This window comes from Miscanthus floridulus, chromosome 9 (genome assembly GCF_019320115.1).
Source record: "Miscanthus floridulus cultivar M001 chromosome 9, ASM1932011v1, whole genome shotgun sequence".
In the NCBI taxonomy this organism is placed as follows: Eukaryota; Viridiplantae; Streptophyta; class Magnoliopsida; order Poales; family Poaceae; genus Miscanthus; species Miscanthus floridulus.
In genome coordinates, this window is record NC_089588.1 from 57,459,328 (window position 1) to 57,531,416 (window position 72,089).

Consider the following 72,089-nt stretch of genomic DNA (forward strand, 5'->3'; position numbering starts at 1 on the left):
TGATCCGGTGAAAGCTATATGTTTAATTAATAAAGATGATGCGATTTAGGGGACTTACTTTCAAAAGGATTATATTCAGTGGCGCTTTGCATTTTCCCATGTGTTGTTTTTCAATAAAGGTTTTCCAAACACTGCCCAATAAAAAATTTGCCACGTCATCAGATATAGTTAATCATCATGTTTGTGTGTATATATAGTTGCTAGAGATACCGAAATTACCTCTGGATAATATCTATCATATCTTGGTAGTCTTGTTGTGGTTTTCTCATCGAGTCATAGATTATCAAGTGACTTTTCACCAGATCGATGTCCATCAATATCCAGTGATTGCTGCATGTGTTTATAGGATATAACGCATAACACTCATTAATTAACTAGAATCAACATATGAGCCATTAAAGATGATCGACATTATTAACACTCACTTGAAGTTGTAGGGAAAGAGTATATCCTTCTTGTGGCGTTGGTTCACTAAGAAGTTCATGAGGTTACTCTCTGACTCAGACTTCCAATTAGGCTTTGGAGTAACTGGGTCTTTGAATACTATATGGGGATCAACAAAACCAATTTCATTGCAGCCTTTCTTTCTGCGCTCTGTCATTGTAAATCTGCATATATATAGTACTTGTTAGGATAATTTATATGCATATACACACACATATGATGAGTTTAATAATAGATCGAAAGAATTATTACTTACAGGCAATAGCAGCTAATGATAACTTTGTCCAGAGAGGTCAGGTGGCATAGTTGATGAAATTCTGCAAAGTCAACATACATAACATCATCGCCACGGAACCAATGTTCGTCTCTAATTCTGACACCAACGCGGAAGTATCCACCGGTAGACGCCTGCATGTACCAGTTGTTTAGCAGGTACATTTGCGTCCCCAGATCACCTAAGGCTTGAGGGTTGTATAGACTTTGGCCTAGTACAAATTTTTTCTTCCAAGTATCAACCTCCGCCGCACTCTCAATGTTTCTATCACCAAACATCTAGTAAAGGTCGAGACCCGTCTCTTCAATAAATTCACCAAGGTGATCCAAATCAACATCCGGAGGTATGTTTGTCTGATGCATTAATCCTAAATTCAAACCATATTCATTACCAACAACTAGCGGGGGGACTGATTGGTGCGATTGTTGTTCGAGTTGTGCAACTCCTTTCCCTGCCTGCTTCTTTTTCTGTGCCGCCTCAATTGACTTGGTGAGAGTGCGGTCATAGTCCGTTAACGTTGATTTGGACGGCTTACGAGATTCCGGCTGTTGTTGCTGGTAAGAAGCCACCTTTTTTCTTAGAATATCTAGAGCTACGAAGAAGTACGGTTTCTCCGGGTTTCTCCTTACTTCTTGATCCTTTTTAAGTTTGTCATAGAATCTGGACATATCTTTTTTATATGCATCAGTTACTTCTTTCTTCTCTTTAGATATTATTTTGGGAATAGCCCTTGGTTTCACGGTGGCTTTATTTGCCGGCGGGGGCTGGTTCTTCGTTTGCGGGGCTGGCCTCTTGCTAGTACTTGGCTTCTTGGTAGGCGGGGGCGGGGGAGGCGTTGGAGACCTCCTTGGAGGTGGTGGCAAGCGGCGTTGGAGACCTCCTTGGAGGTGGCGGCTACGGCATTGGAGACCTCCTTGGAGATGGTGTGGATGCAGCCTCACCTTCCAACACATTGTCATCGTATAGAGCACTATGATGATCTGGCGATTGAACAATTGGACTTAGGTTAGGGGAGGATCTGCTACAAAAAAAGAAATGACATATTATTATGAGCAGATTGTTAATTATTTAAGCCAATATAAATTAATGATGTAGTGTTTTCATCCGCACCTATGGTGAGGTAGTTCAGGAGGAGGTGGAGGCGGCATCCCAGAAATGATGATGTAGCGCTTGCGCCATAGAATGAATGTCTTCTCTGCTTCTCCTAGAGTCTTCTCGCCATCACCTCCGGGAATGTCAAGAGGCAAATCACTAAAACCTTTTTCAGCTTTATCTACCGAGATGGTAGCATATCCTTCTTGGATTATATTCCCATGAATCCTTGGTGTCTTGGTTCGGTCGATAGGATTAACAAGACCGATAGCCACCTTGATTGTGGAATTCCCCTTCGGAATGTGTAGCTCACACGATGTACAAGGTTCAGTGATGTCATCCATAGGGAAGCGCAGTCTTGTGTCCCCTTGATTTGGTATCTCCGTGGAAGCGCAACTGCTTTTCAACTGAACAGATTGGCTAATGTTGATTCCTGGCTCTGATGCCTGCTTGCTTGCACTCACTGCTATTTGCACTTGCCTTCTAATTTCCTCCTGCATTCTCGCTTCAAGGTTTTTTTCCCGCTCCAGTGCTTCACGCACCGCTTCCTCCAACCTCTAGAGCCGCTGTGCCTCTTCTTTCTTCTTTCTCTGGCGGCTTCTGTAGGAAGGTCTGTCCTGAGGGAATCCATGCTCCCACAAGACACTTCCTTTGCCTCTAGTTCGGCCACCATGTTCAATAGTCCTGATGGCGTATGTCAGTTCATCCTTCTCTCTATTGGGCCTGAGCGCACCACTAGTAGTAGCTCTCTGAGCATAAAACAATCTTTCTGCTGCTTCTTGCAGTCTTGCGCCATAAATGCACTTCCCTGTCTCCTGGTCCAGTGTTCCCCCATGAGCGAAAAACCAATTCTTTGCACGCTCTCCCCACTCGAGTGATTCTGGTGTGATACCCTTGGCAAGAAGGTCTGCTTCCATTTTGTTCCACTTCTTAATGGCAATCGGGTAGCCACCTGATCCCAAGTTATGGTGGTATGTCTTCTGTTGGGCATTACGTTGGTTCTTTATCACTCGACTCACACCCTCTTCCGACGTCTTGTACTGTACAAACTCATCCCAATAGGGCCTCTGCTTTGAGATCGGGCCTGGGACAGTGAAATCTGGTGCTATGTTCTTCTTGACATACGTCGTGTATAGGTGTTTCTTCCAAGTCTGAAACTGGGTGGCCATCTTCTTCATTGCCCAATCCCTAACTCGCTCCTTCAATTCATCACCATCTATTATATCATCATAACCATCTGTTTGGGGCGTGAAATGTTCCAAGACATCATTCCAAATTAATGTCTTGTCACGATCGGAGACAAAACTGATATGAGGAGCATTGGTCTTCTTCTTCCATTCGCTGGTACTGATCGGGAGCCGGTCTCGTACAAGGTAACCACAGTGGTGCACGAATTTAGTTTTATTTGCCCCCTCCTGGTTCGCCTGTATCCACATTGAACTCCGAGATGATGAAGCGGCCCTCCAATGGCTTTTTGGGACCTCGAACATTTTTACTCTTTGTTGTAGTTGTTGATGTCAATCCAGAGGGCTACAAAACATAAACATTATTTTTAATGTCATGACACACATAAGACATATGATAATATATATAGCTAATAATAAAAAATATATACTTGGCCAATATGTTGTTGCTCATTTTTTTCAAGAGCTAAGTACTGACTCCCATCATCTGCATCCTCTTGCACATTATTTTTAGCACCATCATCGCCGGCAACTTGAGTGCCAGTGTTGATCAAATTCATCATCAACTCCTCCTCATCCATGTTTCTCGGGTCGGCCATCTAGCTTCAAAAAACAAAACCAATATATAGTACATCAAATCTTTGCTTACATGCGTAAAATCTACGAACAATATGCATTATTAAATCTTGCCCCTCGGTCACGGACGCAATTCGCCACACTAGGGCGAACTGCATCGGTACTAGGGCGAATTAGGGCTATACATAAACGGCCGAGGGCGAATTGCGTCGGTGACTAGGGCGAACCACGTTGGTGACATCAACAACGCGGTTCGCCCTAGTCACCGACGCAATTCGCCCTAGTGTGATTGTTTAGCGTTAACGATAACGAAAATACGAATGTTGATCGACTAGGCCACGAGAGAGGGCGGTGTGACGAGAGTGGCAGTGCTCCGCTCCGCCGTATATATGTTTGTACACATGGGTGAACGAGGGCGGTGGTGCTCCGCCGTATAAACCCTAAACCCTAGGGCAAACGAGGGTGGCAGTGCTCCGCCGTATAAGCCCTAAACCCTAGGGCGAACGAGGGCGGCGGTGCTCTGCTGTATAAACCCTAAACCCTAGGGCGAACGAGGGCAGCGGTGCTCCGCCGTATACATAGAAACGCATGGGCGAACGAGGGCGGCGATGCTCCGTGACGTATATATACATGCATATGAATACAAATGATGAAAACATATGGATCACGATCGAGGACAAGGACGTACGGCAAGACGAGCGGCGTGGTCTCGACATCGGCGCAGAGTGGGCCGGGGCGGTGGTCGGCGCAGCAAAGCGGGTCGGGCCATGTCGGCGCGGTGGCCGGCGTGCTGACGACGACGACGTGAGGCAGGCCGGGCTGCGGCGGTGTCGGTGTTAGTGCGGTGGAGGGCCACAGGTGTGGGCATGTGGCTCCGTTGGTTTTGTTGCTATTGCTACGTGGGGAATCACCAACACCAACCCGGCAACCCCAGCGCCAGCGAGCTGGAAGGCCACGCGGCACCGACCAACTGCGAATTGGTCAGCCTCTGCCTGACTCGGTGACGTGCCACCGCAGAATTCTCACCTCTCCTCGCGGCTCCCCCCAGGAAGCTCTGTCCTCGAGATCCTTAAACGCAAAGAAACCGAGCACCATTTATGCTCGCGCGGTCGCGCCCCACAAAGATGCCGCCACAGCCGCGCTCGCCTCAAGAGCACCGCCCAAGTCCTCCCCCTCCCACCGGCGGCATGTACTACTCCGACGACATGGAGGCGTTCTACGATGCCTGGGTGGGCCGGGAGGAGCAGATCGTGGCCGACCTCACGGCGGGGCTCGCGCTCCCGCCCCGGCGCCGGAGCGACGCGCTGGCGCCGCTCGTGGACGCCGCCGTCGCGCACGTCGCCGCCTACTACGAGCACAAGTCCTGGCTGGCTGACCACGACATTGTGGCCGCGCTGGACCAGCACTGGCTCAACCTGCTCGAGCGCACCTTCCTGTGGGCCTGGGGATGGAAGCCCACGCTCATGTTCCGCTTCGTGGAGACCGGCGGTGTCGACGCGGGGATCGGCGTGGGACCCGAGCAGCGGCACGCGCTGGAGGAGAGAGAAAGCCGAGAGAACTCACCTCACGAATGCAGAGGCAGATCGACGGGGTCGCGTGGGCATGCGCGGTGGAGGGCCGCACGAGGTCATCGGCGCAAGGTCGTCGGTGGCCGCACGAGGCGAGGCGCGGGCTCCGGTGTCACGGCGGCGGGCTGATGCGCGGGGGCCGGGCGACCGTCGCCGGGTGGGGTGGCGATCGGTGTGCGGCAGCATCGATGTTCGAGGTGGGGTGGCGACCGGCGGCGGCGCGAGGAAGAAGAGAGAAAGTGCGGCTGTTCGACGAGGAAGAAGAGGAGGGGATCGATCTGCGTCAGGCACTGGCGCTTATATACCAGGGAGATTTACTCCCGGTGCCAGCCACCAGCCGGGAGTAAAGGTCCTTTACTCCCGGTGTGTGTTACCAACCAGGAGTAAAGGTATACCTTTACTCTCGGTTGGTAACACGCACCGGGAGCAAAGGTTTTTTTTGGCGGGCCACGAAACTGCAGCCCACCTTTACTCCCGGGTGGGCGTCCCACCCGGGAGTAAAGGTGGGCTGCAGTTTCATTTCCCGCATGTTTTGAGCAAATTTTTTTAATAGAAATGCAATAGTCTTGTTAAATACATAGTAAATTAAATAAAAGGCATAAAATTATTTTGTTAAAAATATGGATTTTCTTTTTCTTTATTGCACATAGGAAAAATCTATAACCTAACTTTTTTTTATTTTTTGTTATAATTATAAAACATAATGTAACTAATATTTATTATTACGTTAATGCAAAAATGTAGTGTTTAATTAAAATTATTAAAACTATTGGTTTTGGACAGGAAATTTGTTTTCACATCATTTTAACGTTAATATTTTAATTTTTCATCACTCAATATCCTAATTTAACTTTTTGAGAGAGAAATCCCACCAAATCAAACATTGATTTAATTTGAAACACGACATAATAAACATCTGAATTCACAATTATTATATAATATCTCAAACACACACTACATTAAATCACTATATCATCAAGTGGGCACAACAGTGAACTTCTTCTTTACGTATGTCCCTTGGTTATGATCGCGTTGTAACCATGGAGTGTCCTCATCATTTACCAATATGCTAGGGTCTTTGTTCACTTTGAAGGGCGGAATTCGGTCATCCTTTTCATAATCTTCTGACATGTCCGACTTGTCCTCAATTCCCACGATGAATCTTTTCCCTGAAAGAACTATGTGGCGCTTTGGCTCTTTGGTTGAGTCATTATCGTTTTTTCCTCTTTTTGGTTTGGTAGACATATCATTGACATAGAACACATGATTCACATCCTTGGCAAGGACGAATGGTTCGTCTTTGTACCCAATATTACTAAGGTCTACTATTGTCATTCCATACTCGTTGTCTACTGTTACCCCGCCTCCGGTCACCTTGACCCATTGGCACTTGAACAATGGGATCTTCAAAGTAGGTGCATATTCTAGTTCCCATATTTCATCTATGTGGCCATAATATGTCTGCTTATTCCCATTCGGGTCTGTGGCATCTATGCGGACACCACTGTTTTGGTTGGTACTCCTTTTATCTTGGGCTACTGTGTAGAATATGTTCCCATTTATCTAGTACCCTTTGTATGTGACGATATGCCATGATGGTTGCATAGCCAATAAATACAGTTGCTCATGGATGCTCTCATCACCTTGACATTTTTTTTGCAACCAACCGCCGAAAGTTTCCATGTGCTTACGCGTAATCTAAGCTTCAGTCTTCCCTGGAAACTCGGATCGTAAGAGATCCTTGTGTGTGTCAATATACGGATCTACCAAAGAGGAGTTCTGTAGAACTGTGTAGTGCGCTTTATTGAAATAATCATCCTTCGTACCAATATATGTTTTCCTCCCTAGTGTCCCCTTTCCGCTTAGTCTCCCCTCATGTCTCGATTTAGGAACACCAATCGAGTCAAGGTTGGGAATAAAGTCAACACAGAACTCAATGAACTCTTCTGTTCCATAGCCCTTGGCGATGCTTCCTTCTAGGCGAGCACAGTTGTGAACATATTTCTTTAGGACTCCCATAAATCTCTCTAAGGGGAACATGTTGTGTAGGAACACAGGACCGAGAATGAAAATCTCCTTGACTAGGTGAACTAGGAGGTGTGTCATGATATCAAAGAAGGAAGGAGGGAACACCAACTCAAAGCTGACGAGACATTGAACCACATCATTCTGTAGTTTAGCTAGATCAGTTGGATCAATTGCCTTCTGAGAAATTGCATTGAGGAATGCACATAGCTTCACGGTGGCTAGACGTATATTTAGAGGTAGAATTCATCTTAATGCAACAGGAAGGAATTGCGTCATGAGAACGTGACAGTCATGGGACTTTAAGTTACAGTATTTCTTCTCTGGCATATTTATAATACCCTTTATATTCGAGGAGAATCCAGATGGTACCTTGATGTTGTTTAAGCATTCAAACATGATTTCCTTCTCCTCTTTGCTTAGAGTGTAGCTGGCAGGACGTAAGTAATGGCATCCATCATCTGTCTTCTCTGGATGCAGGTTGTCTCTTTCTCTCAAACAACGCAGGTCCTATCGTGCTTCAAATGTGTCCTTAGGCTTTCCATACACACCCATGAAGCCTAGCAGGTTCACACAAAGATTCTTCATCAGGTGCATCACGTCGATCGAGCTGCGGACCTCTAGGACTTACCAATAGGGTAGCTCCCAAAATATGGACTTCTTCCACATGGGTGCGTGACCGTTAGCGTCGTTCGGAACAGGTTGGCTGCCATGTCCTTTTCTAAAGACGACTTTCACATCATTAACCATATCGAGTACATCCTCACCGGTTCGGTTGCGAGGCTTGGTCAGGTGGTCTGTCTTCCCTTTAAAATGCCTGCCTTTCTTTCTTACGGGGTGATTTGCAGGAAGAAATCGACGATGGCCAAGGTACACGACCTTTCGACATTTTTTCAAGAATACACCTCTAATATCACCGAAGAAGTGTGTGCATGCATTATATCCCTTGTTTGACTGTCCTGAAAGATTACTTAGAGCAGGCCAATCATTGATTGTTATGAACAACAATGCTCGCAGATCAAAGTGTTCCTGTTTGTACTCATCCCACACACGTACACCTTCTTTATTCCACAAAATGAGAAGTTCGTCAATAAATGGTCTCAGGTACACATCGATGTCATTGCCAGGTTGCTTCGGGCCTTGGATGAGCACATGCATCATAATGAACTTCCGCTTCATGCATAACCAAGGAGGAAGGTTGTAGATACTTAGAGTAATAGGCCAAGTGCTATGACTACTGTTCTGCTCTCCAAAGGATTGATACCATCTGTACTTAAAGCAAACCTTAAGTTTCTTGCGTCATTTGCAAACTCCAGGAATTCTCTGTCGATTGCTCTCCACTGGGACCCATCAGCAGGGTGTCTCAACATATTGTCTACCTTACGGTCTTCTTTGTGCCATCGCAACAATTTTGCATGTTCTTTGTTTCTGAACAGACGTTTCAAGCGTGGTATTATAGGAGCATACCACATAACCTTGGTAGGGATTTTCTTCCGCGAACGTTCGCCCTCAACATCACCAGGGTCATCTCGCCTGATCTTATACCGCGATGCATGGCATACCGGGCATGCATCCAATTTCTCGTACTCTTTGCCATGGTAGAGGATGCAGTCATTAGGACATGCATGTATCTTCTCGATTTCTAGCCCCATAGGACAGACAACTTATTTTGCTTCATAGGTAGTGGCGGGCAATTCATTGTCCTTCGGAAGCATCTTCTTTTGGATTTTTAGTAACTCTCCAAATCCCTTGTCAGATACACCATTCTTTGCCTTCCATTGCAGCAATTCTAGTGTGGTTCCCAACTTTTTCTGCCCTGCATCACAAGTTGGGTACAGCAATTTCTTGTGATCTTCTAGCATCCGCTCGAACTTGATCTTCTCCTTTTCACTTTCACATTCTCTTTATGCATCACGAATGACCTGACAAAGATCATCAGCAGACTCATCTTCTGCGGCTACCTCTTCTTCAGCTTCTCCCATTGCAGTATCATTGAAGCACGCACCATCGGGAATAATATCATTGTCGTCCCATTGTTCTTCACCTTCTTCCATTACAACGCCGATTTCTTCGTGCTTCGTCCAACAAATATAGTTTGGCATGAAACCCGATTTGAACAAGTGTGAATGAAGAGTCCTTGAGCAAGGATATTCCACCGTATTCTTACATATGGCACATGGGCAGCACATGAAACCGTCGTGTTTGTTTACCTCGGCCGCACGTAACAAAGAATGCACGCCGTCAATGAACTCTTGGGAGCGGCGATCAGCATTGTACATCCAATGCCGGCTCATCTGCATTACATGACATAAATACCATATTAAAACCTAGATCATAATTAATTATTTATACAACATGCGTGCCACCACAAAAGGTACAAATTTATGAAAGCATCGCTACAATGCAGACAATCCCAACTACCACTAAAAGAACTAAAGCTAAAATACATTTCAGGAGCACAAGAATTTCACGACCAATCTCAACTAAAACAGACAGATCCCCCGATTGTGCAACATCTTTGGGCTTCTTCAGCTGGATCACTGCCTCATTAGCCGCCGTATCTACCTGTCGTGAATGATATTTTTGCACGAGTTCAACATACTCTTCCTCCCAGTAGAAGCCTGAACATCGTCCACTGCCATCCCACTGAAATTAAAACAAAAAATTAGAACTTTAATCACAACCATCATGAAAATAGGTATAAACTAACCATAATCATAAAATACGATAAAATAACTCACATTGCGATCCGGACACTTGCAGAAGATACGATCATTGTTGGGACCATCCTTCTTCACTCGGTACTCCATCACAATCTTCGTCTCATCACGACACTTGCCGCATGGAATGAGAGGGAGGCCCGGCCTAAGTCGCTTTGGAAACCCATGAGAGGCCGAGGACCCGGAAGCAGTTGCCATCTACTCTCTATACTCATTTTTTAATACACTATAAATTTCTTATTTTATAAACAAATAAAATTAAGAAACTATAAAATTATCTATATCTCTAAACAATGAAGTGTGCTATGCATGCTAGAAATAAAAAGTGAATACTAATTTTAAATACCTACTTTAAGCTTTCTTCATCCAAATATGCAAACTATAAGTTATTTTGAGCTCAAATTGTTTACAAATAAAAAAACACCATAAAAACAATATATATATATAGTGAACAATATGAGATAAGCCAATGATGAAAAATGAGAGTATGAGATTGGTAACCTTTACAACTGAAGAATCGACGGAGGAATCGAAGAAATCGACGGAGGAATCGAAGAATGGATGGAGGAACAATGGAGGGAAGAAGCAAGAACACTAGTGCAGTGAGCTTCAAAATGTGCTGAGCTCGGGCCTCCTCGGGCTCGGGGAGGAAGAAAGAGACGGTCGGGATATAAAGGGGGACCTTTAGTCCCGGTTGATGGTTCCAACCGAGACTAAAGGTAACTTTCCAACCCCCGGCGCAGCCACGGCCCGGGAGTAGACCTTTACTCCCGGTTGGAGCCACCAACCGGGAGTAAAAGTCTACCTTTAGTCCCGGTTGGTGGCTCCAACCAGGACTAAAGGTCACTGCCACCTCTGTCTAGCGCAGTAGCCGTTGGGCAGGGACCTTTAGTCCCGGTTGGATCCACCAACCGAGACTAAAGGTCTCTCTAGTCTCGGGCGCAAAAAATACCGGGACTAGAGCCCATTTTAACCGAGGATCAAAGGTCTGTTCTCTACTAGTGATTGAGTCTATAGTTCACAATGCCATAGCAGTGTACGTGCTTCATCATATCGTGCACAGGATGTTTGCCTCTAACACGTAGTCATGTGCTAGAAACGGCAAACTCATAAACCTCTAACATGAAGTCGTGTGCTTCTACATAAGGTTGCGGGCTACACCATAGTGTCTTTCCTCTTCCTATTCCTATAAGAACTATGGACACATAAATTGTAAACTCTAGTGGCAGGTTCGCATTGAAACCAACTATCACTTGCGCGAACTAGAACCTCCGCCTTGGCCGGTTCAGAGAAAGAAGAAAAGTCCGGCCCATGTCAAACAAATATGGCCGGACTGTCCTTCTGCTCTTGGTTTTTTCATGCCACAGGTAAAGAGGTGGTCGGACATAACATGAATGGTCCGTCCTAGTCAATTATCATGTGGCTGGACTGTCCTTTGACGGCATAAAAAATTAGGCACCTATTCCTCCGTCGTGGTTGGTTTATGGTTAAACTTGTTACTTTGTACTACTAGCCACAAAACCTATACCTACACACGTCTTCCACGAATGTTTAGTCCCCAAACACGTGAAACACAAGACTCTCGCATTTGTTGTGGGCGGACTGTCCCTTGGTCCTTGTTTTTGCATTTACAGCGACGAGCTGTCCGGACTTCTCAGGAATGGTCTCTTGATGGAAAAAAAGATAGACACCTATTCCTCGGCCGTGGTTGGTTGCTTTGTCCAGATGTGATCCGTTACTCGGAACAAGCACAACTAGCAAGAACTAAAGATGACAGTCAATCCATAAATAGTCATACATAATGGTTCTCATAAGTAGAAGCCAAATAACAAGTCTCATATGCAAAAGCGAAATAACAAGTCTTCCACATCAAAAGTGATCATAACATCCATACTTCCATCTCACCCCCTAACTCTCGCGTCATCTATGGTGACTACGCATCTAAGGGACCATCCGAAGCACCTGTTGCCGATGAAGGGATAGGTGGGTCGTTGATGTTCTCTACGACATTGGCGTCATCGGCATCAGTGGCGGAGCGTGTCCCAATATCAAGGGGGGTTTAATTCAATGCTAAACACTACAGTATTGCCTACTCCTACGTCTCTTGCTCTCTGCTGCCCCTTCCTAGATACTACTAGTCTTTACCTACTTTAGTCTTCATCAGCATGCTACTACTAGTCCTTCATGATTTTGCGAAGGCAAGCGGGGGCCGGAGCCCAGTTTCGCCTCTACTGAGCTCCGTCCCTGATCGGCATCGTGAACCTCATGGGTCGTCTCCCCTGTAGGATAGCAACAATAGTTTAACATTTATGATACAAAATAGTTACCATTAAATTAGTCAGATAATATATTTGCATAATAAATTTATTTGGAAACATAAATGGTAACATTATGAACTATAAATTTGATCAATCCGTAGAAATTTTCACTAGCATTAATCCCATAGTTGCACCCTTTTTGGGAGGGATGGAGTAGACCTTTGATACAAAATAGTCTCACCTGTAGTAGCACCTGCTACCGATGAAGGCATAGAAGGGTCGGTGATGTTCTCTACAGCATTGGCGTCTTTGGCATCGTGAACCTCGTGGGTCGTCTCCCCTGTAGGATAGCAACAATATTTTAACATTTAAGATAAAAAAAATAGTTACCATTAAATTAATCAGATAATATATTTGCATAATAAATTTATTTGGAAACATAAATGGTAACACTATGAACTATAAATTTGATCAATCTGTAGCAATTTTCACTAGCACGAATCCAATAGTTGCACCCTTTTTGGGAGGGATGGAGTAGACCTTTGATACAAAATAGTCTCACCTATAGGCATAAGAGGGATGACGATGTTGTCCAGTACATTGGGGTTGTCGGTGTAACAAACTGGGTTTTTGGAGAAGCCAAAAATACGAACTTTTTAAAATTTTTGAGCCAATGTGTGAAGCATGTAGTTGCTAGGTCAAACTAAGGACAATTTATAAATAAATTGTTGCACTCATATAGAATTGCTTGTAGGTGTTTGCTAGAGTTCTTTAGTTGGTTTAGTGTTTTGTTCAGAGTGCACAAATATGTAGCATTCCCCTCCAAGCCTTCTTGAATTACTCCCATCTCTTTTGCATCTCTCCCAAAATTCATTTGTGTTAAATAAGGAAAACCTTTTGCTTTTATTTCCCTTTTCAATTCTCCGTGGATATTCCTCTCAAACCCTTTTAAATTCATTTCAAATTCCTTGAATCAATAAAAGGAAAAATCCTTTTCCTTTTATTCCTCCAAGCCCACCGTCTCCTTCCCTTTGGCCCAGCCCACCACCTTCTCATCCAGTCGGCCCAGTTCCCTTCTTCTTCTCCGGCCCCAACCACGCGCACAGGCCCGCAAGCCACGAGGCCCAGCCTGGCCTCCTGCCTTCGGCCCACGCGGGAAGCAGCAGCAGCCCAACAACCTCGGCCCGTCTCGCACCCCATAGGCCCACGAGCTCGAGCCTGCTGGCCCAGCCGCAAGCTGCCCCAACCCTAAGCCCTAGCGAGCAGATGCTCCCAGGCGCCGCCGCCGCTCGAGTGGCAAGGCACGCGCCCCTGCACCCGCGTCCCGACCGCGCCCCTTGGCTCAGGTGCCCGTGATTCGCGCCGCGTGTCCCTCTCCCTAGCACGGACGTCGAGGATGGACGGCACCTCAGGAACCCTAGCCGTCCACGCCCTTAAATAGCGCCACAACCGCCTCCCTCACCCACTCTCTTTAGCCGCCACCGCTGCTCCTCGCCTACCTCTGCCCACACTGCCCGATGAGCTGGAGTCCGCAGCGCCTCGCCACGCTGGCCACCTCGCCCCGAGCCCGCAGAACTGCCGGTGCCATGCCAAGCCGCTCCATCGTCCTCTGCTCCAGGCCGATCTGCGCTCGCGAGCCCCTACACGTCGTGCTGCTCACGACACCAGAGACCGTGCCCTTGCCATGACGTCCTGCCATGCCTCGTCGTGCTCTGCCCCTCCTCTGCGTCAAGCAGCAACCCCGCGAACGCGTCTCGATGTCCTAGGCCACGACGTCGCCCACCGCGCTGCCGGAATGACTGCCCGGAGCCACCTTCGCCACGCTGCTCCGAATCACGCCACGCCGGAGCCGCACAGACGTCGTCGAGCACGCCGCCACCGCGAGCACCTCCCACCCTTTGGCGACTACCAGCAAGGCCGGAGCCCACCGTCGCAGCCCACCGGAGCCGGAGCTTGTGCCGTCGCCCTTACGACTACGTCGACGTAGCGGCTCGGCACAGCACGACCTCGAATCGCCACTGCGGCACCTCGCCACTGCACCGCCATCCCTTCGCCTTCGACACCGACGGTGAGCCCACGCACCGCCCCCTGCTCACCGTCACCGTGTGCACCATGGCTGCGACGCCGATGCCATCCGCGATGTCATGCTCTGCTCTGAGCTGCACCGGCGCTGGCAGCCCACCTCTACGACCGCGAGCCCCCTAGACACCCGCACGCACGCACCTACGTACACGGCCAAGGCCCTGCCTTACCGGGCCGATGGCGCCCGGGGACACAGCCGCCACCTTCCTGCCCTCGGTCGCACATGCCGGGATGCTGTCGAGCCTCCCCGTAGCCTCTCTGGAGCCCGCAACTGCCCTGCCGCCGCAGCTGTATCGCCCGTCACCACCGTCCCGCGCCACTGCTTCGCACGCACTGGCCACCGAAACCCTTGGCCTCGTCCTTAGTCCACCAACGCCCTCGCTGCGATCCCGCGAACCCGTAGAACCCATCTTTAGCCTTGCGGTGCCGCCGCCTTGCGCTGGCGTACGAGCTCGCCGCCGGCGAGAGCCCTGCCATGAGAGAACAGAGAAGGGGAAAGGAGGAACCTGTCATGGCATTGCGAACCCATTCTACCATGAGCCGGGAAAGAGAAACGAAGAAGTGGACTTGGTCCACCATGGACCCTGCCTTAGGTCCATGGACCAGCGCATCTTGGTCTACCGTGAGCCACGCTCACGCCCATAGCCTAGAACCGAGCCCGTATGGAGCCCAGATGAGCCACGTGGATGGCCTCCCCGCGCGACACATGTCCGGGCCGGCCCGGCCCAAATCCAGCCCTGTCCAGACCCACCAAGGCCCAGTCGGGACCCAAACCGGATGACCATTGACTGGTCAGTGTTGACCGTTGACCGGACCCACATGACAGTGACCCAAGAGCCCTGGTTCCACCTGTCAGTAGCTGATGACGTAGATGACGTCCTGCTGACGTCATGCCAAAAATGAGACCACGCCAGCGTCGGGGACCTCGGCGACCACTCCAACCACCTCCGCGATCTCTCCGACCACCGCGGCGACCTCTCCGACCACTTCACCAGCTAGTACACCACTCCAAGTCCCTTCATGCCACGTGAACCAGTCACAGTGTGACACGTGTCAGCCCTGAAATAATCAGCCTTTATTTTTTTTCAGAAATGGATTTAATCTTCGGAAAGTCATAACAAATTCATACGACCTCAGAAAAATGTGAAACCAGTTCCCACATTTTTCTAAAATCAAGCTCTACGCCATGGACATGTTCTCGCCTGCCCGATTTACGCCGCACAATACGAGACCGAGACCTACCTCTCCTTTAGACCTGCAGGAAGGCCCCACCGTCTTGCCGGACGCTTTCTTCACTAACCCTTGCTGTGTTTGACAGCAGTAGGCACATCTTAGCCAGTCGCTGCCATGCCCGGCTAGCCATAGCCAGCCTTTGGCCAACCATAGCCACTTGTAGCCAGCCGCAGCTAGCCACAACAGGCCGTAGCTAGCCTCAGCTGGCCAGAAGAAGCCACAACCCTCCGGGACAAGTCGTAACCGCCTCTGGCCATCTTCACCTTTGCCGCAAGGACGAATCCTAGTTGGACGCCATTCCCGATGCCGATGAAAGCCCTCCCTTCGCTCTTTCATACACTTGATCTTACACCTGTCATTCACGATCTATGCCTATCTAAATCCACATATGCCATGCCCTTATGCAGGTTCCCTCGTTGCTACGGAGATGTGCTACTCCATTCGTGTGGTCGTGTCTTGGCTCTTATGTTGGGTTGTCGGGATTCTTGTTCTTATGTTGTGCTTAAGGACAGTGCCTTCAAGCCGGTCGAGGGATAGTACCTCGTTCGACCATTTCAGTCGTGGGTTCTCCCCACCGTGGCTGTAATGGCGAGCATAACTCGCTCCCTCGCTTTTAGTTGTCTCCGACGTACTACAATTATTAGTAATCTGATTCGGCCCTAGGACCTGACCATTGTGGACTGAACATTGGTGCGGATATCACCCGCACGCAATGAGCCCTTTGTGGCCTAACTTAGTGGACGAGTCGGGATATGATGATTGTAGAAGACGGATGCCAACTCGTGTAGGATAAGCTCATGGTCGCGAGTCCCCTCGCCATGACCATCGGGCTCTACCTCTTTTTGCCTATGTTTATCCTAGCCACCTTATATGATTGCACCACCTTGACCATAGCATCCCTTCAGGTCTAAGCGGTGACAACCGCACTGCTGCGAACCAGGGGAATAGCATTGTGCCATTAGTTGCACGGCCGTGATGCCCTATGAGCTGGTTTGGATCGTGGGACTGTATCTCTTCTCTCCAACCTTCGTCTGTTCCATGACAAGTTGGTCGAAAGAGTACAGATTCCATTCTTCTCTCTCTTTGGTTCTCAATCCTCATCAATCCAGTAAGATGTGGATTGAGCCCCTTGCTTGTTTGGTGTTTATTGCGCTCTTGATTCCATTCCTTTGATTCTCATCGGCTTCTAGGGCGAGTAGATCAAAGGAAGGCGAATCTCGTGTTCTTCTCTTTTGGTTCTTTCGTGCTTAAGCCCTTGTATGTTTGTACCCAATTGGACCGTAGCATTTCTGTGGTTCTTGCGGTGACAACCGCACTGCTAAGAACCCTAGGGTGTCTTAGTGCATTTAGTGCACCTAGGTCTTGGTACCCTACCAGTGGATTGGACACTCGTGTCCTTTTGTGTGTCGCTCCTTTCCGAAGCCTCGTCCTTTGCCATGGCGTGTGTATAGGAAGGAGTAGACCTTTGCCATACCTTTCTCTCTTGCCCCACCCTTTCTTGGTCCTCGTCAATTACAATGGCGTACGGATTGAGAGAGACCGGAATTGTATAGCCGCTCCTTTCGATGCACGTCAATCTCTATGACCCCCGGATTGAAAGACCGCGAGCCGTGGTGTTTGCTTAGGATGAGCTGAGGTCTTGGCCATTTATCTTGAAGCTGTACAGGTCGACCACAGCTGGCCCGGGAAGTACAGGCTAGGCCTTGACTTAAGCCCGTGCTTAGTGAACAACCACTCCTGTTTCTTTGGCCCATGGATCGGACATCAGCCGAAAGGGCCAAGTCATTTCCTCTTTGTGTTCCTTCTGGGTCTTGTTGCCTTTTTGGAATATTGTTTGTTCTCTTGCCTTGAGTGTGTTTTGGAGTTAATTGCCTCGAGGACAACGTTGGATCGGAACCCGATGGAGAAGGAGAACGTGATCGACGACAGGACCCTGCGAAGAGGAGACCTTGCTGATCGACTACATCAACTAACGAAGATTTGTACCACCACTACCTCGACATCGCAGGTGTCATGGCAGCACCCTCTTTTAGAGAATCCTATTAGACATTGCATAATATCTAGAACTGCTAGTGCTTTATATTTAATCATTTGCTAGTATATTGATGCATGCTACTACCTGAGCCATTATCACCCTGATGCAACCCACTCTACTACGACACCCTGCTTTGCGCATTCGCTCACTTATACATGCTGACTTGCCTGCTTGCTTGCATATTACACCACTATACTTATTATTAACTCCACTTCGCATTATATCGGGGATGTGATGCTGGTGGTGAACCCCTAGGAATGGTTTGGCTTGGGAAGCCAGACTCGGTGGTGTATGAGCGTGCTGCGTGTGTGCCTTGGGTGCGTGAAGAGTGAGGGTTGCGTCGACCAAGCTGGAATAACGATGAGCCTGGGGCGAGTCTTGCCATGTGGTGCTACCTGGGCACTTGGATATGGAATACCTATGGCGGGTAAATGGTAATTGGAGGTGGCCTTGGGTGTGAACCTATAATGGGAGGAGCCTAGGGTGGAGGTGTTGTGGTGGCACGTAAAATGGAAACCCTGATGAAGACATTCTGGCTTGGTCAATCCCTAAGGACTTACTAGTACTCAGACTCACCGGGAATCCTTACATCCCACTCGCCCTATATGGTGCGGGACGATCGGACTACTTGGTAGAACGATGCCACTACTGCTAGGCGAACGTGTGCAAGGAGGTACGGGGCACGCGGTTTTTCCCCCACACCCTTCCGAGACTTCAGGAGGCCTTGTGGACCCGGCTCTTGACATCCGGAGAGCCCTGGCTCTGTCTACGACTCACAGTATCAGCCATCCCAGACTAGACTTGAGATGTTCCAGGGCTGAGAGGTAGGGTGGCATCGTTCTAGGCTAGCAAGCGACCGAAATTCTTCCTAGGAGATTCTAGACTCCGAGGATGGCTAATCTTGTGGACATGTAAAACCTCTGCAGAGTGTATGGTTGATCGATCGATACATATGCCGACTTGTCGGCTATGGACCTTTCCTGGGTTTCGCTTAAACTAGATAGGAGATGAGTCCCTCTTTCCTCCCTCCAGGGTTTGGGGTATTACCGGTCGTGAGCCTTGGGGCTACGGGCCGTTGAGACAAGTGCCGAGAGGGAGTCGGCCTGTCGACCCGAGTGTGTAAGATGAGATGTGGTGACGGTGGAGATGGATGGGTTAGTGGATGGATATGGATGGATGTGAGTGTGGGTGGATGGGAATGTGTCAAAACTAGATATCTTTAATATATTATTGTTTGTTTACTTCTCATGCGCTAAGGATGCAAACCACAGCCAAATATTAGGATCGCTAGATCCCTTGTTTTTCTTTTAGCTAAAGCTCATCGGTGCTGACCATGGCCTGCACACATCTGGCGGTGTGCAGATTTCCTGCTTCTCGGAGGTGTTGACTTTAGAAGGATTAGGAGGTCTCGTGCCTATGCTCAAGTTTGATTCGAAGATGGAATCTACGCTGCACTACGCCAACTCTGATGATGCCCGTGAAGGAGGAGCCTTCACTCGATAGACTTCCGCTAGATTAACTCTGTAATAGGTGTGTTCCTCAGTGATGTAATACCTTTTATCTTGTAATCTTATGATGTATGACAGTGATATCGACTGATATATGATAATATGATGGAATCAACTATTGGTTTCATCATATTATAATTCATTCTGTGGATTTTCACTTCGCGGAAAATTGAGGATGTTTCAGTCAGCATCTTGATCATCGTGGGTCGTCTCCCCTATAGGAGCAACAATATTTTAACATTTATGATACAAAATAGTTACCATTAAATTAATCTGATAACATATTTTCATAACAATTTTATGAAAACATAAATGGTAACACTATGAACTATAAATTTTGGTGGTCTCACCTGTTGGAACGACATTGTAGTAGTAGTGGAAGTCGCCGCCAGTCTCAGGAGCTTTGGCAGTATCTGTACTTAACTCTGTGGTTGTACTCACTATAGCAGTAGTGGAAGTTGTCGCTACAGTCTCAGAGCCCTGAGAGACTGGCAGTGTGGATTGAGGAGCTGAAACATTTGCTTGGGTTAACTGCTCTGGATTTATAGGCATACTCTGCTCATGCACCGTCTAGGGGATGACTTAGTGTAGACTGGCGCAGCTGGACTAGGACCTAGAGCAACTGGCTGTGATAGTAGACCTATTTGAATGTGAGCCTTGTTTAGTTATAGGAATTTGAATTTTGGGGCTACTATAGACGCTCGTTTTTATTTGGCAAATAGTATTCAAACATGGACTAATTAGGCTCAAAATGTTCGTCTCGCAATTTCCCACCAAACTGTGCAATTAGTTTTTCTTTTCATCTACATTTAATGTTCCATACACGAACCGCAAACATTCGATATGACAAGTACTGTAGCAACTTTTTGAAATTTAGGTTTCAACTAAACAAGGGCTGAGTACTCGATGGGAAAGTCTAGAGCGGTACAGGTAGGAAACCACCGATCCGTTGGCTAGCTAGCAACATAGCCCGAGGCTAACCCTGAGGTGGGGCAAGTACTTCCAAATTTGGGTGTGGAAGTCCTGTGGCAGTGTAAAGCTGACTAAAGCAACCACTAAACAGTGTGTACATCTGAGCCGTCTGTGCCTGCTGATTTGCCAGGGCTTGAGAAAGAACCTGTGACTGCTGCTTCATCTGCTCTTGTATCATGACAAGCGTTTCTCGGTGTTGTCTCAACTCGGTGGCCTGTTCATGTTGGACCCATGCCATAGTCTATTGGGACTCACTCAACACTTTTAAGAATATGTGCAAGCTCTGACGGCTGCTGAACAGCCATTGGAGTCACCTGAGGAGGGGCAGAGAACACTTTAACATGTGGCTCAATGTTGCTATCATCAATGCCGAATGCAGAGCCTGAGGCCTCGTGGTCATGTGTACGGCGTGGTGGCGTAGGGAGGTACTCGCTGTCATCTGAGTCCGATTCAGTCTCTTTATCTGCATGAACCTCCTCTTCTACATGCATAATCCCTCCTAGTCCATCTTCATGCTCTGCCTGCTCTTGGGTTGCATCCTCTGCTGTGTGTCTCTCTATTTCCTCTGCGGATAACTATTCTTGAGCGGCTCTGAGGGCACGCTATCCACGACGCTGATCGCCACTCAACGCTGGATGGTAGGTTAGAAGCACGGTCTCGCACTCCTCGTAAGTCTCCTGGCACCTCTGTGGATAAATCTCACTAAGCAGATAGCTGATAATATGAGGGTACACCTGCTGTCGTCCAGTACTAATAGCATCAGAAATGACATCCTCAATCTCACACAACATAAAGTCTAAGAAGTTGAACTGCTCCCCATTCCAAATGGAGAGGAAAAGCCACTGTTGCAAGCTGGTCAATGACTCCCGATTGCCTCCACGAGGGAGGACTGTCTTCCTCAGAGCCATGTGTAGAACTTGCACTTCTGGTAGCAGTCGGTCTGGTGTACGTAGGGATCCATCAGCGAAGGGCTGCCTGAAGAGCGGACATATATGCTAGTTTGTAGGGAAGTCACCTCTAGCTCTCCCACATCGCGGGGGTACATGTCACCGTAAACTATCTGGTGTAGCTTCCTATCTGAGGCGGCAACCCCAAGGACAAGTCTCAGCTCGCCAGCATAAATTCGAGACATATGGTCATTGATCATCAACTGAATAAACTCCCGATGCGGGTTGATCCACACTGTAGCATAAAACTGACGTACCAAACGAACCACTACTCGGTCCACCACGCTGAAAAGACAAATGAAGCCTTGGAACCTCTCAAACAGGGGCAAATCGGTATGCCTGCTGCTCTCTCAAGCTCATCCCAGCCAAGTATCCTCTGGTCTGCTAGGGCAATATCTCTGGTCCGGTAGCTCCTGTGGAAGCTCTCCTGAGCAATAGTCCAGAAAGCCCTGCAGGCACCATGCTCTCTGATCTGTGGAACCCAGAACTCAAGAGGGTAGAACTTGATAGCTCGTATCTTCTTTGAGCTCAATTTCATAAAGTCACGGAATCTAGGCCCTCTCTCCTGCTCACTCTACTCCTCTTTCTTCCACTTACGGCAGCAGTCGAACCTCCGCCTCGAGTTTTAGGGCCCTGACGATGGACTGCAGGTGAGCATGAGTCCGGTGCAAACGGACAAGTCTGGTGTGTTGAGTGGAACGACTTCATCCGTGCAATCTGCTCCTCAGTATACTCTTCCATCTGTACTCCCTCAGGGATAACCTCATGGGTCTCCTCCTGCATCTGCCCTCGGTGGGTCGATGCTCTAGTATCCCTCTCTGAAATCCTCAATGCGCTACCACGACCTCGACCATGCCTTGACTCTTGGGCCAACATAGCCATGGTGGCTTCTTCCTCTCTTTTGTCGGCGCGTTTCTGTTGAACTCTTCTTCTTCTTTGGCTCCTCTAAAGGAGCCTTTTCCTTTCCCTTTCGCGTCATCTGCAAGACTTCTGTGGGGGAAAGCCATGAGATTAGGTTAAACTATATAAAAACCATACAAGCATTTCATCGAACACTTGGAATGCATGATCAGCGGGAGCAAAAGCATCACCTTTCCTTAGTCGATTTGCTGGCCTGTCGTGGAAGAAGAATGTGCGCGACGGCGGCGTGAATGCGCGCTACACGGGACGACGGCGTGGGTGGGGGATGGCGGCGTGGGCGGGGTTTCGGTGGCGGGGGAAGGCGGCGCCGATCGTGGGTGGCCGCATGGAAGCGCCGTGTGGAAGCGCCGCGAGTCATGGGGATGGCAGAGTGGAGCGGTGCGGCCACGATGACCAGGGATCGCGCGTTGGCCGGCAGTGAACCTCCGACACAACAGCCGCAGCGATGGCGAGCACTACAGCCACAGTGCGGGGGAGGTTAGGGCATGCGAGATGAAAACGGTTGGGCCCGTATGTTTTTAAAATCTGGATGGGTAGGATTGTCCGGCCGTTGAAAAAACAACTGGCACAACTTTACCTCAACCGCTCCTGAAAAATCATTGTCCGGCCGCAGAGCTTTGTCCAGCCATTGTTTTTCGAGTCAATTCCTTCGTTGCCACTGAAATTTATAAGCATTCCCTTAATGCCATTGAAATTGTTAAGTTCCCTTGACTGCCACTATTCTAAGCTTGCATTTCCTTGATTGCCATTGCCGTTAAAATTTGTTAACTTTTCCGTTAAGTTGGCACTCGCCGAGGCAAATATGCTGCTTCATCGCTCGCCTTTCTCATGCGCGTCGTGCAGCGCTGGCTCCGGCCTTGTTAGCTGTTGTTCTGCCTCAGCCCTCAGCTCCGCGGCTACGCCTCAACCACGTCGACACGGACCGCGCTGCGAGATTCGTCGACACCGTCATGGCCTCATGGTCCTCGTTCACCAGCGGCCTAGTTATCAGACGCGCATGCATGCGGGAGGGGCAGGGCGGCTGACGCACACCCGCACAGGAGGGCGAATAGGTCGAGAACGCGCGCAGGACGACTGAACAGGCAGAGGCCCAGGCGGCGCGCGTCTCCCCTGCGTCGTCCGCACACGCTTGCTAGGTGCGGTGCAGCCGCGCGCACATCCTGGCATCGCCGACTCGCGTCTGCGGTCTGCCGACAGGTGCACTCTTTCGTCAATGGCACCAGAATGGCAAATGGATTAGCTCTCAAGGAAAGAAGCCACCGGATGCAATCTTTAGTTAGTTTCCTTGCTGTACTCTATGAATACTGGACTATCCGGTTAATGAAATTATTGCGTATTCTCTGCAAAAACTTGTACGCTTTTACATGGGAAAGAAAGGGAAATAGCTAAGCAGAATCAGGAAGAAGGCATGCCCACGTACTCACGACTCTGCGAGCACGGGCTCGGTCAGCGACCATCTCTTCTCAACTGTCGTTGCCATCGACTTTGCCTCCAACTCCTGCGGATCCGTATGAAAGAAGCAGGTGCGCTTCTGTGAACATCAGCACATGTGCGCTTCTTGCAGCACCGGGCAGCCGAGTGCCTTGCCCTGGCGGCCGTGAGCAGCCTGGCCCCTAGTGGTCGCGAGCGCCCCGGTGGCTCCCTGATCTTGCCCAGCTGCTTGTGCATGCCGCCGAAGACGCCTCCCCTCGTCCTCCCCCTTCACACGCTCGAGCAATATCGTCGTGGAGGCCGGCGAGCTCGGACGACCCCGCGCACCTGCACTTCTTGCCTCACCGGCGGCTACGAGCCCGGCGCCCCGGCCTCAGCCGCCACGCGCGCCCGGGCGGTTGCAAGATCCCCAGCAAGCCGCGAGCTCACCGGGGCAGCGCGTGCCCGGCGCCGCAAGCTTTGCCCGGTCGCCCAATGTTTCAATTTTTTCCAATGAAGCGATCGCATAACAGAGAAGTTGTGGGGCCCTGTTGTCATTGGGTATAACTTAACAGAGTTTAACAGAAATGGCAGTAAGGGAAACACAAATTCCATACAATGGCACTGAAGGGAAGTTGAAAATTTGAATGGCATTCAGAGAACTCCTATAATTTATAGTGGCAACGAGGGAATTGACTCTTGTTTTTCTTAGGTGGCCGGACCATCCTGCGGCTCCGTTTATTTTTTTCACTCTTTGCATTAGATAGAACTTCTTTTATGTTAATGAGTTGGAGGCAATGTTCCCTAGTAGGTGAACAACATGTGGGCAAGTAAAATCATAAACCTTTGTTCAAAAACGCTCACTTCAATTCATGTGACAAGTCAAATATAATTTAAATAAATCAGTACAAAGCATAATAATTTATTAGTACAAATTATTATTTAAGTCACTACAAACCAGTTGAAGTACACAACAAAGTTCATGCAAACATAAGTAGATTACATATTTGGACCTCGTCGTATCATGTAGTAGTTGTAGTGCAGGTCATTAATTTCATAGGCTATACCATCGATGATTTAGAGCAGCGTATTTACTAGTGCACTCTCCCTTGCTTCACATGATCGGGCACAAGGTTTGCCAATGACTGTTAGCAACGGTAGTGCAGATACTGATGCCCCTGTCACAAGCACACGTTCCTGGAATCCATGTGTAGTGGTTGTTGGCCCAGCAAATTGCCACTCATAAGGACCCAATTGAGGCATGATCTGGTTTAGAATGGCTTGAAAGCTACAAGCTGCGTAGGTTAAGTCACACTCCTCAGTCTGTAAGTGTTCAAAAAATGGATAAGAGAACCATACATACAGACATACCAATGAATAAATTTAGGTATGAGCTATAAGATTCACTTCGAGCTTACCACATCATATAGGTTGTTTTGAGCAACTGTTGCATAAAGACCTGCCACATCATGACGGACACCCTGATCTAAAGCACTTATCACCATGGAGGAGAATGAAGGAATATTGTACCTAATATTCGCAAGCTCCCTTAAACATTTCAGCACAGCATATTTTTTCGCATTAACCTGGTAGGGTTGCCTCATGCTTGTCATAGTGATGGGTAAAATCTGACCTAGATGACCCCACCTAGCAGCGATAAAAAATCTAATTTGACATTGCAGACCACCATTTGGAGCAGGGAAGGTCACAACATTCATCTCCTCAACGCCGAACTTTGAGATTGTCTCTTTGAACCATTGTAGCGGTTGAATTATCTATGGTACATTTAAGAATCATATATATCAGAAAAAATATATATATGTGTCTTTAAAACATATTATTTTACTGAAAGCATGTTGCTTACTATGCTTGGATATGGGTGCTCTGCATATGACAACACTGGATAGAATCCATTGTCATATATGTAGCCGAGATCCGGGGGAGGCAGTTCTCCGCCCATCTCTTCTCCTGAATTTATGTTAACAGAAAAACTGTAATTTCTTCTAATGGATTTACCGTGACCAATACATGATATTCTTGTGCTACTCCGTCCATCCCAAAATACACAACATTTTTGTAAAAATATTCTTTATGCATGTGCACGATTTTGTCACGTGCTAGTTACACTATCGTAGCCTTTGCACGTGCACGATTTTGTCCAAGATTAATACACGAAATCAGTGAAAAAATATTACCATTCGTGTCTTAACTTGCTGGTAGTAATCTAGATCAGGGAAAGATCGAGGAATCCACTTACCAGATCTGGAAAAGGAAAAGGGAAAGAGGAGCCCACGCTGCCTCCTTGCCGTCAGCAAAACGTCGCTCTCGGTCACGGCAAATGTGGCAGTTGTCGTAAACTTGTAACCGCGCGTGCGTGCAGTGGTAAATAATGAAGTTGACTGTGCGCGTGGAACGCGTGGAGAATTCTAGAGGCGGTTATGTAAAGAGAACCGCCCCTAAAAGTAATCACGTGTGTACTGGGGCGGAAATAGTTTTAGAGGCAGTTATGTTAAGAGAACTGCCTCTAGAAACCGTTTTTAGAGGCGTTTAAGAGAACTGCCTCTAGAAAACCGCCCTTGTTAATTTATTTGAGACGCGGTTATCTTAATGAACCGTCTTTGAAAATATGTTTTTATTAGAGGTGGTTCTGTAAAGACGACCGCCCCCAAAAATTCTATTTTAGTGGCAGTTCTCTTTACTAAACCACCCCTAGAAATATAACTATTTCTAGAGACGGTTTTCTTAATGGAACCGCCCCTGAAAATAGATCTCCAGCATCAGTCACGGAGCTACAGTGCCTCCCACCAAGGTTAGAGGTGGCATGCTAGTTTAACCACCTCTATTAGAAAAGTGAGCGCATGTAAAAAACATTTCTGTACTAGTGGTGAGAGAGTTTCATAGAAGTCATTTGCAATCAAAGGAGATCAAAATGCGCAGATAGCTTGAGATGAATCCACGGGCAAAAAAATGCATGTTCATACAAAGTTCTAAGAGCACCTTCAAGAATCCTAAAAACTCATTCTCTAAATCATTATTTAGAGAATAATTTAAATAAAAAACGTTATCTATATTTTTTCACTCTCTAATAGTTTTTTATATCTTATGCACACAGTCAACCTTACTCGCCGCCGTCCATGACCGGCCTCCCCTAGTGCACCTCGAGCCGATACGAGCAGAGTAGCGTGTGTGTGGGTGTGGGTGTGGGGATGCCCCTAGGGCTAGTGGCTCGCCACCGGAGCGGAGAGGCCATGGCCGGCCAATCGGGCTGCACCAGGCACTAGGCGACTGTTCGTGCGATAGAAAACGAAGGGGCCGAGGGAGAGAATAATGAAAATCGCAGGTTTCCGATGAAAAACGCAAGTAAAATACTGGAAGGGTCTGGTGGTATTTAGATGTAGTTTGGGTTCCCAATGTAACTAATTTTTTGATATTTTAGCAGTTGTTTTTTTAAACTGTTGGAGAAACTCTTCTTTGCTACTTTCAATTATTTTTGGCGACTTAGAAAACACAAGATTTTTGGGAACTAAATTTTAGAAACTCTTGGAAGTCGACACCCTTAGAGCATCGCCAAGAGACTCTCTATATTCTTCCTAAATGCTAGGAATAGAGATTTTGAAAAAAAAATATCATCCAACAGCTTATCTAAATAGTTATCCAAATATAATCATTTTCTATTCCGAATTTTTTGCTAGCAAAAAAATAGAAGACGAGAATGACTTTCTAAAGTGCACGCGAGATATAGAAAAACGGTTAGAAAGCGAAAAGATATAGAAAACGATTTTTATGCAAATGACTCTCCAAATGATGATTTAAAAGTGAGATTTAGAAAGGTTTTTGGATGCTCTTATCTAACTAGTATATCTGATCTGCCAAGTGGATGCGTATCACGCCCATGATCAGTTCCCACCAGGTCGCCGGGCCCACCTGCAGCCTCACGTGACCCCGCTCCTAGACACCCGCGGCGCGGTACCCGTGGAACAAGTGTTTTGAGTTCACAAGAGAATTCAGAGTTCAGACTCGTCGCGCTCGCACGCCGTCCCTCGCGCTGCTTAATGAGTTAGGGCTCGTCGATCCATCGCCGGCTCGACTTCTGATCTCGCGGGCGGAGGAGCGCGCCGGTGCGATGGCTCTGGATCCGGATTTGTCCGGCGGCGAGCAGGCGGAGCCGCCCGACGATGTGGACGACCCCGACGTCGACGAGGTCGACCCCACCGGCCGCTACTTCCGGGTACGTGCTGTGCCGTCCATCCGCCGTCCTTTTCGCGTCTGCTGCTAATGTCGACATGTTTTTTAGTCTCATCGGGTTGCCGGGTTGGTTCATCGCCTGTTAGCGCGGGGGGCTTTCAGTTCCTGAATTTTGAATCTTGATTGCATCCTGCGCTGGAATTAGTCTGAAAAATAGATCTTTCTGCCTGATCTCTGCGGTTTCGTGCGTGCATTGCAGTACAAGGAGGTCGTGGGATCAGGGGCCTTCAAGACAGTGTACCTCCCTTCCCTCTCCTCAGCTGTTTATGCAGTACTCCGTAATTCAGTAGCAAATTAAATGACAGTAACTAGTTTCCTGAAATTCACACTGGATATTCGACAAATCACAAAGATTCAGCCTTGAATGCCAGCTTTTTTTAAAAAATGAAGAAAAGTGGGAATTCTTGCTTGTGTTTGTTGATTCACGTGATCGATTTGGTGGCAGCTACAAAGGCTTCGATGTGGTGGAAGGCATTGAGGTGGCATGGGCCAAAGTAGAGATAAACGGCCGGACCATGGGATCCCCCAAGGAGCTACAGCGGCTCAAGACGGAGATCCAGCTGCTGCGGTCGCTCCAGCACAAGCACATCCTCAAGCTCTACGCCTCATGGGTCGACAACAAGGAAAGGACCGTCAATCTCATCACTGAGCTGTTCACGTCCGGCAACTTGAGAGAGTGTGTAAATATGACATAACCGATCCTTGTATGTGCTGCTACGATGGAGTGTGATTGATTTTACTATTTGTGCCTCGTACCTTCTTTTGTGCCATGGTGAATTTCAGTTATTTACCATTGGCAAACAAAATCTGAATAATTCTTTTTTTTCAAATTTAAAATCTGAAAAAAAATCTTGGTAGTTTTAGTTTTTCACTTTTCAGCGAACAAAAAGAAATACAGAGCTGGCTCTTTTGGCTTTCCATTCAGAAGGGAAACTAGCTACCTTCAATTCACCATCCCCCTCTAATGATCTATGTTATGTTATGGTGTGGTTAGGTACCGTACGAAGCACAAGAAAGTTGACATGAAGGCAATGAGGCGATGGGCCAAACAAATACTGACAGAGCTAGCCTATCTGCACAGCCAGAAGCCACCAATCATACACAGGGACTTGAAGTGTGAGAATTTTTTTTAATTTTAACACTTTTTGGAAATTAATTTTAAATCTAACACAACCAGTTTTTTTTAAACTAACACTTTTGGCCGCGCCTATTGCCCTGGCGCGGCCAAATGCCTGTGCCGCGCCATGCATGGTGGCGTGGCACAGGGCTGACGTGGCAGTAACCGGGTCCGCTGACCGCTGACGGGGCAGGGCCTACCGCGCCACCGATCATGGCGCGGCTGCGCCAAATAAAACCCCACAGCGAGGCCACCCGCCCGCCCGCTGCCCTGCCCGCCCGCATGCCTGCCGCCCGCCGCCTCTGCCCCGCCGCGCGCCAGCCGCTTCTGCCCCGCCGCCGGGCAGCTCCCGCGGCCGCCTACGCCGCGCCCGGCCACTCCTGCCGCGCAGCGCCCGCCCGCCCACGCCGCGCCCGGCCAGTCCCGCCGCGCAACGTCCGCGCCGGCCGCGCCACGAACGCCGGCGCGTCAAGGCCGTCAGCTCCTAAGGTACCTCCCTCTCGATTTCATATTATTTTGATTATTATTATTTTAGGATAATTAGTGATTGAGGATAATTAGTGATTTATGATAGTTAGTAATTTAGGATAGTTAGGGTTTTATGATTGTTGTTGATTTATAATAGTTTGTCAAATTTAGGATACTTACTGATTTAGGATAGTTATGTTAGTGAATTTGTTTGTGATTTACGTAGGTAGTTTTTAGGTTCGAGGTTGTGTGTTCTAGTATAGTTAGGAATTTGGGTTTAGGGATTGATTAGTTATTTATTAATTAGTTTATAGTTAGTTATTTAGTTAGGGATTTTGGGTATACCTACTGGTTTACAAACGTCGGTACTTACTAGTACGTGACACGTCGATTTTGATGACTTTATGAAGTTTCGTCAAATGCTTATATTCCTTGTGAAGTTGTTTATGTTACAAGTGTGTGATATGTCTGTTAATGTTACTTTGAATATATACATGTGCTTTCATATTGTGTTCGTATTGCATAACAAGTAGTTCAAATTTTGCAATGCTACATAATGTTAATTTGAATACTCTAACGCTTTTTTAATCAATTTGTAACAAGATAGCCCCACCCACACAGCATCCGTTGTACCCCATTTTTGAGGTGGAGTACGACGACCAGCACCGAACACATATCTTGAGTGACAACGACGCAGAGGTGGCCTTGCCTCCTTTGAGGCCCCGCACGCACACTAGGGCGCACCAGTGGGACGAGCGTTACGCGCCGTACATACGGCGTGCCGGCTTCCTCGAGCTTATCCGTGTTGTCAACCATGGTCTTCCGCCCCTTGACCCAGCACTACTTACTGTAGCTGTAGACAGGTACGAGTGCATTCTTTGTACGTAAACTTTCTTGTAACAAATTTGAGGCAGGTAACAGTCGTTCTATTCTTATATCAGGTGGAGGCCTAAGACCCACATGTTCCACCTACCTTGTGGCGAGATGACCTTGATCATGCAGGACGTGAAGGCTATTTTTGGCCTTCGGTTGGGGGGACTTCCAGTGACAGGGATAGTTGACAACGATCACTGGAGGGAGTTGGTGGCTTAGTTTACTGGCTTTCTTCTACCGGATGACGAGGCTTCCAAGAAAAATAAGTGAGAAATTGAAGCTTATTTAATACTTGCATTGCTTTCCTGCAGCCATCGGGTCTTATTTTGTTTGGTAAATTTCAGAAAAACTTCCGGTGTTTCGTCGTCCTGGATCATGGAGCGCTTTGATTACTACCCACAGGCTGAGGAGGCTCAGATCGACAGGTTCACTCAAGTTTGGCTCTGGCACTTTCTTAGTGCTTTCCTCTTCCCAGACGCCTCGGGCAACACCATCAGCTGGATCTTTCTTGACATACTACGCCAGTCGTGGGAAAACATAGCGGCGTACAGCTAGGGCAGCGCAGTCCTGGCATGGACGTATTGATAGCTATGCGTTGCCTGCTATCGCACCTCAGTGTACGCGAACCTTGGGGGTTGCTCGTACCTACTTCAGGTTTGGTGTTGGGAACGATGGCCCATTGGGAGGCCCCTTAATCTTGGTTTTACCGTAAGTACTTCGGTTCATTATATTCTTCGATATGGTTACATATCATGAGTTTATTAATGGCTAATTCATTATCGTGTTCAATGCAGCACTGGAACAGACAAGATACACTCCCTATAGCTCTGTTTATCTGGACGGAATCAGAGTTAGTTAGGGAATGTGAGGCGTAAGTACAGGGAGTACACGGATGGTCTCGACGTCCTAACACAGCACCAGGTTACACTCTCTTTACTATCATACATGTGTCTTGTTCGATCTACACTATATCACAGCCTAACTCAATTACGAAATGTTCAGGTGCATTGGTGTCCTTGGGATGCTCTGGAGCTCCAGTACTATCTCAGTCCTGTCACTAGGGACGAGTCAGACGAGTATCGCTGCAACGTCCCTCTTATTTTCTTCCACGTGGTCGAGATTCACTTGCCCGTCAGGGTCTGCAGACAGTTTAGAAGAATGACAGGCCGTCCACCACCACTTTACTCCACCAACCAAGGATTGCACGAGTGAGTTATCGATTAATAACAGAGCTATAATTCAGAGGTGTGTGTGGTACAACTAACATCGTTTTGTTGCAGGTATAACCGCAGGAAGAGGTACAAGACCAAGGATTGGCGCGTGACACACAACGCGCACATCCACTTGTGGGAGACCAGGGAACGGCAGCCGGTCCATGCGGGTCCTCCACACGACCAGCACACCTTCGATGAGTACCTGCGCTGGCTTCACAGGTCTACGAGGACACATATCAAGCCCCCGTACACTGAGGAAGCGATTGACGAGGACTCAGAGGAAGATGTGATCGAAGATGTATATGACGTTGCCACTAGAGAGGACACACAGCTATAGAGAGCCCCGCTACAAAGATACGTGATAAGATACTTGAATGGTACAATTTGTTATCCATTTGGTATTAACTATGTATACTAAAACTGTTCAACTACGTTTCTGTACCCAGGCGACACAATTGTCGAGGCTGTCCAATGAAGCAGCGTACCGGCTTCACGAGTCTAGAGGGCTGGGGCCAGGCGTTCTCACGACTTTTGTGGAGGTAAACATAAACTAGTCCGTTCCGAAAATATTTGTTTAGTGTATATGCATTTGAGAAATGCACTAACTTTAACGTCTATTTATGTAGAAGGTGAAGAAGAGCTGCAGGAAGCTAGCTCAAAAGCTGAGCTGCATGGACACTCTTTATGAGGAACCACCACTCCCGGCGCGGTCGGGTGGCACGTCTTCAGCCTCTTTGAGGACACCAGCCGGCTCTTCTCAGCAGATGACAGGTGCCACTTCTGCGGTGCGTACACCACCACATCATAGCACTGGCAAGGACCCTGCAACCGTAGACGAGGAGGACGACGATGACGACGACGACCATTGGGAAGATTGGCCACAGGACGAGATCGGCATGTCTCAGCTAGGTGGTGTCCCGCTTGGTACCCAAGGAGCCTCACAAGTACTAACAAAGGTAGTTTCTTTAAATACGTAGGCTACATGAACTAACGATCATAAAGAATTCTAAGTAATCGTGCATATCACATACTTGCAGGGTACGAGCCGTACGCACCGGCAACGCGACCACACCGACGTTGGCTACACTCCCAATACGTTGCCAACAAATCCAAAGAGACAAAGGCGTCCGAGGGATCCTTACACTTCTGGATCTTAGTTTGTTAGGTCGAACTATTATTGGCGTCCGAAACTTGCAGGCTTAGTTGGTTATGTTATATCGAACTTATGTCAAACCAATTAAAATGTTATGTGGCAGCTTGTCAACTTATGTTATTTGCTTCATATCCGTTTCAATGCGTTGCGTCATCACTGCTTGCGAGATTAAGTAGCAACTAGTTTGGAAACCGGCAGTCCCGGGGTATCTCGACGCCGGTGGCCGGCGTCTTGCGCGAGGGGTCGAGGAAGCCGGGGTCCATGGTCACGTCGCCGCCAATCCTACAATATGGGGCCAAAAATATCATTGGCTTATCAAATTCTCTATTCGACCGTGAAAAAAAATTAACAAAATATATAAACAAATTCATTATTGACTTTACGTTAAGCAATACTTAGAATAACTCCCACTATCGGCGCGACGTGTTCCGGGATGGCGGCGGGCACGGCGGCCAGGCTTGCTTCTGCTCGGGCAGGCATGACTGACAGCGGGGTTTTATTTGGCGCAGCCGCGCCATGCTTCGTGGCGCGGCACTGCCGCGCCAAGATCGGTGGCACGGCAGACCCTACCCCATCGGTGGTCAGCGGACCCGGTTACCGCAACGTCAGCCCTGTGCCGCGCCACCATGCATGGCGCGGCACAGGCATTTGGCCGTGCCAGGGCAATAGGCGCGGCCAAAAGTGTTAGTTTTTTTAAAAAAACGGCCATGTTAGATTTAAAATTAATTTCCAAAAAGTGATAAAATTTAAAAAAAATTCAAGTGTGACAACATTTTCATCAATGGGAACCATGGGAAAGTTAAGATTGGGGACTTCGGTTTGGCAATGGTCATGCAGCGGAGGAAAACTCAGAGTATACAAGGTACGGTTTTCTACAGGCCACGCTGCCACATATTTTCTGAAACAAAGGTGATATGTGGTGAGCTTGATATGGTTATCAGTAACATTTAACCTGAAACACAGGCACCTTAGAATTCACGGCACCAGAGCTCTTTGGTGAAAACTACAATGAGTTGTGGATATATACTCTTTCGGCATGTGTATGCTGGAGATGGTGACTGGTGAGTGCCCTTACAGTGAATGTCAGGGCTTTGTTCAGATATACAAGAAGATTTATGAAGTAAGTGATCTGTCACCCAGATAGTACTTGCTTGTCTACTTCAAGAGTTCGCTAGGAAATACCCAGATACTTCCTTTTTGTTGTATATGAATGATGCTATAATGGTACAATTGCAGGGTGTAAAACCAGTTGCTCTCTCCAAGGTCAAAGATGCAGAAGTAAGAAGTTTCATAGAGAGCTGTCTAGCTTCAGCGGCAGATAGATTGCCAGCAAGTGAGCTCTTGAAGAGCCCTTTTCTCATGAAAGATGACATCATCATCAATGATAATAAAACCTCTAATCCTGTGCAAGAACCTATAGCATTCCCGCCAAATTTGGATCTGGATCTTGAAGCCACACCAATTTTTGTATCTTTGCTACCAAATGGAACCGTTGATAATGGGAAGGGGTCTTTCAGCCTAGTGCTTCGAAGGGGTGGATTTGTCCTGGAAGGAGATATGAGTGGTAGCAACCCTGTCAAGTTATTACTAAGGATTCCTGTCCCCAATGGTAATTACAAGCATCAAAATAACATCTTTGGATTGCACAAATCTCCATTAGTACCATGCACTGACGCTGCATTTTTATTTTTTTTGGCCTTGTACAGGTAAATGTAAGAACATCGAGTTTGCATTTGACCTGGAGAATGATACAAGTCTTTCGGTGGCTACAGAGATGGTGCAAGAGCTTGAACTACCTTCTTGGAGCATGCCTATTGTGGCGAAGCTGGTAGATGCGTTCTTGCTCAAAACTGTTCGTGGTTGGAGGCCGTGTGTTCAGGTCGGTCAGATGATCCAGGCAGTGCAAAACACTGCATCCGCGAATGGAAAATGCATCTGAATCAATGTTTGTAGCTGATGCATTATTATGCCCCTTATGTAAATATATGTCGTGCTCGAATGCAACGCCAGGCGTTGCTGACTAAGCACATCTTCTTTTATCTGATGGCAGCGAAAGTTTGGGCATGATTACTAATTAGAATAGTGGCATATCTCGTAGTATTATTTTTGGTTCTTATTGATAGAAAGAGGCTCGAGGATAAGAGAATTTAAGAATCCTGTAACAGCGATCCTTGCTTTGCTCAGTTAGTAAAATGCCTTATTATGACTCGGTTGCGATGTGTTGCAGAGCCAGTAACAAGTCATTTTAATAGTTCATCAATCATAAAAAAGGTAACATTATTAAATCAGGTACAATGACACGCAATTTATTTTTGAATTATAAGTTATTACTTTAAATAAGTTTATACCTTTTGATGTAAGAGCAACTCCAACAGCTTGGCTATTCTTGTTGTGGAGGCCATTTTAGAATTTGTATAGCAAAAAATAGACTCCAACAGATGTGCTATCTCATATCTGACTTCGTAAAATAGCAAGTTGGTTATTCCTTAATTTTCGGTGGTCATATAAAGCAAACCACTTTGTAAATCAGCAAGGCTGTTGTGGACCTTTTCTTATTTAAGGAGTTTTCTATTTTACAAAATGGCTAAACAATAGAATCTGGCTACTATTTTAGCCCAGCTTTTGGAGTTGCTCTAACATTACTAGCGTATGACATATCAATACCAAATAATTTATTTTTTAGCTCTATGTTTTTATAAAACTATAGTACTTCATAAATAATTCTTCAATATAGCGAATAAATTCAAAATCTTGAGCGTGGGTGCAAACTGAAAATTATTATTTATGCCAACAGGGGTGGAGGATAATGGAGGCGAAAATGGGCCTCCCCCTGTTTGATAGGAATTTAAAGGCCCATAGACCTCTTGTTCCTGGGCTTCCTCTTGCTATGGTTTTGACATTGAAACAATCAATTTAGCCCCCTCTTGCTGCTGGCCCACGCTCCACCGTTATATGCCAGTATAGTAACTATTCATTTCATTTCAAATTGTATTCTATATCCCTTATATTTCAACATGGAGGAAGTAGTTCGCTTTGATTCTGTCCTAAGCTAAAGCTACCTAGTTTTGACCAAGTTTCTAAAAAAATATGATAACATCTACAAGTTCCCAGAAATGCACTTCCAAATATGTTTCACAGAGAATTTAATGAAACAAATTTGATGTTGTAGATGTTATTATATATTTGACTCGGACTCACGACCCATGCTCATGTGAGTTTTACAACCCCATGTGTTTGTGCATGCAACGGTTGCACGAAGTTCGATTCTAATACATAAATCTCTGAGTCACAAGACGTTTAAATAATAGTGCAACAAGGTGTATATTCTTTTGCAATGCATAGACATATTAGCTAGTATATATTGGGTCAAAATATGTTTAGCCTTATGTTTCTGTACTTTTTCCTCATCACAAGTTTTGAAAAGAATACTCAACATAGATGGAGCGGGCTTGTTTGTTTCAGTTTTTTGTTGGCTTTTACCAATCAGAAACTGAAACAAAGAAGCAAACAACCCAACTGTTGAGCTAGCTTTTGAAAATATAAAGTAAAATTTAACTACAAAGTAGAGGATCTAAAATAATACTCTTGAAGTTTGTTCAGATCTCATTGATTGAAAACAATGTCTAGAAAATATTTCTCATTTTTTTTATTAAATTACTTTTTAATTTCTCTTAATTTTTAAGAAATAAATAGAAACTTAAAAGAAATAATAATTAGTAACGAAATCTAGAAAGCTTTTACGCAAAAGCCCAATTGCCCAAAGGCTCGTGAATCAGGCTCACAGTTATTAGAACTGAACTGGACCGGCGGTCCGACTGATAAAAGATCGAACCAAAGAGTATAACGGTCCGGTTCACTTTACAGACCGTTCATGCAATTAAATCGGTAAAAACTGGTTGAACCTAGGCACGGAGCCAGCGGTGGGGCTAGGGGGGCTCCAGCCCCCCTACCGCTCGCGAGCAAGTGAAGCTCTGTAGAGCCGCCGTCTGAAATTTTAGCTGTAGATGTACAGGTAGGAGGGGCTAAGATTTACTGAACCTCTTTTCTTACTAATTGCCGTTGTTTAGCCCCTCCTAAATTTTTTTCTAGCTTCGTCCCTGGTTGAACCGGACGGTTTTTTATGGAACTGGTGAACCGGCCGGTTCCATATGAACTGTCCTAATCCGTGCTGATAGCATGCGTGCGTGCTGCAGCGTGGTCCTAGGTGCCGTGTGGAGACGTGGAGTACGTGCACCTGCCACCAGTGGGCCCGCTGGGATGCTGCTTTCGAATTTGAACGTTGCATGCGTGGTGCAGTGCTCCAGGCTCGGTTGACTTTTAAATTTCACAATTTCATAATTTTTTCAGATGAGCTCCAAATTAGATAAATAATATATCTATTTTGATTATTTTAACGAGCTCTTCGCAATAGTGCACTCCATTTTAGCATTGGAGATTGTTTTGCAACGATGAATATTTAAATTACTATTCTATTCTAGTCATTTTTGCACCAATTTGTAAGAACTCTATATAAAATGCATGGGTAGTTCATCAACTTGTGTTCTAGTTTCACTTAGGTCCATCAACTTTGAAAGTAGGTTTTTTAGTCCATGAACTTTTAAAATGGTTCAGTGCAGGTCCATACTCATTTATTTAACCTTAAATCCAACGTACATTTGCAGAAAACCCCCTGCCTTTCTTTATCTTCTGATGTGGTCGCCGAATGTCGACCAGCCGCTGGTGACGATCTTGTCGGTGTGCACCTGGACGGGCGTCCGGTGCGGCGCGACCGGGCGCGTGGTCACCGTCGACATCGCCAACATGAACGTGTCCGCCAGTGGCGCGGCGCCCGACTCGGTCGGCGTGATGGGGCTCGACGCGCTCGAGAGCCTCTCGCTGGCCGGGAACGACATCGTGGGCGCCGTCGCCATCGCGTCGCCGCTCCCGGCGCCGCGCCACGTCAACGTGTCCAGGAACCAGCTGAGCGGCGGGCTCGACCTCGACGGCGGCTGGGACTTGGCGTCACTTCCCGCACTCGAGGTGCTGGACGCCTACGACAACAACTTCTCGTCCCCGCTCCCGCTTGGCGTCGTGGGACTGCCGAGGCTCCGGTACCTGGACCTCGGCGGCAACTACTTCACGAGTGAGATCCCGGCGGCGTACGGCGCGATGCCTGCGGTGGAGTACCTGTCCCTCAACGACAACAACCTGCAGGGCCGCATCCCGTCGGAGCTCGGCAACCTCACCACGCTCCACGAGCTCTACCTGGGGTACTACAACGTGTTCGACGGCGGCATCCCGTCGACGCTCAGCGCGCTGTGCAGCCTCACCGTGCTGGACGTCTCCAACTGCGGCCTCATGGGGCGGGAACCCGCGTAGCTCGGCGCGCTCGCGTCGCTCGACACGTTGTTCCTCCACATGAACCAGCTCTCCGGGCCTATCCCGCCGGAGCTTGGCAACCTCACGTCGCTCACCGCGCTGGACCTCTCCAACAACACGCTCACGTGCGGGGTCCTTCGCTCGCTGGCGTCGCTCACCTCGCTCAGGCTGCTCAACCTGTTCCTGAACTGGCTCCACGGCCCAGTGCCCGACTTCATCGCCGCGCTGCCGCGCCTGGAGACGGTGCAGTTGTTCATGAACAACCTCACAGGCCGTGTCCCCGCGGGGCTCGGCGCCAGCGCGCCGCTCCGGCTCGTCGACCTGTCGTCGAACCGCCTCACCAGTGTCATCCCAGAGACGCTGTGCGCGTCGGGGCAGCTCCACACGGCCATCCTCATGAACAATTTCCTCTTCGGGCCCATCCCGAGGTCGCTCGGCTCATGCACGAGCCTCACCCGTGTCCGGCTCGGCCAAAACTACCTCAACGACAGCATCCCCGCGCGGGCTGCTGTACCTGCCGCGGCTCAGCCTACTGGAGCTCCACAACAACCTGCTCTCCAGCGCTGTGCCGTCGAACCCGAGCGCATCCGCCAGTTCTTCGTCGCAGCTGGCGCAGCTCAACCTGTCCAACAACCTGCTGTCGGGCATGCTGGCCAACCTCACCGCGCTGCAGACACTGCTCGCGAGCAACAACCGGATCGGCGGCCTGCTCCTCCTCTCCTGTGGCACCATCCTCCACCACGGTCCCGCGGCTGCCTGCCAAGTCCAAAATCATTGCCATGCTGCGGCCGTGGTCCGTCGCCGGCGAACCGCTGAGGCTGGGCGTCGGTCGTTGTGAAGAACGCGTTTGTTTCCATGTATATGCGCTGCAGAGACGTGGTCGCGGACTCACGGCGGAGGCAGTGTTTGGCGCGCTGCGGAGCCAGACAACCGTGTCACGGCACTCGTCATCCGCTTCTTCTCCACTAGCAAGTGCTCCGCTTCCTGCTTTCGTCTTCTTGGCCGTGGTGACGAGGATGAGTAAAGGTATTCATGTATTTTTGGTTTTATTTTCAAGAGGAAAAGAAAGTATATGACATAGGCACGACGTCATGGTGACGTCATCAAGCTAATAGCAGGCCACAGAGCATGCAGCGGCTGCAGCTCAGCCGCGCTCAGGCGCTCAGCCAGAGCTCGCCGGCGCTGTGCGGCGAGCTGCGTGCACGTGCGTGCAGGGAGGCGGGACAGGGGCACCGAGGCGTACAGGACCTCGACCATTCCTGCACGTACCACGACAAAGCTCTTCTTCTACGACGACGAGCAGCAGTTCCTCCGTCGCGCGCCGTGGCTGGTGATGAGGACGGACGACTACTTCGTGCCGACGCTGTTCAGCAGTCATAGGTCGTCGCCGCAACCTCGTATAATCACGAAAGCACACGAGTCCACAACAAAGTCGAGTGCTCTAGCAACGGGAGCAGCAGGGGCGGCGGCGCTGGGGACGGGGACGGCCAGCAGCAGCAGCAGCCGGCGTAGCGGCAGCCCAGTCGGACGCCATCGGGTTCAAGTACATGATCGGGCCCATGATGCTGGGGCTGGCGCTCTCCAGCGGCATGCCCATCGGCGCCACCATGACGGAGCGCCTCGACTCCTTCTTCATCGCGCTCTTCCTGCCCGTCTACATGGCGCTCTCCGGCTACCGCATCGACCTCGCTGAGTTCACCAGGTCTGAGGCGTCGGAGAAGTGGTGCGCGCTGGAGCTGTTCGTGGTGCTCTGCGAGTCGGGCAAGCCCGTCGGGGCAGTTCGCGCGGGCGAAGCGGCGGTCGCTGGAGCACGCGCGGCTCAGCGCCGACCTCCACGTGCTCACCTGCCTCTATAGCGAGGACCACACGGCGCCGCTGATCGACCTGCTGGGGGCGTCGGGCTCCTCCCGTGACTCGCCCATGTCGCTCATCGTGCTCCACCGCACGGAGCTCGTCGTCTGCGCCGCATCCGTGCTGAAGCCCCATGGGAAGAGCACGAGGTCGTCCAATAGCGGCGGCAACCCGACGTCGTCGGACCGCATCGTGAAAACGTTCCGGTACTTCGAGCAGTAGGCGGCGTCGGGGGCGGTGACGGTGAGCCCGTACGTAGCGCAGGCGCCCTTCAGCTCGATGCACCACAACGTGTGCTCGCTGGCGCATAGCCAGAAGGCCAACCTCATCCTGCTCCCCTTCCACAAGTCCTCCGACGGCGCGCGCCGCACTCGGCCGCGTGTGCTCACCTGCTGGTGTGCGCCATTCTTCTCTCCCTCGGTGCGTTGACCGTTGAGCAGGAAGGTTGAGCGCGTAGAAGATAAAGAAAGGTATGGAGTTTTCTACAAATGTACGTTAGATTTAAGGTTAAATAAATAGATATGTACCTGCAGTGAACCATTTTAAAAGTTTATGGACCAAAAAATCCATTTTCAAAGTTGATGGACCTAAGTGAAACTAGAGCGTAAGTTGATGGACCACCCATGCATTTAACTCACATGTTTTCATACACATATTTGCATATCTTGTGAATCAAATCTAGAGCACCAATATTAGTGAGAAGCTGGTTATATAGTTGTGTTTTTTTATCATCTTATTTGCATACATGATCAACTATATGTTGCTAATTATCAATTATATATTATTATATTACAACGATTTGGAGTATTTCTGGAGGGTTCAATTCATCCGTTCCTAAACTATGAACCGACGGTTCAATCGGTTTTTAACGGTTGGAGTACACTCGATTTGCGGTCCGGTCCTGGTAACTGTGACCAGTCTTCGCCGCGACGGCCGCCGGGTGTCGCAACCGTTACTCATCGCAACGCCACGCGTGGTGCCAACGTGTCGCGCCGAAGCTGCCGACTTCAATCCCTTCGAGAAAAAGTTGCTGCCGAGCTCAGCGGACCCGACGAGAAACCGTTACTTTCGCCTTCTGTTTCCCCTCTCCCAGAGCCGAGGCTCACTCGCTCTCGCTCGCAGCGGCGGCGGCGCTCACTTGCAATCTGGAGGCTGAAGCCATGGGGGTGAAAGGCGCATGGTTTCTGCAGCGCGCGCCGCATCCGTTCTGGCCTTGTTGTTGTTGAGACCCTCTGGAGCGCGGATCTCGGCATCGGCGACGACAGCGGCGAGGAGGAGGAGCTTCTCACGGCACCGCGACTCTGCGAGATGGTACGGGTCCTCACTGGCGCTCCAGTCCCCACCCTTTTCATTCGTGTGGCGCGTTTATTTCTCTTCGTTATTTGGTTGGCTGATTTCTTCGGAAGAGAGTGTTAAAATCGTGGGTTGAGCCGACCAACTCTGAGGGCAAGGTGTTCGAGATTATGCGGATTACATTTGCTCGGCTTCTAGTAGGACGCAAATTGTATGTCTGTTCAGCAGGGAAGGGGAATCGAATCGGATGGAGTCGCGTTATGTTAGACCTATCCTGTTCTTGTGCAGAATGCATGCATTTGGGCATGGGCTGGTAGCCTGGCACTATTTTGAGATGGGGAGACGGGGACGGCGAGCTCCTGCTCGAGGGAAGCCTTCAGATTTAGATAGAATCCGGTGCGGGGCATGATGGAGAGGAGTCCTCAGCTCCTGGTTTTGCAGAAAAATAGTCAAATACCTTGTCATCCAGAAACACGCTCCAGTGGTCTGTGGACTGGAACCATAGTTTCGTTGCAAGATTCAATATTGATTTCCAAATGGGACCTCATAGTTGTGACTGAGCTAGGAACTGCTATTACTGCCATGTCTCCTAAGCCTTTCCATTATCAATGGGCAAGGAGATCGGCTCGAGGAGACCGTGGCAATTTCCTACACTCTGAAGCATTAGGTGGGCGCCTGGAGCCTTGGATAAATAAATATACAATACAGATATGTGAAACACTATTGAGATTTTTTTTGTTGTGTTAGATTTTGGGGGGAATTCTCTGTGTGCCATTAAAAAAGATCGCAATACTCTGTGTGCCCCTGAAAAAGTTCAGCGGTCTTCAGCGTCACTGCTCTAACTTTTTCGTGCCCTCCATGCCACTTCCGTCAGTTTGGGCTCTAACGCCGTCAAACCGCAGGTGTGAAAAGACGAAAATGCCCTTAAGTGTAAATATGTCATTAATTTTTTTGAGCATCTTAACGACTTCAAATGAAAAAACTCAAAACTAGAAAGTTGTAGATCTCGTCAATATTTATAATTTTCATATAAAAATTATTTTTATTTAATTTCGCAATTTTTTTTTTTTGCGAAATTAAATGAAAATAATTTTTATATGAAAATTATAGATATTGACGAGATCTACAACTTTCTAGTTTTGAGTTTTTTCATTTAAAGTCGTTAAGATGCTCAAAAAAATTAATGACATATTTACACTTAAGGGCATTTTCGTCTTTTCACACCTGCGGTTTGACGGCGTTAGAGCCCAAACTGACGGAAGTGGCATGGGGGGCACGAAAAAGTTGGAGCAGTGGGGCTGAAGATCGCTGAATTTTTTTAGGGGCACACAGGGCATTACGATCTTTTTTAATGGCACACAGGGAATTGTCTCTAGATTTTGTGTATCAACTACAGTTTTATATTGGTAGAAACGTGAGAAGTCCTGCTGGCAAACACCTTGCCAGAATGCAAGCATAACATTGAAATGCGTGTCCTTAGGCCCTGAAGGCTTGTTATTTTTAGTTGGGAGATTTTGTAAACTAACCAAATTTGCATGTTTGCATTTTTATGTAGGATGTCGTATGTGAAGTGTGTGGTGTTGTTGGCTACAGACAGCTTTTAGTACAATGTAGCAATTGCAAGAACGCTGCGAGGCACCTGTAACTTCTCTTTCTACTTGAACTTCAAAGTCTTCATGTCTTTTATTTTCAAATTAAAATTCCTAAGTAAAAGAACAAAACAAAGGCTTTGTTGTTGTTGTTGTTGTTGTAAAAGAACAAAATAAATGCATGATTTTTTATTATCTTGTCATAATGAAGTTTGGAATTGCTTGGATGCATGATTTATTAACATTTTATAGAGAATTATTTGCATCAATTCTATCCTTGTTAATCACATCCATAAGATTGTCTTTACATACTCTTATCTTTACATACTCAGACTGCTTGTTTATTTGGCATTATGGTGTTCAAAAGCGCCAAATGTTTTTTAAGAGTAAAATGCACCTTGGGTCCTTAAACCTAAAAAGTGACCATCTAGGTTCTTAATCTGCTGCTAATTCTCACTTGGGTCCACGAACTAAAAAAAAAAGTGATCATCTAAGTCCTCAATCTAATGTTGCGCTCGACTAAAGATCCAAAAACTGCCACGCCACCGTCAACTGCCTATGTGGTCGTGCCGGTTAAAGTTGCAAAAAAACATCCCTCCCCCTCCATCTCTCTCCCCTTGCGGTCCTCGCCTCTCTTGTAGTCCACCTCTCTTTGTTTGTTCCATGGCCACTGAGTGTGCCTCTGGAGCATAGGCGAGCATGCGGGCGTAGCCACGAGGCCGACATGCGTGGGACCAACGAAAGGCAGAGGAGGGAGTGGATAGGGAGCAGAGGGGGATGGAGGGTTCTTTTGCAAGTGGAATTGGTATGCGGGACGTGGATCAATAATTTTAAGTTCCCGGGTGCGTATGGCATATATCTCGATGATCCGGTGTGCTCTGGGACATCGTCCTGACTCACATCCGAGGCATTGACCCATCGTCGTGTCGCATTGTCCTAGAACCATGATTCGGAATACCGTTCCCGGGGCATGGAACGCCGATCCGTGTGACTGTGGCTGGCACAACCACGTAGGCATACGAAGGTGATGTGGTGGGATTTGGACCTCTACTTGGGCGCATCATTAGTTGGAGGACCTAAATGGTCACTTCTTTAATTGGAGGACTCACGTGGGAATCTACAGTAGATTGAGGACCTAGATGGTCACTTTTTTAGTTCGAGGACCTAATTGAGAATCCATAAAAAGTTTTAAGGACTCATGGTGCATTTTATTCTTTTTTTTACATTCCACTTTCTTAAGAGCCATGCAGTAAAGTCTCATTGTAATTAGGGCTTGTTTGGCGAAGCTCTAGCTCCAATACCTTTTGTAGTTACTTATTCCTAACTATAGAAATTCTTGGAACCGGAGCTGCAGGCTGACTTAGTATTGAGTTGAGCCATTCATTCTCTCTTTTAGATTAAACACATAGGTCTAAAGCACTTCAATTTATCATAGATTCTAAATTTTGCATGGACCTCGAACTTGGAGCTTTGTGAAACAACACCTTTTAGTAAGTAGTAAAATCCCAACTCCAATCTATTTGTGTAGCACCCTATACCAAAAACCATTTTACATCCTAACCCCCACAATGTCACAACCATAACGTCTTTCTTACACTTAAAAACAAAAACTCAACATGCGGGGTTGACAATTCACGACATTACATTAAGAAGAAGACCTTTTCACGTAGGACGAGAAATACCTCGAACCCCCTGCTCTACCCATCAATGTTTTCTGATTGGCTTATCGTTCCTAATCGGTCTGGTACCAATTAGGACGATCAGGACGATTAATCGACCTCTGATCGGTCTAATCGTCCATATAATCGTCCAGCATATAGCAGGACTATATAAGTATATATCATATATGTATGGTATATATATAATATACCATATACTATATATTTATATAGTAGACATCGAGCATATTTCTAGCTAGTTGGTTACTTACCTATGAGATCTGACTCCATATTCTTGTCTCAGCCTCCATATGTTTGCTGATTTTCTACAGGAATAATAGATAACTTGAGTAAGTAGATGCAAAAGAATAGTGTGACAGACTGACAGCATTACAGCAGCACATACTCAATCCAGATCGAATTAAGAAAACTAGCATAGTCCACAGCTTACTTAATATAGTATGAGTACTGAGTACATACTACAAACTAAATAATTAAACACTGCAAACAACATTCAGAGTTTTTAAGATAACACTAGCTGCCATTCAATCAGCATTCAGCAGCCATCTAAATCTAAATAAGCAAATCATCATCCAAATTGAAGCCTCCTCCTCCATCTCCACCCGAGTCTCCATCCACCTCCATTCCTACTTCAGCATTAGATGCATCTGGCTGAACTTGTGCTTCATGGTCATCATCTTCATCATCAATGCTATCTAGAGCAGTAGCTGCAGCTGCAGCAGTCCTTGACGCTTCCTGGTATACATCTGGCTGACAGAGGCTGTTGCACGAGCAGCAGCAGCCCTAGGCAAGTTGCGGCCCTGTAGATTCTCAGATGCACCAATAGCTTCATCAACAGCAGCCCAAGTCGATTCCTCACAATTCTCATCCACCCATTCATTATCCCACTGAAATTCATCTAGCGTGAGAGGGTTGCTCTTTTGTCCTTTGCAACCAAGCTCTCTGATTTTTTGAAACATGTTTGACATCTTTTTGTTGTAACTGACATAGACCAATTTATTTAACCTCTTGTGCTCTAATCTGTTCCTCTTTTTGGTGTGGAACTGCATAAAAAATAATGAACAACACATTGGTTTGCAAGCAATATCGTAAATACATAATTGATTTTACTTCGAACTAGCAGTGGTACTTACATGGGAAAAAACACTCCAATTACGCTCACAACCTGATGCAGAGCAGCAAAGACTAATAATTTTCTTTGCTAGACTTTGGAGCTCAAATGAGTAGCCACCATAGGAATTCCACCAGCGAACTGAAACACAATTACCTAATAATCAGGTCATAACAAAACAAATATTGAGAAGGATTGAAGGTTTTAAAATATCCAAAACTTACTAGGGTTCTTTTTGTCTCTGTCCCTTATTGCTAATGGCATTGAGAAGCCTTCACCTTTAGACTGTTCATAATCATCAGCTTGACAAAAAATCTTGGATTGTTCACTGTCATCCGCCACCATTTTGTATAAAATTTCATTGAACATGATCCTTAGCCTTGCAGCTTTTCTCTTGTCTTTCTCCCTTAAGGCAAAAAACTTGCCTGGATTCAAGAATAGGGCTGCCCCATACAACTTCTGCTGCATTTGGTTTTCCCACCTATTATCATAGCGCTTCATTACTTCTTTAAGCAAGTCGGTTTTAGCTTTTAAAGAATCTTTGATGGTGGTCTTTGCATGATCCATGGCTGCCATGATCTCAGGAGCTGCTGGTGTCTCATCCCCATCTGCAATCCTTAGAGCGACGAGAAGGGGCTGTGAAGCTCTCAAGCAACACTCCACTCTTCCAAAAAGGCATGGAAAGGACAATATCCTCAACTTGTTTGCCTTCACTAGTGTTAGACAGACTATTAGCCTGCCATTCTTCACTAACAACTAAAGCTCTCAAGCCATTCTTGTGCTTGTGCATACTTGCCAATGTTAGGTAAGAAGTAGCAAATCGAGTCACAGCTGGTCTCACAAGATCTCCACCTATCTTCTGTCTCATTAGATCAAGTATCCTTCCATGCTTGTATAGAAATCTACACACTTTCTTGCCCCAATTGTTGGCAGTGTTGAATTCCTTTATCTCACCAATGTCTTGCAGCAACAAATTCAGACAATGGGCAGCACAAGGTGTCCAAAACAAATGTGGGATCCTCTCCATTAGAATCATTCCCGCTGCCTTAAAGTTGGCCCCATTGTCTGTGACAACATGCACCACATATTCCTTCCCAATCTTGTCAACTTGCTGCTCCAACAAATCAGCTAGCATTTGTGCATTTGCTATCTCACTTGAAGGATCCACTAAACCTAGGAAGAAGGTCCCTGCTGGACTGTTGGCAAGAAAATTGATTATATGGCGGTGGTTTGTATCCGTCCAACCATCGGACATGAGAGTGTAGCCATATTCTTTCCAACTCTCCTCATGCTTCTTTCTTAGTTCCGCTGTCCTTTTGATAGCCCTTTCAAGTAATGGTTCCCTAATGTCATGCATGGTTGGTGAGCGGTACCCAGGTCCATACTGCCCAATGGACTCAAGCATTATCTCCCAACTTCTCGAATTAATGACATTGAATAGTATACCATTTTCATAGAAGAAATCAGCAACATGATCATCAACAATTTGTTTAGCCTCTTTATCTTTCTTTGTGCACTGCTCTATAGTGGGCTGAGAAGTCTTGGATTTATGCCTTTCTGCAACTACTTCTTCTGGTGTCCTGCGAAGCATGGCACTAACTGACTTGGTGTTGGTGTTCTTTTGAGTTGCTGCTTTAGTATGACCCGCAACCACAAAGGAAGTAATGGCAGCTTGAGCTATTTTCTTCTTTGCTTCTGATTGTTCTCGCTTGAGTCTTGTCACAGAACTTGGTACTTTCGCTGGTTCAACTTCAGTAACTTCATCCTCTTCATTTGCTTCTTGTTCTTATTCACCATCTCCAGGAAGTGCCACAATTGCAGTCCTTGTATTCTTCTTCAAGTAAACAGTCATCTCTCGCTAGACTATTGGAGGTGGTTTTGGGCACTTCACTGCATCCCCATAACCCCCAGCAAGGTGCATCTTGAACCGACCGATTCCTGCAGGCACTACCTTCTTACAGAAAATGCACTGAATAAATTCCTTCTTCGTAGGATCTGGCCACCACCCATACTTCCATCATAGGTCTTGAGATCGAGCCTTCCTCTTGGGATCTTTAGCCTGCTGAGCAAGTTCTGGAGGCAGTGCTGCTATAGCCTTTTCTACAAGGGCTGAAACATCTGGAGCAGTTGAGGATGCTGAACCAGCACCACCTGATGCAACTGATGAGCTTGCACCAGCACCTCCTTCAGGATTAGGCCCAGGCATGATGACTTCCACTGCAAGCTGCCGCCTTCAATTTTCATCTACGCAAGTTCAGCAAAGAGCCAAAGAAACAAAGCGTCAAGATTTGAGCATAGTGCAGAGTAAAGGAGATGACAGAAATGACAGAACAAAGCCGATTTAATGACTCACCTTCAGAGGAGGAGCTCATCTTCGTGCTCCCTGGACATGCAGCCTGCAGGTGGGGAAGAGAATAGGCGACCCTACAGCAGAAGGGAGGAGGAAGCAACAAGCAGTAGGGAAGATCCACGGATGAGATGCTTGGATTGGAACTGGAAGGGAGGGAGGAGGGAGTGAGATGCACGCAGGCAGCAGGGAAGAGATGGAGCTCAGCTGCTGAGCTGCACACACACGGGAGTGAGGACTGAGGAGAGAAAGAGTGGGGTGAGGTATATAAGAGAAACCCTAATGGGCCTGGCCGGCTGGCCCAAATAAATATAGCCTAGTAAACTGAAGTACCCATCTACCTATTTAGTGCTGATCGGCAAAGAGACCTAATCGGACGATTAATCGCGATTAATCGATGATTAATCGGACGATCAGGTTTCTGATCGCTCTGATCGAATCGGAGGGCCTAATCAAGTGCTAAGTACCGATAAGGACGATTAATCGCGATTAATCGGACGATCAGAAAACATTGCTACCCATACACAGCGGCACCGTAGCCCATGTGAGAACGACCATGACCAGGGTCGGACCATAGACCTGTGCTTTGGCGTGGGACAGACGAGGGGATCTTTTTAACCCCAACCTGAAAATTCGCTCCCACGGGAGTCGAACGTAGGACCTGAGGAGTGCTACCCAAGCCACCTAACCAACTCCACTAGAGACCCTTTCGCCTTTCTTATTTTCATCCTTGATTTGCACCAGTTTACCTAGGTGCTATGTTAGGAACTTAAAGGCTTATAGGATTCAGATCTACCTAATTATTAAGGTAGGCGCAACCCCAAAGCACACGAACACTTGGGCCACAAAGCCGCTCCAAAATGTAGGTTGTGATATTACCAATTTGAACCCTTTCTGATGAACCATGAAGAGTGGGATGTCATGACTCCCTACCACTTGCCGCGGTGCACCACCCCACGACTAGTGGCATCCTACCACCCTATCCATCACAAAGGTAACCTCCCTTTGGTCACTAAGGCACCCTAGCCACAATAGTTTCATGTGATCTTGACGTGCCGTCATTATTTTCAACATGTGGTGTTGATCAGGCAGGGGTCCCTAAAGGATGGCTACGCATAATGCACTAGATCTGCCTCTAGTGTCAAGGACCTTCACTGCTGCGTCATCTGTTTCTTCAACATACGGTGTTGACCTTCCTTGGGATCGTGGGTGAGAGTAGGGGAGGGGTTGAGGCCAGCAGCCCCTAACACTAGATTGCTCTTGATCTTGATGTCTCCAACACGTTTCCATTGTTTTGAACATGTTGTCTTGGCCTTGACCATGCCCATTGAACTTTTTATGCCATGAAAGCAAAGAAGGGACTTCTAAAGAGCCTTTGCCACCTAAACACTCACCCTACCAAAAATTTTCCTTAAACAATCAAGTTCGTAGGGTTAATTGTAGTTTAATTATTCCTCATATTAAATGTATACTTCTATGACCTTGAGCCATAGAAGATCTATCCCTAACTAGCATTGTTTGTGGTTTTTGTAGATATTGTTTGGATCCGGTAATTTATGATGCCTCATCGTTTGAATGGTTGTGTGATGATTGCCCCCCAAAACATAATGAAGCCCCGAAATCATTAGAGTGGAATTGTGATCATAGTCACAAAGTTCCTCGGTGGATGGGGTCAAGGAATGTGATCGAGGAACACAATATGCTATTTGAGAAAGGTTTTAACAAGGCAGGGGTGAGAATGTTCTCGCGTCCCCAGAACATGAATGACGTTCTCGAAACGAGGAGCGTTACATGGTTCCATGTTCCCGGTGACTCTAGCTGTGATGACCACTACTCTATTCAATTGGGTTCTATAATTAATGAACCAAATGTGAATAGAGTAGAGGTGAAAAAGGAACCTTTGTCGTGGGGGTGTCGTAGACATAGGTCGTACAAGGCAAGAAGGTATAGTACATGGGGGTGTTGTAGACGTAGATCGCAGAAAGCAAGAAGAGATAGTTCTGATGCCTCCACTAAACATTTTCTGAGTGCAGATACATTCAATTCTTCTGGAAAGTTTGTCGTGAAAAAGTTAGAGCGCAATGATATTTTAGAGGAAGAGGAAAGTAAAAATGACCACTTAATTTATCAACCAGAAAAGTGCTGATGGTTCAAGTCATTCAGCTTCTGACCTTACTGTAGAAATACAAAAGACGGGGGGTGCTGTTGGACCTACTATGAACACAATGAAGTGTCTGGACCTCTCAATGGAAAAAGATAGCTGCTCTTTTTCACTGAATTGTGTTGAAGGGTTCACCCAAGGAACAAAATCTGACTGACTTACTTTAATCAATGATGTTGAGAGATCCTATCCATTTGTTACGGGTAGTTCTTGTCCTACACTACCAAATATGGAGCAAGAAGATGGTGTATTGGAAAATGCGGAACAACCTCATCCTTCGGAGATGGTTAATCCTGATGGTACAAGCCATTCACCTGTGGGCCCTGCATTAGAAATCGAAGAACAAGGAGTGGAGGCTGGCTTATTTGCTTCAGTTGAAGATGTTGAGCAAACCCATCCCATTTTAACTGCTGAAACTAGTCCTATATGGTCAACTGAGGAGCAAGTAGACGGTTCTAGTCCTGCATCAGAAAGTTGGGAGCAACCTGTTCCTTTGAAGGTGGTTATACTCCGACCATGGCATGATGTGCCAAATAGCATCCTAAGATCAAAGCCTCCTTCAAACTACTCACAGTCAATACAAGGATCAGATCTATATGTTGGAAATATGGATGTCTTGGATCCTTCTAAGGAGTGGTTGGACTCAAGGTTAAAACTTGAAGAACAAGGAGCAGAGACTGGCTTATTTGCTTCAGTTGAATATGTTGAGCAAACCCATCCCAAATTTACTGATAAAACTAGTCCTATATCCTCAAGTGAGGAGCAAGTAGATGGTTCTAGTCCTACATCAGAAAGTTGGGAGCAACCTGATCCGTTGGAGGTGGTTAGACCATGGGATGATGTGCCAAATAGTATCATAAGATCGAAGCCTCCATCAAACTACTCACAGCCAATGCAAGGATCTGATCTAGATGTTGGGAACATGGATGTCTTGGATCCTTCTAAGGAGTGGATGGTCTCAAGGTTAATGTCAAATACTGTAGAGCCATCACGTTCCCCAAATGGAGGAGGCACATCTGTTGAGAAAGACAATACTGAAAAAACAGAATGCTTGTCAGGCATGGACACTGTCACCCCTGGACTGGATAATGTCCAGGGATCAAATCCCTCAGCAGAGCCATCAAGTTCGTCAAATGGAGGAGACTCAGCTGTTGAAAAACACAGTGCTGAAATGACAGAATGCTTGTTAGGCATGGGAACTTTGACCCCTGCGCTGCATAATGTCCAGGCATTAAATCCCTCGACACCAAAAGAATGCTTGGTTTCTAACGCAGACAACTCAGATGAAGCAAATAGGTCAGATGAAGTTCATCGCAGTCGCAATGATTTTAGAGAAAATTTTGTATTTAGCCCTAAAAATAATGCTTCTTTCTTATTTGACACCGAAACTAAAAATCTTTCTTATATGTCCCTAACTTGAGTTTTTGTTAGCTACTTGACACTTCCGTCAGATCTGTGAGGAAACATCGTCAGTTGTCCAACTGAGGCAACGCAAAAAGGCCATAATGCCCTATCACTAAAGAAAAGAAAATGAAGTCCGCCGCGGCAGTTCGTAACTTGGTCGACTCGTCTCGAGTCATGGTCGTACATGCCGTTTCCCTCCCCTAACCCTAGATTGAGGGCGGCACAGCCATGGAGGCGGAGGGCGACGCGGCTTCTGGGGAGGGTGGCGCGGCTTCAGCTGATGGCGTCGCGGCCACGGAGGCACCGCGCGCGGCCACGGCGGAGATTGGCGCGGCCACGACGGAGGTCCGCGCGGCAAAGCAGGCGGCCCGCGCGGTGATGGCGGAGGTCGGCGCGACCACGACGGACGTCCGTGCGGCCAAGTAGGCGACGCGCGCGGCCAAGCAGCCTTCCCGCGCGGCCATGGAACCTTGCATAGATGGGTTCCTTAATGGTTGTAGACCTTACTTGGCAATAGATAGCACCTTCCTGACAGGCAAGTTCAAGGGGCAATTGGCTAGTGCTTGTGCAGTTGATGGACATAGTTGGTTGTATCCTGTTTGTGTTGGAGTTTTTGATTCCGAAACTAATGACAATTGGATCTGGTTCATGAGTAGGCTTAGAGAGGCTATTGGGTCACCTCCGGGTTTGGCAATAAGCACTGATGCAGGCCAGGCAATCATGGGAGCTGTTGCTGAAGTATTTCCACAGGTAGAGCATAGAGAGTGCATGTTTCACTTGGTGACTAATTTCAAAAAGAGGTACCGTGGGAAGGTGTTTGATGATCACCTCTGGGCAGCAGCTTACTCATGGAACCCATACTTGTTTAAGAAGCATTGGGCTGAGATGGAGAAAGCAAAGCCTGCGGCAACTGATCACCTAAGACGTCACAAGAAGTTGTGGACTAGAAGTCAATTCAAAACAATTTGCAAAGTGGACTATGTGACCAACAACTTGGCGGAGAGCTTCAACAATTGGATTAAGCAGTGCAAGTCCATGAATTTGGATGATTTGATGGATAAGATCAGACAATTAATTATGATCAAGTGGAACCAAAGGAGAAAAATTGGAAAGAAATTAGATGGCTTCATTCTTCCCCACATAATTAAGAAGCTAAATGAACAGAGTAGAGAATTGAACTTGGATGTATCAGAATGCTCAGAAGAGGTGGCTGAAATTACCTTATTTGGTGGCAGCAGCTTTAGGTTTGTGGTGAACTTGGTTGATCGAACATGTTCTTGCAGACAATGGCAAGTCTCTGGCATTCCTTGCAAACATGCCCTTGCATTCATTATAGCACTACCTAATGCACCTATTGACAAATATGTTGACTTCTACTACTCCATTGAGAAATTTAGAGGAGCCTATAGTGCATTAATCCCTGCTATTCCTGACAAGACACAGTGGCCTAAATCTACCCATGGCTTCTTCATGTATGGACCACTACTAATGTCTGTAGCTGGTAGGCATAAAACCGAGAGACACAAAGGCTGTAGTGACAAGAAGGGTAAAAAAGGGTAGCACCAATGTCCTATCTGTAAGGAATATGGGCATCACTGGCACAACTGCAGGAAGGGCAGCAAAGAAGATATTGAAGCAATGAAAACTCTTAGATACATTTCATCTTCTATGCATGTTTTTTTAATTAGATCATATTCTTTACTATCTATTTGCTTATGTAGAGGAACACCGAAAAAGAGGAAGAAGGTTACCAAATCAACAGAGAGTTCTATTGTGCCAATGGAGGATGAAGCACCAACACGTTCTATGACTTTTCCACCAAGGTTAGCTCAATTTCCACTTTCTGTATTTAGATTCCAATTCATGGTGTCTCATCCTAGTACTTTCAATATTACTGTAGTCAAAACTTGGAACCTAAACCCACAGCTAGTAAGAAGAGAAAGGGTGCTGCCTCTAATTCTAGACCAATAGGAAGGTAATTAATAAAAACTTGAATAAATATTCTACTAATAGAAAGCTAATGGTGACTTCTAAGTACCAAACTCTCTTCTTTTTTGTAGTATAAGCTCGGAGATTACAAGTAGGAAAAAGAGAAAGCAGGGTTCCTCTAACTCTGGAGCATAAAAAAGGTAGCCTATACTAAATTTGAATTTATTTTGCATGGTTAGTTTGTTGATTTTGCAAGCAGTTCTATCTAACAGTAAATTCCCATGGTCAACTTTATATGCTTGCATTTTCCAGCCCCTTCTATATGAAATGTATATCCAATATATTTATAAGTTCTTTATTACCGAAATGTATATCAAATATATCTCAAGTAATGTTTTCATACACATGAACATGTATAGGTCCAGAAGTGGTTCAAATCAACCTGAACCACTTTCAATTGAGCTTCCCTCATCCAAAGATAAACCACAAGCTGTTGTTGTCAAGTTAAAAGGCAAAAGGAGGAAGAAAGAAGTAGATAAAAATGCTGCAAAGAATCTTTTGTCGCAACTTGATAGCCCTGCAATGGGCACGAGGAGCAAAAGACTTCAGCCTAGTAGTCCGGCACTGAGCACAAGAAGCAAAAGAAGGCTGATTTTGTGATTCTTGTATGAGAAAATTTCCTAAATGTGTATTGTGTTAGATGTCTGTAATGGATGCAATCATGTGAAAATGTTTCTGTGCATGTGAACCTGAATGTATCTCGACTATTATTGTGATCATGGATGCTAAATGTTGCATTTATCTTGAACATGTGAGTTTTCTAAAATAAATGTGCTATTGTTCTGTTGCATGTTATTTTCAAATTGGATGTTGTTGGAGACCTATTTTATTGTTGTTATTCATGTATCTAAATAATTAATTTTAAACTGAATATAATTATACGTAATTATATAAGATGATGTTTGATCCTTTATTTATTTAACACAAGCAAAAACTGAAACATTGCAGTTTAAGATAAAAACATTCATAAAAGATAGCAATATTAACCATGGAATGCCAGGACTAGTAAAAAACTCTAGGGGTAAAACGGACTTTTCACATAGGACTTGACACCGTTAACAACCCAAACTGATGGAAGTGTCAAATAGGAAAGAAAAACTCGAGTTCAGGACATATAGGAAAGATTTTCAGTTTCGATGTCGAATAAGAAAGGAGCATTATTTTTAGGGCCAAATACAAAATTTTCTCATGATTTTAACAGAAGTTGCTATCCCAAGCCAGTGCTGAAGCGAAGAATCTCCAAAATGATGTACCCAAGACTTTGGTTTCAACTGCCAAAAATGTGGCTTGTAGGCAAACATCACAAATGGAAGATGTCATTGCCTTCCAAGAATGTTATTCCACGGAAGGCAACAAAAAGTAGCTTCAGAAAGCAATATAAAGGGCCAAAGAGACATTCCATGTCATACTAAACATCAGAAAACCAAGCTCGTTATGAAGGACAGAAATACAGATCCTGCACATATGAGAAGTTGTAGGCCATCAAAGCAAAGTGATCGTACTTGCTCAAGTGCTTCCTTGGATTTATCTCCAAAGACTAAAGAAGTAAATGATGCCAATGATGCAGAACCAAGATGTTCTAAATCTGTAAGAACTTTTGAAAATGTCATGGCCAAGAAAAGAAAACGGCCTATTTTATCATATGATGAAGATGCCGAGGCCATGCAGATGGAAGTGAGGATGCGCAGGAGACATGTGAAAAGTAGTGTGATGAAGCAGCAAAGATCCGCAGAAAATTCTGAGGAAGCGACGTCTCCAGGGAACTCAAATAATCAACACGCCATTGATCATATGAAGGCAAGGAAGCAGAGAAGGGCCAACAAAGATAAAAAAGCACCTCTAGGGAATGCTAGTGTTCCATGCACACAGAATGATGCTGCACGGTTAGCATCAGATCAGCAAAGCTTTATTTGCATGCGACCCATTGATAGGCCTTTCTGGACGTATGTTAGATGCCTTTAATCCCATTCTAAAGCATTTCAATATTTTTCTCTCTGCAGTGCTAATGTTTCTCACGTTTTATGCTGATAGTGGAATCATGAAGATTGGCCAGGAGTATATTTCATTGGCTGCACACCTGTCAAATCAAGCATGCAAGGAGGTGCAGGAATTATCACTATCATTACCAGCACTAATGAAAGTAACAAAGCATTCGAAGTTGAAAGCCTGGCCAGGGAGGTGGAAGGCATCAGAACCAACTGCTGAATGCATTGGCTTGTATTCCTTCTCAGATAATATGAGGTGCGTGACCTACCGTCCTACCGTATGGACAATTGCTTGTTTTGTATTTTCAGGTACATGGTTTAAAATGTACTGGTTGCTTTTGTAGGGAACTGGATCAACTAGTGCATTATCTCACTGATCATATGTCGTTGGCTTTGCCAAGCTGCTGATCTTCCCTTCTGTTTTTCTACCAGAGCAATGTCAAAGTAAGTACCATATTGCCGATTTTACAATGTTTACAAATATCATGGATACAATATGGCAGTGCTCCTGTTTTAAATTTGCAACCATGAACTTTGATGACAATGTGCCTCGGTGCAATTTTGCATTATATTGCTTCTACTGTCCATTAGTGCACTTAAAAACTTATTTACTTTCTTGCTGTTGAGTTCTTGTAGTTTAAGAGTTCAGACAGCTTTACTTTGTTCTATGGCCAATATTTTCAGTTTACTTACCAAAAACCCTGTCTTTTGTAGCGTTCCAAGGGAAACACTATCTGTGGGGAGTGTTCAAGCGCAGGATGGGTACGGGGAAAACAAGTGCCCCAGGGTAAGAAAAGGTTTTGTACATCACATGGGTGCAAAGTGACACCCTGGTCCAAGAAATGCCTGTTTTGAAGGGTATCACAACATCAAAGAGACAACTGCCAAGCGCTGTCCATGGCTTTTGCAGTGAGACCGACCCCTGTGATCATAGGAAACCCAGCGCAAATTCAGGAAGCTCCCACACCCAAGTTGTTTGGCCTTGCCATCGTGCAGACGACGAGGTCGGAGTGTTAAGATACTTAAATATATTGTAATCACTGTGACGAGATTGACTTGCACTGGTTTAGGATATATAAGGCTGTAGAATATATTGTTATACTTTTAGGAGGATAATTTCCTTGTAAATAGGATCTAGACTTTTCTATTACCGGCAAGCAATCTCGGCAACATCTTGTAAACCACGTCAGGGGTGTTTTCCTAGCCTATATTAACATGCAGGCGGGCACGGCAAAGGTGCGACGCTTCAATACCTGGAATTCTCACATGGTACCAGAGCATCTTCTCTAAAAAAAAGAGAGAAAAGAGAGTTGTGAGATAACGATCCCATCTACACCAATTCTCATGGCGAGTTCATCCAACAGTCTCATCGCCACGAACGCCATCGGTCATCCCGTAACTGAACGGCTCACCAAGACGAACTATCCGTTGTGGAAGCTTCAGGTCCTTCCTGCGCTTCGTGGTGCCCAATTGATCGGGTACGTTGACGGCACGGTCCAAGCTCCGGCCGTCGAGATCGATGATGACAAAGAGAAGAAGAAGGTGCCGAACCCTGCATACGTGCAGTGGCTAACACAAGACCAGCAGGTCTTCAGCTACCTCGTGTCTTCGCTTTCTCGTGAAGTGTTGACACAGGTCGCGACGTGCACTTATGTTGCACAATTGTGGAAGGCGTTGGAGGACATGTATGCCTCCCAGACGCGTGCACGGATTGTCAACACTCGGATCGCGCTGACGACGACTCAAAAAGGCAACATGACGATTGCCGAATATGTCGGCAAGATGAAGACGCTCGCCGATGAGATGGCCACCGCCGGCAAGCCTATTGATGATGAGGAGCTCGTGAGTTATATCATCACAGGCCTTGATCTGGAATATAATCCAGTTATCTCTGCAGTCCTTGCTCGTGTTGAACCGATCACGGTCAACGAATTGTACACGCAGTTGACAAATTTTGAGCAGCGTGTTGATCTCTGGCATGGGGGGTCGCCCTCTTCTGTTAACACGGACGCGCGCCGTGGCTGCGGTGCTGGCCGTGGTGCTGTCCGTGGTACTGGTGCTCGTGGAAGAGGTGCCAACCGTGGACGTGGCAATGGTGGCCGTGGACGTGGAGGCTTCCCAGGCAACAACAACAAGAATCGGCCTGCCAACAATTTCGTCAACAGTAACGGTGATAAGACCATGTGCCAGGTCTGCTTCAAGGAAGGTCATACTGCTGCTGATTGTTGGCACCGTTACGATGAAACTTATGTACCTGATCAGAGGCTTGTTAATGCTGCTACGTCATCATATACTGTGGATACCAATTGGTATGCGGATACAGGAGCTACAGATCACATCACGGGCGAGTTAGAGAAACTAACCACCCATGATAGGTATACCGGAGGCAATCAGATTCATACTGCTAGTGGCGCAGGTATGAACATTAGTCATGTTGGTCAATCTATTCTTCATATCCCCGATCGCAATCTTCACTTGAAAAATATTCTTCATGTTCCAAATGCTAAGAAAAATTTAGTTTCAGTTCATCGTTTTACTACTGATAATCACGCCTTTATGGAATTTCACCCTGATTTCTTTTTTGTCAAGGATCAGGACACGAAGAAAACTCTTCTGCAAGGCAGATGTAGACGTGGTCTTTATCCCCTTCCTTCTACATCCATTGATGCCAAGAGACATGTTTTTGGAATCAATAAAGTGTCACCATCAAGGTGGCACCCTCGTTTAGGCCATCCATCTTATTTTATTACTCAGCATGTTATTAGTACAAATAGATTGCCATGTTCTAGTGAGTCAAATAAACAATCTGTAACAACCCAAAAATCCACGCACCAAAAATCACAGCTACAAAATTTTTGTTTTTAACCCCATGCAATGTTAAGTGACATCTGTAGGAGCCAACCCTAGGTGTTGCATTAGATGTAACCAAACTAGACAATTTCATGAGCATGGCATGTCATTTGTTAATTATGTTTATTTAAATCCTAACAAATAAAATGTTGCATACATTGTTAACTCAAATTGTGATTTGGATTTCCATTTGCTTTACGTAATGCTTAACAACTCCTTTAAAGTAATAAACCCTAAAGTAATTATTATTCAAACCAAAGAATAAAGGCTTAAAGTGAAAACTATTTCTATTTTTGTATAACAAAACTACAACTATTTTTGTTACACAAAATAGCTAAATAAAATCCCTAAGATATATAAGAGTGTTGTGGGCCTCACATATAATGATCCAATGGATGAGGTACACCAGATTTGAATTCAAACTCCAAATCAAATTGAATTCAAATAAAGAAGAAGAAAAACAAAACAAAAAAAGAAAAGAGGAAGAGCCTCGCAGCCGGCTCGGCCTGCTCGGCCCACTAGCCAACCCAGCCTGCGCGCGGCAGCACCAGGCCCAGCAAGCCGGCCCAACGCGCTGCTCACGCCCGCGCGTCCTTCTGCTTCGCCTGCTGCCGCTGCCAATCGGACCCCACACGTTAGCCACCCCCGGCAACAGTGCCTTCTTCCTCCCCACGCCAGCTCCTCCTCCCGACCGAGCCCCGACCGAAGCGGCAGGCGCGGGCCCAGGGTCACGCAAATCGCCTGGCCATGTTCCCTTGGCGCCGTGCCCACGCAACCCCTACGCCAACTAACCCGCGCCCGTGAATCGTCTGATGCGCTCGGCGCATCGCCTGCCGTCCGCCCCGTCTGCCATTGGTGAAGCTTGGACCTTGGGGCTATAAAACGACGCCCAGAGCGCCCTAGGGATTCCTCAGCCCACCGTCGCCGGGTGGCAAAACCACTGCACCACCGCACACCGAGGGCTAGGGAAAAAGAGAGCCGTGAAGAAGAGGAAGGGAGTTCGGGTGAAGAAGACGCCGCCACCGGAACAGAGGACTAGGAAGTAGCCGTAGAGCACCGCCGTGACGCCTGGATGATAGCTGCATAGACCAAGAAGCTGTTAGCCGGCCGCAGCGCCTTGGCCACGTACACCGGACCTCGAGCGGAGCTCCACCGTGCACCACCACCACGTGCGGACTCCACCGCGTCGTATGGTCGTCGTCGACACTACATCATGCCTCCCCGCTAATCGTTTGAAGGAAAACGGGGCACCAGGACCCCTGGAACTGCCCCTAGATGCCTCGCCGGCGAGGACCGCCATGGCCAGAGCCCTAGGAAGCCCTAGCCACCACCTTGACCCCACCACAGCACTCGCCGAGGCCTGGCGACTCTTTTGCCCACCTCAATTGCACACCCGCGCCACAGAAGGGGCTCGTCGGTGAGCTCACCACCGGTGGGAGCACGCCGGGGAAGAAGCAGGGGAATTCCCCTCGTCGCCACACACACATGCACCCGGTGCACGTAGATCATGCCAAAGGGAAGAGATATGGACTCGGTCCACCGAGGACCTAGCCTACGGTCCATGGACCGTGAACACAAGTCCACCACGAGCCACGCTGTGTGGGCCGATCTGTGGACCGAAGCCCAGTGGAGGCCCTTGGCTACGACGTGGCAGCGCCACAGCATGCCACGTGGTGGGCCAAAGCCCAGCCCGTATTCAGGCCTAACCAGCCCAGATTGGACCCGGCCTGTGTTGACCGTTGACCGGTCAATGTTGACCGATTGACCGGGCCCACATGTCAGCGACACAGAGACTCTAGACCCACTTGTCAGTAGGTGACGTCATGCCGACATCATGACGACGTCACGTAGGTCCCACCTGTCAGTAACAAACACAGCCGAGGTGACGTCATGATGATGTCACGGTGACGTCAGCAGCTCTGGCCCCACCTGTCAGTGACTATGATCCATTGACCGTTGACTCGCTCGTTGACTTGACGTTGACTTTGACCGGACCCACATGTCAGTGACCCAAGAGCCCCCCGGTCCCACCTGTCGGAACTGATGACATTGATGACGTCTTGCAGACGTCAAGCTGACGTCAGCAGGACCCCACCTGTCAGCTCGGAACCGAGATGATGACATCATGCTGACGTCATGCTGGCGTTAGCATGCCACGTGGACCAGTCCAAGTGTGAAACGTGTCAGCCCAGGATTAATTCAGTCTTTCCCATTTTCAGAAATGATTGAAACTTTGGAAATTCATAACTAATTCATACGAACTCAGAAAAATGCAAGACCAAGACCAAAATTCATCTAAAATCGAGCTCTACGCAATGGACCCATGTTTGAGTGCATTTGGCTCTTTTGAATTTTCATTGCTCTTTGTGATATTCTATAGACGTCGTTAACGCGACTATAATGCGACCGTTTGCAGACTCGGAGGAGAACTAGACGGACGAGGATTGTGAGTACCATGAGGAGTACGGGGACGACTTCACTAAAGGTGCCACATCCCACCCAATCTCGTAGCACCTAATACGCATGGCTAAAATAGAGCTGCTATTGCTTTACTTTATTGCTATATTCACACTATAATAAGACATGCATGGTAGTATACTTACTTGATGTCCTTTACCTTGACGCAACCTTACCCCTGCTTACCCTGCTATTAGGCTAGACACACGCTTGCTGCTATATTTCATTACTTATACTTACTACGCTTGTACTACATTGATGTGTGGTGGAAACTGGTGTTATCTGGACTATGGGGAGAGTGCCGCGTGTGTGACTTGGGTGCGTGGAGGGTAAGGGTTGTGTCGACCAAGTTGGAGTATACGACAAGCCTAGGGCAAGTCTTGCCGTGGGGTGCTACCTAGGCACCCCTGGAATGGATACCTGTGGTGGGTAAATGGTATATGAGGTGGTCCTGGGTGTGAACCTGTGATGGGAGGAGCCCGAGGTGGAGGTGCTGTGGTGGCACGGTAAATGGAAACCCTGATGAAGATATTCTAGCTTGGTCATCCCTAAGGACTTACTAGTACTCAGATTCACTGGGAAGCCTTACGCACCACTCGCCCTACATGGTGCGGGACGACCGGACTACTTGGTAGGATATTGCCACTACTGCTAGGTTGATAGCGGCCAGTGTAAGGAGGTACGGGGCGCGGAGGATTTCCCCCACACCCTTCCAAGACTTCATGGAGACCTTGTGGACCCGGCTCATGACTCACAGTTTCAGCCACCCCAGACTAGACTTGGGGTGTACCAGGGCTGAATGGTAGAGTGGCATTATCCTAGGCTAGCAAGCGGCCGGAATCAGCCCAGTTGACGACGGTCAGCGAGGAAGGCGGATCTGGTGGTTATGTAAAACCTCTGCAGAGTGTATGGTTGATCGATCGATACATGTGCCGACTTGTCGGCTATGGACCTTTCCTGGGTTTCGCTTAAACTAGATAGTGAGATGAGTCCTTCTCTTCTTCCCCTGTGAGAGAGTGTCGGTCGTAGCCAGGGGCTACGGGCCATGAGACAGTGCCGAGAGGGAGTTGGCCTATCGACTGAGCGATGGTATGGTGATGATATGGAGATGGTGGTGTATCGATCCCTGGATCAAAACCTGGCTCTGGACGGGAATGGGATGTGTGTGGGAATGGTGTTAAAACTTGACCAACTATTATTATATACTTGATATGCTAAAACATAGGAACCCCCAGCTTTATAGGTTTCTTTTGATTATATCCAACTTGCATCCAATTTCTACAAAGCATTGCTCATAGGGTGGGAGTGGCTAGTACAAATCGTACTCATAAATTTTGGCACACAGGTTCTGCTGAGGAGTATAGCTCCGAGGAGTTTGACGGTTGAGGGGTTCGTTCCTACGCTCGAGTTTTGGCGATCTTATCTCCAAGCTGTTCTGGATGAATGCTACCTTTGATTCCGCCAATGCGGCGATGTAATAATTTATGTAATTCCGCACTTTATGTACTCTGATTTTATCGTTGTATGGATATGGTATTCGACTGGAATTTGGGTAGTATGATCTACAACGGTCATACTACACTTCGACACTGTGGTTTTCCCTTCGCAAAAATCAGGTCGTTTTAGTTGGTATCAAAGCCATACTTGACCATAGGACGAAACCTTCAGAAATGGACGATAGAATAGGACGTGAACAACCCTTCCTTCGGTTATATACCGACCCTGCATTTACTTTTATGCAAGGCTTATCTATTTATTGACCTGCTAACACATGTTTCCTTAAAACATGCAGATGGCAACAAACGTCGAATGGCCGCCTCTAGGACCGCTACCTCTGGACCACGCCAAGCTTACCTTTGACCTATGTGAGCTCGGGGGTTTTGCACAGACCCTCTGCTGAGTTCTCGTCACGTTAGGAGTCCCTGACGAGCTTGTCAAGGTCACCTACACCGGGAAGCCAGCTCAGGAAGGAGGAATCGAAGGACCGATTGTCACCTCAGTCGAGTTCCCAGCTAGCACTACCTTACCTTCTGTCCTAGCTTTCACCGAGATGACTATAGAGGACACAGTTGAGGAGGGACTACGAGCTGTCTCACACAAGGCACCTGAAGACGACAGAGTTCCGTCTACTTCCCCAGGCCCTCGACCTCAGTCTTACCCCTAGTGAGTAGAGTTTCGCAGCCGGCAGAGTTATCCTTGCAGAGGAGGACATATGCATTTGCGTCTCGGCTATCCACCTACTGGAGCAGGACAGGTACATGACCCAGCTGGAGCAGAGGAGACGTCAGGACCAGGCCCTTCTATGGGAGTACCAGGAGCGAGACTCACAGAGAGCACATGACCGAGCTAGTCTACTTGAAACAGTTGCCAAGCTATAGGACGAGCTCAACCGCCGTGAAGGAGTCCACAGAGCCGAGGTCGATGACTTACAGGACAAAGCCGCCGACCTAGGCAACAGGAACTGCTACCTCGACAGCAAGGTCTTGGAGTTGTAGAGAGAGTTGGACGACAAGAAGGCCGAGTTCAACCGCAGAGGAGACATAGAGAGGTCCAAGGGGATTGATATGCTGAAGATCCAATCTAAGAACAAGACCATGACTCAGGAGCTAGAGGAGTTTAGGAAGAAGTCCGTTCACAACAAGGGTCACCTGATCGAGGCACTCAGGCAGAACGAGTACCTACAGGACAAGTGTGAGAGGACATGGCAGGCTTGGCAGAAGTCTGACAAGAAGCACCTCAGGGAGATGAAGGGTATGTGGGATCAGCTACCCAAGGAGATTCACAGCAAGACGAAGCCTAGGATAGAGGAGTTTGAGTTAGCCCCAACTTGCCTCAACCTAGACGCCTGCCCTACCCTACCTAGAGCCAAGCCTACTGAGGAGCTCGCCGAGGCCTTGAAGTACGTGTCCCGACTTCACAAGTCTGACAAGGAGATCGAGATCGAGAACAGTCATATCCCAGCTGCGGTGTACGAGTTGGAGTAGATGACCCTGCATGGTCATAAGTCATGTCAGTGGCTTCCATAAGTTGTACCCCATGATGTACCCCTTATGAGATGTAATATGAGACACTATGCGTAATACGATTCTCACGAGTCTCCAAGTGTAGCTACTAGAGATGATGCCATGTAATAAAACTCATGTAATGAATGTTTTGGATTTTATTGCATCTTATGGATCTTATTGCTTCTTTGTAATGAGTGTTGGATAGTATAAATGTTTTTCTTTAAATCGTCAAAAATCATGTAATCATACTGAATTATAAGCACTTATGGCACAAACACTAAAATTCCTATGATCCGTGTTGCAGATGCCGAACCGCCGATCTGATCGCCTAATGAACCGTGGACGTGCGCCCACCCCCGAACCAGTCGAACCAAACGGGGGGCGTGGTGGCAACAACCGTGGCCGTGGCCGTGGCTATGGGCGTGGAGGGATACCCTTCAACCTGGAGAATACCCCGCCACCTAAGGAGAACATTCCGCCACCACCACCACCGAACCTGGCAGAGGTGATGGCACAACAAACCCAGCTTCTCGCAGCTCTTGTAGACGGAGCAAACCATTGCCAGGGAGGTCAGCAAAATGACTTCCAAAGGAAGTTAGAGGGATTTCTGAAGCTGAGGCCACCTACCTATGATGGCACCGACCCTGACCCGCTTGTAGCCGATGACTGGCTCAAGGAGATGGAGAAGAAGCTTGACCTCACTACTTTCACCGACGATGAGTGTGTTGGAGCTGCCACACACCAGCTCACAGGTGCAGCACGCGCCTGGTGGGACAATTTCAGTGATTCTCATGAGGACCCTATCAACATCTCATGGGATGAGTTCGCCGAAGCATTCACTGAGTATCACATTCCCAAGGGTATCATGGAGGCCAAAGCTGAGGAGTTCCACAACATCAAGATGGGAAAGGATAGGGTGACTAAGTACTCTACTCGTTTCACCAACCTTCTACGCTATGCACCTTCCTATGTTGTGAACTCTAAGAAGGAGAAGCTGTACTATTACTGCAAGGGACTTAACCTACACATCAAGTTGAAGTTTGGCGGTATTGAGAGTAGCACGCTGCGTGCTCTGGTGGATCGCTACATCCAGATCAAGAAGGACCATGCTGAAGCTAGAGAGGAGTACAGGGAGAGGAAGCATAAGCCTGAGGAGTCTTTCCGTGGCCGTGATCGCAAGAGGTTCCATAGAGATGCACCATCCAGGGAACGCTCTCGCCACAACAAGGATGACAACCCTGGATCGAGTAGGGGTAGTGGAGGCTACACCACCAAATACTCTCACCCTGCTCAGGATCGTTGCACCCAGGACCGTTATGCTCAGGACCGCAACACTGAGGACCGTTTCAACCGTCCCCGCTTAGCGAATGAACACCCAGCACAGAACTGCTCCGCACCAAGCACTAGAAACTGGAAGGCACCCGCGCCAACCCCTACAGGCGGTACGCCTTTCACCTGCTTCGCTTGTGGACAACCAGGTCACAAAGCCACTGAGTGCCCTCAGAACTCAGCCGCTCAGAAGTCTCAGTTCAAGGGATCTGCTACTCGTGGACGCCTCAACCATCTGGACGCTGAGGAAGCACAGGCTGCCCCTGACGTTGTGTACGGTATGTTTTTAGTTAATGGCATTACTGCATCAGTTCTATTTGACTCTGGAGCAACTTGTTCTTACCTATCATCCAAGTTTGCACGAGAGCATGACCTGCCTGTAACCCCACGTGGAAAGCCTGTCATCACCAGCTCACCTTTGGGAGACCTAAAGTGCACCCACATCTGTAAGGGAGTGAGTCTTACCATTGAGGGTCTTATCTTTAAAGCCGACCTAACCCTATTACCTTCCACGAGCCTAGACGTCATCTTAGGTATGGATTGGCTAACCATTCACCGAGGTATCATATCATGTTCACCTAGGTACGTCCAAGTGACCCACCCATCGGGCTAGGTTATTAGATGTGAACCTCAGTCCGGAAAGTCCACATCTATCCTGTGTGCCCTTAAAGCCAGTTCAGAATCACAAAAAGAGGAGAAGATAGTTCATGATGTGCCTGTGGTCAGAGACTATCCTGATGTATTCCCTGAAGAATTACCGGGTATGCCACCAGACCGTGATGTAGAGTTCATCATTGATCTTTTGCCAGGAACAGGACCCATTACCAAGAGACCCTATCGCATGTCAGTTGACGAACTAGCTGAGCTCAAGAAACAGCTTGATGAGCTCATCTTGAAGGGGTATATCAGACCCAGTGCTTCACCATGGGGATCTCCTGCTCTGTTTGTTAAGAAGAAGGATGGCTCAATGAGAATGTGCATTGATTACTAGAACTTGAACGCAGTCACCATCAAGAACAAGTACCCTCTGCCAAGAATTGATGATCTGCTTGATCAACTTCGAGGTGCCAAGTATTTCTCCAAGATTGATCTCAGATCTGGTTATCATCAGATGAAGATTCGAGAGAGTGACATCCTGAAGACAACTTTTGTGACTAGGTATGGGCAGTTTGAGTTCACTATGGTGTCCTTTGGACGCACGAATGCTCCCACCTACTTCATGAACATGATGAATAAGGTTTTCATGGATGATCTGGATAAGTTCGTGGTAGTATTCATTGATGACATCCTTGTTTATTCACCCACCGCAGAAGAACATGAACATCATCTAAGAACTGTGCTTGAGAAATTAGCACAACATCAGCTCTATGCAAAGTTCAGCAAATGTGAATTTTGGCTATAGGAGGTTACCTTCCTAGGCCATGTACTATCAGCTGAAGGTGTTGTAGTTGACCCAGCCAAGATTGAAGTTGTGAAAGAGTGGGATCAACCCCGTAATGTGATAGAAGTTAGAAGTTTCTTGGGATTGGCTGGATATTACCGTCGGTTCATCGAGAACTTCTCCAAGATAGCCCGTCCAATGACCAAGCTTCTGAAGAAGACTAAGGAGTTTGAATGGACACCCGAGTGCGAGCAAAGCTTCCAGGAATTGAAATAGAAGCTTACCACAACTCCTGTGCTAGCATTGCCTGATATCAACAAAGATTTCGTGGTCTATTGTGATGCATCCCATCAAGGACTTGGCTGTGTATTGATGCAAGGTGGAAGAGTGATAGCTTATGCTTCTCGACAGTTGAAAGAACACGAGAACCATTACCCTACCCATGATCTTGAGTTAGCAACAGTTGTGCATGCTTTGAAGATCTGGAGGCACTACTTGATAGGCAACAAGTGTGATATCTATACTGATCACAAGAGCTTGAAGTACTTTTTCACTCAGGAAGATCTGAATATGAGGCAACGCCGTTGGCTAGAGTTGATCAAGGACTATGACCTAGAAATTCACTATCATCCGGGAAAAGCTAATGTAGTCGCAGATGCTCTCAGTCGCAAGAGCTACTGTCACACTCTGATCACAAAATCCGTACCACCTGAACTCAAGGAAGAGATTGAAGATTTCTAGCTTGAGATGCTACCGCATGGCTTGCTGAATGAACTCCGCATACAGTATGATCTCACAAATCGCATTCGTCAAGCTCAGAAAAATTGTGAAGAGATCGAATATCTCCGTGGCCTGATGAAACTAGGCTACAAGACCAACCACCATGAAGATGAACAAGGAACCATCTGGTTCAAGGACAGAATCTGTATAGCTTCCGATCCAGCACTATGAGAGGAAATTCTGTCAGAAGCCCAATATTCTAAGTATTGTATTCACCCTAGAGGTTCAAAGATGTATCAAGACTTGAAGAAACACTTTTGGTGGAAAGGCATGAAGACAGACATTGCGGAACATGTGGCACGATGTGACACCTGTAATAGAGTCAAGGCTGAACATCAAAGGCCTGCAGGATTGCTGAAGCCTCTTGACGTTCCCGAGTGGAAATGAGAGAGCATATCCATGGATTTCATAGTTGGATTGCCCCGTTCACAGAAAGGCAATGATTCCATCTGGGTGATTGTTGATCGTTTGACCAAGATTGCTCACTTTGTACCAGTTAAGACCAAGACCGATGCCGAAAAATTAGCCGATCTATATGTTGAGCATGTTCTCAGACTGCATGGAGCTCCCTCTAGTATTGTATCTGATCGTGGTCCTCAGTTTGTGTCCTAATTCTGGGAAGCTCTACACAAGTCCATTGGGACCAAACTTGATTTCAGTACCGATTATCACCCCCAGACAGACGGACAGACTGAACGAGTAAATCATATCTTAGAAGACATGCTTCGCGCTAGTGTACTGAATTATGGCTCTAATTGGGAGAAATGCCTACCCTATGCAGAGTTCTCTTACAACAACAGCTACCAAGCCAGCATTAAGATGTCGCTGTTTGAAGCTCTGTATGGCAAACCTTGTAAAACACCTTTTGATGTGGTCTCAACCGGGTGAAAGATCGTTCTTTGATTCCGCTAAGATCCAAGATGCAGAAGAAGGAGTTGCTCAAGTGAAGGAGAATTTGAGGATTGCTCAAAGTCGATATAAGAGCTATGCTGACAAAAGAAGAAGAGAACTTGAGTTCAATGTGGGAGACTTCGTCTATCTCAAGGTATCCCCGCTACGTGGAACTGTCAGATTCCATGTGAAAGGAAAGCTTGCCCCTAGATTTGTTGGCCCATACAAGATTTGCAAGAGGATTGGAAAGCTCGCCTACAAACTTGAGCTACCTGAGGAATTGTTGGGTGTACATCCCGTATTCCATGTCTCACAGCTACGCAAGTGTTTGAGAGTGCCCGATGAAGTAGTTCCAACTGATACACTTGACATTCAAGATACACTTGAGTATAAAGAACATCCTATCTGAATTCTGGGTAGAGATACCAAAGAGACCCAAAATAAAACTATTCCTATGTGCAAGATCCAATGGAGCAATCACACTGAGAGAGAAGCAACATGGGAGAAAGAGTCTGACCTCCGGCTACGATACCCTTACCTCTTCGAAGAGTACGTTACGCTTTAATCTCGGGGATGAGATTCTGTTAAGGGGGTAGGACTATAACAACTCAAAAATCCACACACCAAAAATCACAGCTACAAAATTTTTGTTTTTAACCCCATGCAATGTTGAGTGACATCTGTAGGAGCCAACCCTAGGTGTTGCATTAGATGTAACCCAACTAGACAATTTCATGAGCATGGCATGTCATTTGTTAATTATGTTTATTTAAATCCTAACAAATAAAATGTTGCATACGTTGTTAACTCAAATTGTGATTTGGATTTCCATTTGCTTTACGTAATGCTTAACAACTCCTTTAAAGTAATAAACCCTAAAGTAATTATTATTCAAACCAAAGAATAAATGCTTAAAGTGAAAACTATTTCTATTTTTGTATAACAAAACTACAACTATTTTTGTTACACAAAATAGCTAAATAAAATCCCTAAGATATATAAGAGTGTTGTGGGCCTCACATCTAATGATCTAATGGATGAGGTACACCAGATTTGAATTCAAACTCCAAATCAAATTGAATTCAAATAAAGAAGAAGAAAAACAAAACAGAAAAAGAAAAGAGGAAGAGCCTCGCAGCCGGCTCGGCCTGCTCGGCCCACTAGCCAGCCCAGCCTGCGCACGGCAGCACTAGGCCCAGCAAGCCGGCCCATCGCGCTGCTCACGCCCACGCGTCCTTCTGCTTCGCCTGCTGCCGCTGCCAATCGGACCCCACACGTCAGCCACCCCCGGCAACAGTGCCTTCTTCCTCCCCACGCCAGCTCCTCCTCCCGACCGAGCCCTGACTGAAGCGGCAGGCGCGGGCCCAGGGTCATGCAAATCGCTTGGCCATGTTTCCTTGGCGCTGCGCCCACGCAACCCCTACGCCAACTACCCCGCACCCGTGAATCGTCCGATGCGCTTGGCGCATCGCCTGCCGTCTGCCCCGTCCGCCGTTGGTGAAGCTTGGACCTTGGGGCTATAAAACGACGCCCAGAGCGCCCTAGGGATTCCTCAGCCCACCGCCGCCGGGTGGCAAAACCACTGCACCACCGCACACTGAGGGCTGGGGAAAAAGAGAGCCGTGAAGAAGAGGAAGGGAGTTCGGGTGAAGAAGACGCCGCCACCAGAACAGAGGAAGGCGCCACCGTCTTCATCCGCAGGCCGGCGTAGCACCACGTACCGTCATCACCGCACCACCGAATGCCGCCAAGCACCACTCGGTGAGTTCCATTGCTGAGACCTGCTCCTAGCCCATGGACGCCATCGCAAGGAATGCGCTCGCCACGCTCGCAACACCGCCGCCATGGCGCGGCCACCGCATGCGCATCCGGCCGCCTCGCTGGACTAGGAAGTAGCCATAGAGCACCGCCGTGACGCCTGGATGATAGCTGCGTAGACCAAGAAGCCGTTAGCCAGCCGCAGCGCCTTGGCCACGTACACTGGACCTCGAGCGGAGCTCCACCGTGCACCACCACCGCGTGCGGACTCCACCGTGCCGTATGGTCGTCGTCAACGCTACATCATGCCTCCCCGCTAATCTTCTGAAGGAAAACGGGGCACCAGGACCCCTGGAACTACCCCTAGATGCCTCGCCGGTGAGGACCGCCACGCCGAGCCTCCGACCACCGTGGCCAGAGCCCTAGGAAGCCCTAGCCGCCACCTTGACCCCACCACAGCACTCGCCGAGGCCTGGCGACTCTTTTGCCCACCTCAATTGCACACCCGCGCCACAGAAGGGGCTCGTCAGTGAGCTCACCACCGGTGGGAGCTCGCCGGGGAAGAAGCAGGGGAATTCCCCTCGTCGGCCACACACACATGCACCCGGTGCACGTAGACCATGCCAAAGGGAAGAGAGATGGACTCGGTCCACCGAGGACCCAGCCTACGGTCCATGGACCGTGAACACAAGTCCACCACGAGCCACGCTGTGTGGGCCGATCTGTGGACCGAAGCCCAGTGCAGGCCCTTGGCTACGACATGGCAGCGCCACAGCATGCCACGTGGTGGGCCTGCGTTGACCGTTGACTAGTCAATGTTGACCGATTGACCGGGCCCACATGTCAGCGACACAGAGACTCTAGACCCACTTGTCAGTAGGTGACGTCATGCCGACATCATGACGACGTCACGCAGGTCCCACCTGTCAGTAACAAACACAGCCGAGGTGACGTCATGATGATGTCACGGTGACGTCAGCTGCTGACGTCAGCAGCTCTGGCCCCACCTGTCAGTGACTATGATCCGTTGACCGTTGACTCGCTCGTTGACTTGACGTTGACTTTGACCGGACCCACATGTCAGTGACCCAAGAGCCCCCCGGTCCCACCTGTCGGAACTGATGACGTTGATGACGTCTTGCAGACGTCAAGCTGACGTCAGCAGGACCCCACCTGTCAGCTCGGAACCGAGATGATGACATCATGCTGACGTCATGCTGGTGTCAGCATGCCACGTGGACCAGTCCAAGTGTGACACGTGTCAGCCCAGGATTAATTCAGTCTTTCCCATTTTCAGAAATGATTGAAACTTCGGAAATTCATAACTAATTCATACGAACTCAGAAAAATGCAAGACCAAGACCAAAATTCATCTAAAATCGAGCTCTACGCAATGGACCCATGTTTGAGTGCATTTGGCTCTTTTGAATTTTCATTGCTCTTTGTGATATTCTATAGACGTCGTTAACGCGACTATAATACGACCGTTTGCAGACTCGGAGGAGAACTAGACGGACGAGGATTGTGAGTACCATGAGGAGTACGGGGACAACTTCACTAAAGGTGCCACATCCCACCCAATCTCGTAGCACCTAATACGCATGGCTAAAATAGAGCTGCTATTGCTTTACTTTATTGCTATATTCACACTATAATAGGACATGCATGGTAGTATGCTTACTTGATGGCCTTTACCTTGACGCAACCTTACCCCTGCTTACCCTGCTATTAGGCTAGACACACGCTTGCTGCTATATTTCATTACTTATACTTACTACGCTTGTACTACATTGATGTGTGGTGGAAACTGGTGTTATCTGGACTATGGGGAGAGTGCTGCGTGTGTGACTTGGGTGCGTGGAGGGTAAGGGTTGTGTCGACCAAGTTGGAGTATACGACAAGCCTGGGGCAAGTCTTGCCATGGGGTGCTACCTGGGCACCCCTGGAATGGATACCTATGGTGGGTAAATGGTATATGAGGTGGTCCTGGGTGTGAACCTGTGATGGGAGGAGCCCGAGGTGGAGGTGCTATGGTGGCTTGGTAAATGGAAACCCTGATGAAGACATTCTAGCTTGGTCATCCCTAAGGACTTACTAGTACTCAGATTCACCGGGAAGCCTTACGTACCACTCGCCCTACATGGTGCGGGACGACCGGACTACTTGGTAGGATATTGCCACTACTGCTAGGTTGATAGCGGCCAGTGTAAGGAGGTACGGGGCGCGGAGGATTTCCCCCACACCCTTCCAAGACTTCATGGAGACCTTGTGGACCCGGCTCATGACTCACAGTTTCAGCCACCCCAGACTAGACTTGGGGTGTACCAGGGCTGAATGGTAGAGTGGCATTATCCTAGGCTAGCAAGCGGCCGGAATCAGCCCAGTTGACGACGGTCAGCGAGGAAGGCGGATCTGGTGGTTATGTAAAACCTCTGCAGAGTGTATGGTTGATCGATCGATACATGTGCCGACTTGTCGGCTATGGACCTTTCCTGGGTTTCGCTTAAACTAGATAGTGAGATGAGTCCTTCTCTTCTTCCCCCGTGAGAGAG

At 47.5% G+C, this 72,089-nt stretch overlaps 3 protein-coding genes, 1 long non-coding RNA gene, 1 other non-coding gene and 2 pseudogenes across 5 annotated transcripts; all 7 read left to right on the plus strand.

Annotated features, from left to right (window-relative positions):
• Positions 1-4,757: 4,757 nt before the first annotated feature.
• LOC136479962 (protein DOG1-like 4) lies at positions 4,758-5,267 on the plus strand. The gene has a single exon (XM_066477656.1). The coding sequence runs from the start codon at positions 4,758-4,760 to the stop codon at positions 5,265-5,267; it is 510 nt and encodes a 169-aa protein (XP_066333753.1).
• A 21,998-nt stretch (positions 5,268-27,265) lies between these two features.
• Positions 27,266-34,258, plus strand: LOC136481978 (probable serine/threonine-protein kinase WNK6; annotated as a pseudogene).
• LOC136481979 (uncharacterized) lies at positions 29,719-31,517 on the plus strand. The gene is made up of 6 exons (XR_010764929.1): positions 29,719-29,942; positions 30,021-30,218; positions 30,297-30,660; positions 30,747-30,873; positions 30,955-31,160; positions 31,233-31,517. It is a non-coding gene; the product is annotated as an uncharacterized lncRNA (long non-coding RNA).
• Positions 31,604-32,576, plus strand: LOC136481980 (uncharacterized). The gene is made up of 3 exons (XM_066479238.1): positions 31,604-31,705; positions 31,793-32,122; positions 32,204-32,576. Exons 2-3 carry the CDS (start codon positions 31,838-31,840, stop codon positions 32,321-32,323), a joined length of 405 nt encoding a protein of 134 aa, XP_066335335.1. The 5' UTR covers positions 31,604-31,705; positions 31,793-31,837; the 3' UTR covers positions 32,324-32,576.
• Positions 34,259-37,008: 2,750 nt separating the features above from the next.
• On the plus strand, positions 37,009-37,677 carry LOC136479963 (leucine-rich repeat receptor-like serine/threonine-protein kinase BAM2). The gene has a single exon (XM_066477657.1). It carries the CDS (start codon positions 37,009-37,011, stop codon positions 37,675-37,677), a length of 669 nt encoding a protein of 222 aa, XP_066333754.1.
• A 2,912-nt stretch (positions 37,678-40,589) lies between these two features.
• Positions 40,590-55,877, plus strand: LOC136479965 (uncharacterized; annotated as a pseudogene).
• Positions 55,878-56,907: 1,030 nt separating this feature from the next.
• On the plus strand, positions 56,908-57,046 carry LOC136484575 (small nucleolar RNA Z247). Its single transcript, XR_010766086.1, has one exon. It is a non-coding gene; the product is annotated as a small nucleolar RNA Z247 (small nucleolar RNA).
• The last annotated feature ends 15,043 nt before the right edge of the window (positions 57,047-72,089 follow it).

Coding starts and splice junctions, on each gene's coding strand:
- LOC136481980 (XM_066479238.1), top strand. CDS start 31,838: ATGGACACTCTTTATGAGGAACCACCACTCCCGGCGCGGTCGGGTGGC. Junction 32,123..32,203: donor CCTCACAAGTACTAACAAAG/GTAGTTTCTTTA, acceptor ACATACTTGCAG/GGTACGAGCCGTACGCACCG.
- LOC136479963 (XM_066477657.1), top strand. CDS start 37,009: ATGTGGTCGCCGAATGTCGACCAGCCGCTGGTGACGATCTTGTCGGTG.
- LOC136479962 (XM_066477656.1), top strand. CDS start 4,758: ATGTACTACTCCGACGACATGGAGGCGTTCTACGATGCCTGGGTGGGC.